Genomic DNA, 72,089 nt, shown 5'->3' on the forward strand with positions numbered 1-72,089 from the left:
AGCTCGATTTTACTAAAAATGTTCTGCACACTAGCAATGGAACTGAAAAGATCCAGTTTGCTAAAGCGGAAAACGTTAACTTCATAAAAATCGATGACGAGGACGTTCCTCTGGCAATTAAAGCCACCTTCGATAAAATGATTGTAAAAAATCATAAAGCCTTCGCCGATCCAGACGAAGCGCTGCCTTTCAACATAAACACATTGGCAAATAGTTTCTGGGGCTATTGCGCACTGTTCCACACTCCCAGGTCACCTGGATCCGGTTACCATTGTGGACCATGGCACCCTCATCGTGCACGATGCCAACGTGACCATAACCGATAACCAAGGGCGAGAGAAAAAAATATCCGTAGACCACTTGAAGGGGGGAGAAGTTAACACAGGCAGTTCCCAAGATAAGAAACTGCCGAGTTGCAGACCATATCCGGTGGCCTGCACGCGCAGCGAAGAAACCGCTGACCGCGCGTTCCGGGTGCAAGTGCCCGGAGTCAGAATAGAGTACTCGCGGAGCGAGTGATCGCCACGGGCAGGGACAAAACGCTGACCCGGCACCTTGGCGACAGCGCTGCAGTCAGGCAAAGGTCTCAAGCTGCAGTTGGATAGGTTCTTTAGTTTAGTCAAAAATTGTACTCCAGAGAACTAACTCTGTATAAAATACCTATGCCCTTACGGGCGTATGGAAATAAATAAAAATATAAAATAAATACCCAACGGTTTTTTTAATTTATACATATATTCGTTCAACGAATTAGGAGTTCTTCTTGACCCAAAACTTAAATTCGAAATAAAGTCTACTATTAACAAAGCTATGCGTGTTCTTGGATTTATTAAGCGATGATCAAATGAATTTGACAATTTGACAACTAAATTATTGTTTACTTCCCTGTCCGTCCTAATTAAGAATATTGCGCAGCCTTTGGTAGTCCCCAATATCAAGAACACATTGAACGTATTAAGTAGGTACAAAAAAATTCTTCTTTTCGCCCTTCGTGCTTTAAACTGTGATCAAAACGTGACGTGCTCTCAAGACCAACCCGCAACTATCTCCTCTTAACTTGCCAAGATGAACATCAATTTTTTTCCTGCATGAACTGCATGATTTATAATTATAATTATACGGTGAAATTATGTTACAACTGTAGTTTTAAAGACAGGGACAGAGGTTGAAATGCAAATTTGAGTATATACATAGATTATTATAATTATATATTATATCTATTCTATATATATTAAATAGTTTTAGTTTTTTTTTAAATGTCTTTATATTATTTTATTTTTGGTATTCTCGCGAACTCAATAACTGCCCACTTTGCTGACAGGGGCCGCACGTAACAAGCTCGTGCTTGGTTTCGTTGGCCCACTTGTTTATATTTTTCATAGTGCATAAGCGTTCAACAATATAAAAGTAATCTTTACACAGACGTCATTTACACTGACTTTAGTAGAGCATGACACTATAAATCACTTACTTTTGGTTTGGAAACGACCTGTTTCCAGTTTATCTACTTAGATGGATCTGAAGGACATAAATCTCTTTCAAAACTAGTGCCGGGATAATTTACTAAATTAAAACGGCTCAAAGTGTTAGGTGATGACTTTTTATCTTGTCAATCCAAAATACGTGAAATGTTCTCTAAGTGACTGCTCTTTGGATAGAATTGCTCTTGTACATGATCCTGACGTCTTCTTGACCCAAAACTAAAGATTTCCGATCATATTTCCTCCATGGTGTGTTTGGTATAATAAAAAGGTGGTCAAAGGAATTTGAGGATCCCTATGTCACCAAGATTTTATATATTTCGCTAGTTCGTCCGATTTTGGAGTACTGTTCTCCCGTCTGGAGTCCGCAATATGGAATACATATTGACCGCATTGAATCAGTACAAAAAAACTTTCTACTTTTTGCTTTACGGCGCCTCCTTTACGGATGCAAATCTTATATTACCTTGTTATTTTAGTAGACTACTATTAATTAATTTACTCTCCCCAGCCAACCGTAGAACGATGCTTGGTACTGTCTTTATTTATAATCTTATATGAGGTGAGCTAGATAGCCCCGATTTGGTGAGTCGTCTCAACTTTAGCAAGTAGGACTAACTAGAAATTATATTCCCCTAATATTAAATCATTGTATATCTAAACAAGACTCGCATATTTTCTGAGTACTATGTTCTGACTACCCAATAATATCTAAAAACGTTTATTCCTTACGTCACTAACGCATGTTTAGATCCTACGTTTCCCCCGAACTTTTATCTCTGTTTTCAAGAATAAAAATATCTGTGATCCTCCGCAAACACCTTAAGGGGGTCATACCGTGTTAAAGCCGTTTATCTAACTTTTTTTTGGAAATATTTTTAAACGAGCAATTAAAAGATACAACTTAAATGTATGATTAAGTACGTTCATGAATTTTTTTGAGTAAATATAATAAAAACTTTAGAAGCTAGAGCACGCTGGCTATCAGGATTCCGGCTGAACGGGTCTGAAAAGAAAAATTCATGAAACATAACCCAAAATATATGGTAAAAAATTTAAATTGTATCTTTTAATCGCTCTTTGAAAAAAATTTGCAAAAATGAGCTAGACAGCTTTATGCTGCAGATAGTTTGAACTCTGAGTTGGCCATTTCAGAGCGAAATGCGTATTTAAGCGAGGTCATGGATCTGTACCTCGCTCCTTGACCTTCAGCAACGCACCATGGTTGTTTTCCTGTTCGTTGGGAAGTATTTTGCGTGCAGGCTAGCGCAAGCTGAATGCAGGTGGGTAAAGCCTCTATATCCGGTTCGACTCTTCTGCATGTCTATCTTGTTCGATCCGCCGCTTAAATGTTTCGGAATAACTTTTCCGGTGTCTAACTTTCCACTGCAGCTTTGGTAAAAGTTTCAAATCATTGTGCTCATGTTCAGTGCGCAATTCGAGACTAATGGACATGGGCATGTGATCTGAAAAGTTTCGGAACTATCTGTCTCCTTCACTGCGTTGCAAACTTCTGACTGAAATTATAATACCCTCTGCAAGGGTATAAAAAATTAGAACTTTGCTGTTTTTAATTTTTGTTTTAGTTCTTTGACATATAGTAATGGTTAAATATTTCAGAATTATGGTTTAAATTTCATCAAAATCGGACGACTAGATCATATAGCTCCTATAAAAAAATAAAAATATCTAAAATAACTATCTAATAATTCAGCTGCAAATCATCATAGCTTCAATGTTTTTAAACATCTACGCAAGTAAATCATAATTTTATTGTTTTCAAAAATATTTAATTCTTGCAATAGCTGCAAGGGTATATGAACTTCGGCTTGCCGAAATTTGCTTTTTTTCTTGTTTTATTTATTTTTCCGATTGTTCCTATGGGAGCTATATGCTATAGTCGTCCGATCCAGCTTGTTCCGACTTATATACTACCTGCAATAGAAAGTCATGCAGATAGCTTTAAAAGTGAGGGACTAGTTTGCATATAAACGGACGGACAGACAGTCGGACAGACGGATATGGCTAGATCGACTCTCGTAGTGCTGCTGATCAAAAATGTATATACTTTATAGGGTCGGAGTTGTCTCCTTCAGTGCGTTACAAACTTCTGACTGAAATAATAATTATAATACCCTCTGCAAGGGTATAAAAAACTCAAACCTTGAAAAATGTCAAATAAATTATTTTATAATAATACAAATTACACAACTTCTGAAGAAAACGTCCAAATACTGATACTAATGTAATTCGTATTCTTTTCTTATTTTATTCTTGGCCTACACAGAGAAAGCATATGTTCGCCCTGAGCGGGAGAGCTATATTTTAACCCCCGCACAAGTTCTTGTTGCAGTGGGGAAACATTTTAAGTGATAATATTTGAATCCTCAAGTGGCTTGCACTAACAGATTACAAGTGCTAACAAGTGTTTCATGCAGGTTCATGTTACAGATCGTAAATAATGGCTCTGGATCTTATTTAATAACCTACGGAGTGGCTTGTTATTCCCTAACTTGAGACCCTAACTACGCCTAACGTCAAAGACATTCTGTTACTGTTCGCAGGAGCTCATTTTACATGTTATGTGACTATATATTTTGTTAACTTGTTTATCCCTAACTTGGGACGCTAACTACGCCTATAGTCAAAGGCATTCTGAGACTGTTCGCAGGAGCTGATTTTACATGTTATGTGTATAAATATTTTGTATGACTCAAGTGGCTGCTATGTTCAGCTCATATACTTATATTTGTAAGTGTTTAATGTTTGAACCACTTCTCTATCTAGAAAAATTTCGGCTCTAGATTGCTTGTACAAAAAATGACAAAATCGCGTTACAAGTTTGTACTTGTACTTGCAAGCACTCTGAAAAATGTTTTAAAATTTGGGTGTAACTTCGAAAATATTCACCTGAACGGTATGATATCTTCAGTGTGTATTCCTAAATAAAAGTAAATTAAATTTGAGATTTATCGATGATTTAAAGAATATAATTATAATCGTTTCTCGTATTAGTTGAAAAGTATTTAACAGGTAGAAGGAAGCGTTTCCGACCATATAATGTATATATTTGTTTGATCAGGATCAATAGCCGAGTCGATCTTGTCATGTCCGTCTGCCGTCTTTGGAGGTTGAGCATCTTCTCCAGGAACGCAAAATTGACATTCTACTCATTTCGGAGAAATATTTTACAAGCCGTTCATTTTTCTGTATTTATGGATATGCTGTTTACTGCGCAAACCACACTGATGATCGACATCGTGGTGGTGCTATCGTTGCAAGCAGTTGCCATAAATTTGGTCACTGGGTTTGGCAGAATTTCTGTCGGTGCTGTCTACTATTCTCCTGGTCACCATCATTCTTGGTCAGCTTATGAATATCTGCGCCTGTTTGGCTCTGTAGGTAATCGCTTCCTTATTGGATGGGATTGGAATGCCCATCACAGTTTCTGGGGAAATACTCTAATGACGGTTGTTTCTAACCCAAGTATGCAAATTTTGGCCACTGGCGGACCAGCATTTTCCATGGATTAATAACCACCCTCCGACGGCTATTGATTTTGCGGTGTACAAAGGCATCCCGTGTATCCTCCTTGCTATCTCGGAGTGTCTTTTCTTTCTCTGACCATGTTTCGCTTTTTGATATATCTCTGCGTTGCTGCCTATACAGTCGATACCAAAACCAGGCTTCTACCTCGTGGTTCGGATATGAGAAGTTTTATTGCCCGACTTTCTACCCTGGAAAATCTCGCTTCACTCCATTTGACTTTGCAGCAAGCCAAGAAGTCCAAACAAGTATCTCTAGATTAGGACTCTTTTTTGGCCCTTCTGTTCATGTGCCCTAGTCACAATGCTACCAAAAATAAGAAAAGACCCGTGCTCCCCAGATTCCTATCGGCACTTTAGTCTCCTATCCACTTTTTCCGAGATTTTTGAGCGGATCATGCTTAATACGCTCTTAGGCTCTTAGCTAGCTAATAAAGCACTTCCAGACCACCAGTTTGGCTTTCGTAGTCGGCATTGTGCTGTTGAGCAAGTGCGCAGAGTAGTAAATCATGTACTGGGTGCTTTGGAAGAACGCAAACATTGCTCAGCTGTCTTTCTTGATGTTCGACAGGCCTTTGGGAGGGTTTGGCACAAAGGTCTCTTTTACTTTTTTTCCACTTTCGCCTGAGGGATTATGGAAGCTAATCGTGTCATTCTTGGATAAAAGGGAGTTTGCTGTCGACATCCGTAGACAGCGTTCTGGACTACGCCCAATTGGTGCAGGGGTCCCGCAAAGAAGGGTCCTTGGGCCGGTCATGTATACAGTTTATACACTCCTGGCCACCTATGCAGACGACACTGTATTTTTTGCAGTTGGTAGCACCCCTGCCTCCCGGTGTGTCCAGCATTCTTAAATGAATTCGAGTGCTGGGCTTCTCGGTGGAACATTGCACTGCTACGTCGACAGAACGTAGCACGCCAATTTTTTCACCGCCCTGGCCGTTCGCGTAGCCTGCACCTTGGTGACCTACCTTGGTGAAACATTGGACCTGTAAATTATAGTCCGTGAAAGACTAGGGCGCCTTTTATAAGAACAGAAGATTACTGACAAGCATTTACCTGCCCTGCACTTAATACCCAAATATTTGGGATCTTTGAACAATCCTACGCGAAAGCAAGGACCAGCCTTGTGTGGCGTGTAAAAAAAAATTTTCTTTTATATTTTTCAAAAATTATTTTGTATATAATGTATGTGTTTTTAATAGTTCAGATTTACGATGTTAATGTTATTCAAATCGACAAACGATATCATATAGCTGCCATAGGAACGATCGAATAATTAAGCTCAAAATCATGATAACTTCAATGTTTTTAAAGATATACTCATAAAAATCGAAATTTAAGTGTTTTCAAGAATATTTAATTTCGGTTTGTCAATGTTTGCTTCTTTTTTTTTAAGTCACCTATTTTTATTTTATTTTCATCGATATTTTATTTTCATCGATAGCTTATTTTACTACAAACAGAACTTTCTCTAACTTTCTAATACATGTTATAAGAACAGGTTCCAATGGAAATTAATGTGCTTCGGGTTGCATTCAGCGTCAAAAGGTTTTTATTGATCCGGAAATGTCATCATTACGCCAGGCACCGGCGAAAAGAATAAAAAAATATATTTATGGTTGGAATTGGCAGAGCATTGTCGGATCGAAAATTGACTTTATGATACATCATTTGTTCTTGATCAGGATCAGTAGCCGAGTCGATCTAGCCATATCTGTTCATATCTCGGAAACTATAAAAGCTAAAAATGTAAGATTTAGAGATTTGCAATGCATAATATAGTAATTCTTAAACTGCGCAAGTTTGTATTAAAATGGGGCCACTCCAAATCTAACGCCCACAAATCGCGATAATCTGTCACGTCACTCTGAGACACAACAATTTTAAAAATTGAGTTTTTTTTTGAAGTTATTTGTTTTTAAGTCCTCTGCCGCCGCTCGACTGCTACTCTGCCGGTAATCGTTGATGCAGAAAGCGGGGGGTGGGCGTGCTGCACATTCTTAGCTTCTAGTGTTAGCTAAGCAGTTCAAAAGATGGCGCCACATAAACTCCGATTGTTTCGACGGGGAATATTGAAATTTAAAATTCGTTAGCTGAGTAACGGGTAACTAATATTGGGGGAACTCGACTATAGCGTTCTGTCTTGTTATACCCGTCACTCGTAGAGTAAAAGGCTATATTGTATTCGTTGAAAAGTATGTAACAGGTAGAAGGAAGCGCTTGCGACCATATAATGTATATATATTCTTGATCAGGATCAATAGCCGAGTGAGCTAGACATGTCCGTCTTGCTGTCTATCTGTCCGTCTGTAATGAACGTAGAGATCTCTAAAACTCTAAAAGCTAGATTTATGGCATTCAACATGGGGTACTGCAAGTTTCTGGGATATCGAAAATACCACTCTTTGGGCAATATAAGTTTATTTGGTCCATATCGATCGACAAAACAAAAAAAATGTTCAAAATTTAACCATTATTTAAGAAGTTATTATAAAGTCACTGCATATTTGAAGAGCGGAGTTTATGCATGAAGAGCACAAGCATGTTTCAATGTGTGTGTGCCGATAGCGGTTTTATACGGTTTGTGTCGTGCTCTGCTGCTGCTTTGCATTAGATGGGGCACTTTGGCAGAAGGCGCATCCTAAAACCCGACTGTTTTCTGGCTGAATATTTATTTTTAAATTGGTTGGCAAAGAAGCGAGCATATAATATTATTTTATATAAAATTGTGTAGATTGAAAGTGTGGACCGGTTTCAAAGTCCCAGACAGCTGCCTGCCCTGAAGATCTAAAGACATGATAAATTTGTCGTAAAAGCAAATCGGCTTTCTCGGTTTTGTAATTTATTTGAACGATTAAACGTATTAGAATGCTGTAATTATGGTTAATTATTAAATAACAAAAAAATTTTGTACATCGCTGGGCTGCCAAACGGTAGTCAATGGTAAACAACTTCTTCGACAGGACCAAAAGTTCGATAACGGCTTTAAACTGACAGATAACGCTATGTAAACAAAGATCGAAAATGATGTTGCAAAATAAGCAAATAAAATTAAAAAGAACAGTTAGCTGTTACGAGTGCTGTGGCCAAGAAGCTGCTAGCTAATTCACAAACATAACATATTAACGAAAGCATTTAATATCCAGATTCTGGGGCAACTGTATGCATGCTAAAATGTCAAATGATCAAAGAACAGCAACCGCGTAGTTTGCGAGGGCGAACAGTGTAGCATTTTATTATTTCATTAAAAGTAAAAAGGCTTTTTGTTCCGATCTACTAGACAAGTGGTATGCAATGAAGCTCGAAATGGATTTAATCTGACCATCCTTTCAGCAAGAAAAACGGTTATTTTTTGTTATAAAGCAAATCTATGTACACTGGTTTACAATTTGAAATCGATGAAATCCTCAAGAGATCAAACCTTAATTTTCCGGTTCAGATGGACTCCCTGATTCAAAAAATTACATCTACAGGTCAGCTCTGACGATTTCGGTCATCGACAGCTTATTTCACTAGAAATAGATCATTGTTCAACTTTCTTTACATGTTAAAAGGATAGGTTTCCTAATATAGATACTAGAGCTCGTCAACGTATAATTATTTAAAAATACACGACTGAAAACCGAAAATAATAGTAATAACTTTTTAAAGAGCGGAATTTCTGGGATACTATTTATTTGCTTTATTTTGGTTTCGAAAATAGCTTTTAGGACTAACTCATAAACATGATGACGTCCAGCGAAAAATAGCACAAGCTCCATTGATCAGTATTCGAAGCAGTTGTGTTGCAACACATCTTGTCAAAGAGAGTAGTTGAGATTGTTTTGGCCAGATATTTTCCAGAAGAACTCCGTAGTTTTGGTACTGCAAGAAGCTGTTCTCTGCCGTCAAATGAAGCAATGATTGGCAGGCGTTCTTCTTTTAATCTTCGAAGATCTATATTTTCCCAATGGATTGTGACGATGTCAGGTAAATTTTTTTGAAATTCAGTTTTATTTGCTTTTGCCCTTGATTTTCTAGACTCAGTTCGAATACGCTGAATGTACGATTTGTTGATCAAAAATTCATTGCTGCTCATATCAAGCGCTTCTACTACCTCCTGAAGACTGTGTAAGGAGTCTCTTATACTTAATTGACATCGATCTTATGCTGCGACAAGTTTAGGTGTTATGAGATTTTTTCTATCTCTTTTTGAACTTTTTTCAGGGCAGGCAACGTTTAGCTAACTGAGTTCAGAATTCTTCTTTCTCCGTCTATTGTATGTCTACAGCAGCTAAACATTCTGGTCGACCTGATTATCTTTGTTTATTTAAAAATAGTTTGTCTTTCTCTATTTTTACTATCTTAAAGGCATCAGCATGTGCAATATCAAATAAGTTATCAAGGTCTATTTTAAAATTATTTGCTCGGTCCTTGAAAGTGACTTGAGTTTTCTTAAAAATTTTTGCAGCTCTCTCCAAACATGATATAAATTATCAAAAGACAATGTCAAACTGCGAGAAGAAGAAGAAACTAACGCAGTCAGGCATGCCTTTGTGGGAATTATTGGCTTTTCACAAAATATTGAACACTAGTAATTAGATTTGAGATTCAGCTTGGCTGGACGAATAGGTATAAAACAAGAGAGAACATGGCAATTTAAAATTTGGTCCTAGTGGCTAGATTGGCTAGTTAGTTTGATACGAAAAATATTTCCTTTATCGCTCCGTAATGTCACTGACATCTTTACTCAACTAACAACAGTGCACCACACCAATAACACCAAAAATAAAAATTAAATAACGAACTATTTATCTGGAACATATTGGGTTATTATAAAGGTTTTTGGAAGGTATGCGAAAGAACATTAAGGGACACCCTAAAGGACTGTTTATTCGTCCAAATCACATGTCTTACAATATTCTGTGGCAAACGTTACCTGCGCAAATGCTTTCTACTAATAATGCGTCTTGATTGGTGTTTTTAATTTAATTTAAATATTTCTGGGATTTTGAGATGTGCAAATAGACACGTGTAAGCAGGAATAAAATTTAAATGAACACCAGAAAAGATGTGAAATACTTGATTTTCTCTAATCAACTAAATTTTCGTTGCTTAAACGTTTTCAATGCACCGTGTGGGCGTTTGTCTATGCTTTCTCTCAATAAAAGAACAGTGCTGCTGATTGAAATAATTCAGATATCTGACTTTATCTTTTAGTTTAGAGGTTAGAAAAGTCAAAACAAGTAACTCCCAAAACTTCATGACTTAAGTCATTGAGACTAGTTTGACTAGTAACGGACACAGTCTTTTGATGTTGATGTAGAATATTTATAGTTTTTATGGGCTTATGTAACTACATTGTTCGCCTAATTCATTGCATCAATTTGTTCTCAGACTAAACGATTTTACGTAAGGGGGAGCATGACAATTACAATCAGCAATAAATTCAGAAATTGACAAAATTACCAAAATTGTATCTAAAAAGTACAATATTGCTCATTCATTGGACTGGCCGACAAAGCGGAATGAAATAACGAGGCTAATTTAATGCTAAAATAACAAGAAAAGAGGCAAACTTCGGCGAGCCGAAGTCATTTTCCAATTTTAATCAAATTAAAAGCGTAATTCTGATGTGTCAAATAATAAAAAAGTCAAAGGAATTTCTAAAAAAAAGTTTTTAATATTTTTATGTTCCTATGGGAGCTTTATGTTATAGTCGTCCGATTTTTATGAAATTTAAACCGTAATTCTGAAATATTTAACCATTATGTCAAAGAACTAAAAAAAAAGTTAAAAACAGAAGAGTTAATTTTTTTTTTTTTTTTCCGATTGTTCCTATGGGAGCTATATGCTATAGTCGTCTCATCCGGCTCGTTCCGACTTATATATTACATGCAATTCAATGACAACTTTGGGAAAGTTTCATGCAGATAGCTTTAAAACTGAGAGATTAGTTTGCGTAAAAACGGACGGATAGACGGACATGGCTAGATCGACTCTCCTAGTGATGCTGATCGAGAATATATATACTTTATAGGTTCGGAAACGTCTCCTTCACTGCGTTGCAAACTCCTGACTGAAATTATAATACCCTCTTCAAGGGTATAAAATCAAACGCTTGAGCAGCGTGATGACTAGTTTTTCTATTGTAAATAAAAACTAGAAAGGAAGCAAACTACCCTTGCAGCTATTGCAAAAATGAAATATTCTTGAAAACATTAAAATTATGATTTGCGGGTCAATTATTCGATAGTTCCTATGACAGCTATATGATATCGTTTTCGGAATTTAATAAAATTTAAACTGTCAAACTGTCAAATTATTAAGAAGTAAACAAACTTTTTTTTTAAAATAAAAAAGTTACATTTTTAAACAAATTGTTTTTTTTTGTTCCAATAGTAGCTTTTAGTTATAGTCGTCTGATTTTAATAAACTTTACTATATGTCGAAGAACTAAAAAAAAATGTAAAACAAGAAAGGATATACCCTTGCAGCTATTGCTAGAATTAAACATTTTTGAAAACATTAAAATTATGATTTACTTGCGTATATGTTTAAAAACATTGAAACTATGATGATTTTCAGCTCAATTACTAGATACCTCTTTTATATATTTGTATTATTTCTGTGGGAGCTATATGATATAGTTGTCCGATTTTAATGAAATTTAAACCGTAATTCTGAAATATTTAACCATTACTATATGTCCAAGAACTAATAAAACAAGAAAGCAAGCAAACTTCGGCAAGCCGAAGTTCATATACCCTTGCAGCTATTGCAAGAATTAAACATTTTTGAAAACTTTAAAATTATGATTTACTTTCGTATATGTTCAAAAACATTGAAGCTATGAAGATTTGCAGCTTAATTATTTGATAGTTATTTTATATATTTTTATTATTTCTATGGGAGCTATATGATATAGTCGTCCGATTTTGATAAAATTTAAACCATAATTCTGAAATATTTAACCATTGCTATATGTCGAAGAACTAAACAAAAAATTAAAAAACAGCAAAGTTATAATTTTTTTCAATTATTTTTTCGATTGTTCCTATGGGAGGTATATGCTATAATCGTCCGATTTTGATGAAATTTAAACCGTAAATCGGAAATACTTAACCATTACTTAATGTCGAAGAACTAAACAAAAAAAAGAAAAAACAGAAAAGTTATAATTTTTTTTCATTTATTGTTCCGATTGTTCCTATGGGAGCTATATGCTATAGTCGTCCGACTTTGATTAAATTTAAACCGTAAATCGGCAATATTTAACCATTACTAAATGTCGAAGAACTAAACAAAAAATTAAAAAACAGCAAAGTTATAATTTTTCATTTATTTTTCCGATTGTTCCTATGGGAGCTATATGCTATAGTCGTCCGATTTTGATGAAATTTAAACCGTAAATCGGAAATATTTAACCATTACTAAATGTCGAAGAACTAAACAAAAAATTAAAAAACAGCAAAGTTATAATTTTTTTTCATTTATTGTTCCGATTGTTCCTATGGGAGCTATATGCTATAGTCGTCCGATCCGGCTCGTTCCGACTTATATACTACCTGCAATAGAAAGACAACTTTTCATGCAGATAGCTTTAAAACTGAGAGACTAGTTTGCATATAAACGGACGGACAGACGGACGGACAGACGGACATGGCTAGATCGACTCGCCTAGTGATGCTGATCAAGAATATATATACTTTATAGGGTCGGAGATGTCTCCTTCACTGCGTTGAAAACTTCTGACTGAAATTATAATACCCTCTGCAAGGGTATAAAAATTTAAAAACAACAAAGTTATAATTTTTTTTTTTTGTATTTTTTTGCGATTGTTCCCATGGGAGATATATGATATAGGCGTCCGATTTTGATGAAATTTAAACCGTAATTCTGAAATACTGAATCATTATTATATGTCGAAGAACTAAAAAAAAATATTAAAAGACAGCAAAGTTATAATTTTTTTTTATTTTTTTTTTCGATTGTTCCTATGGGAGCTATATGCTATAGTCGTCCGATCCGGCTCCTTCCGACTTATACACTACCTGCAATAGAAAGACAACTTTTCATGCAAATAGCTTTAAAACTGAGAGACTAGCTTGCGTAGAAACGGACTGACAAACGGACGGACAGACGGACATGGCTAGATCGACTCGCCTAGACTCGCTGATCAAGAATATATATACTTTATTGAGTCGGAGATGTTTCCTTCACTGCGCTGCAAACTTCTGACTGAAATTATAATACCCTCTGCAAGGGTATAAAAACAGCAAACTTATAATTTTTTCATTTATTTTGCCGATAGTTCCTATGGGAGCTGTAGTCGTCCGATTGGACTCGTTCCGACTTATGTACTACCTCCATTGTAACGTACACACCTAGAAGGTGAAGTATTAGTAAGGTTGTAGTTGTCAGCGACATATTCTGAATAATTAATATTAAGTTGAGACATAACATTAAGTCATAGCTGAGTTCCAAGCCCGGGTGGCAACGCTAGCCGACATTTAGTATGGTCATAGAAAATACCAGAAAGTAAGGAATATAACAGAAATCCCGAAGGTGAGAAAAAGGGAGCTTGGGGTTAGGTGGCCACACAACGAGGGAGTTTACGGTCTCTTATGTCGGAATGGTAAGACGGGACAGACGCGTCTCCCGCGGTAATTTTTCTTATAATTCGCGAGACAGCACGCGACAAAAACAAACAAGTGGATTGATCAGAGCTCCAAGGTAATATTCCTCTCCGTCGAAAGAAGACGGTGTAGCGGACTCGTAGGAGGATATTAAATGAATAAAATCTATGAAAATAATAAAATGTGTGAAAGTGGAATCTCTCGTTTGTGATTTTATTCGTAGTTGATCGGTAGTTTCCCTCCTCGTAGTGCACGCGACCCGTTCGTTGACACCCGTCCCGACTGGTCTAATACCCTAGCTTTCGTCCTCGTAGTGCATGTGACCTGTACGTGGACACCCATTCCGTCTGGTATAATACCCTAGCTTCCCTCCTCGTAGTATTTGCGACCCGCACGTGGAAACCCGTCCCGACTGGTCTACTACCCTAGCTTTCCTCCTCGTAGTGCATGCGACCTGCGCGTTAACATCATTCCCGACCGGTCGATCGTGTCACCATCCGTTTCCCTTCAATCTGCCTCCGCCCGACAAATTCTACCCGGCTTGGCCTCGCCCGAAGGTCCAGCCCGGTGAATTTTTGGCCTCCGACAATCAAAGTGACATCACCCACCGTTCCTTCTCTCGCGAAATAGTTTTCCCAGGCTTGACCTCGCCCGAAAGTCCAGCCCGGTGGATTTTACGCCTATAACACGAGGCTTAGACGCCCGCAAAGATTTCCTCCCGTTGGATTTGTAACTCCGAAATAGGACACGATGCGATCAACTCCGTCATAGCTCTCTCTCACGACATTCATAAGAACCTTCGGCGCGACCCCCTAAGCTACTCATTCACGCGTTGAATGAAACTCCCTAGTCCGGTGTTTACAAATTCTGACTGAAATTATAATACCCTCGGCAAGGGTATAAAAAACTATTCGTAGTAGCTAGAAAATAATAATAAAATGCTTTTTAAGAAAGTATTGCCGTTGATGATAAGAATTGCTCAATTGCTTGGTGCAACACCAAATCAAAACTTAAAAGTATATTTTCAATTACGGCACTGCTTAGTTCGAAGATGAAAATGTTATAATGTATAAGAAATGTTTTTTTGCATTTAAAGGTAAGAATTGCACACCTTTAAACGTTAAAATTAGCGAGACATGTCTCTCAATAAATGAGGCTAAAAATGTAGGGTAATAATTCCATTAGGGTCATAAACGTCTCCTAACTGATTTATCAAAATATAAGTTACAGAATAGAACTAATTTCTAGTTTAACAATTCGATTTGTAAAACTACTTTTAAAGAAAAATGTTTACGTTTGAGTGAAAAAAGTAGTAGTAACTATAGTATTTAAATAAAAAATTATTAAAAATAATGGTAAAGTTTATGATGCTGAATAAAAACAAGTTAATTTTGTGAATTTGACTTTTCATGTAAACTACTTTGAAGACTTAAATTTGTTTCAACCTCAATACAGTCTATAGTCCCTGGTGTTAAAATTCATAAAGGGTGTTAAAAAATATACTGAAAATTTTCAGCAGCCACTGCGTTGCTGAACTGCTCAAATTTCAGCAAGTTGAATTTGTATGAAACAGCTGACGAATTTCAGTATGTTCTTTCGAATTTGCAGCAATTCTGTAATTAAGTCGTGTCGGGACTACCCGAATTAATCTTACGATTTTAAAATGTAATTTTACAAAAATTGCATGACAACCAGGCAATAAATTAAACAAAAAGAATATAGTTTGTATTTACCTTTGGAGGAAGATGGGATTACTCTTTCTGGTGCTATAAAGGGATGCTTGTCGTAATTGGGATCCTCAACTTCTTGACATCGGTACGAAAGATTCCGAAGTATACATACGCAATTTTCAACTGTTTTATTTCCAATATTATTTTTCTCAATAGCTGTTCTTACAACATAAAGAAGGCATTCTACTAATTGTTCACAATTTCGAAGACATCCTCTTGCATGTTCTCCAGCAGAACTGACATTTCGTAAAACACCAGAAGCATTTCGAAATACCGTAGAAAAACACGTATCTCCACAACAAACAGCATCCCAACCGGAATGCGGCTTGATAACGCTGCAGACTATAGCAGCAAGTGCTTCATCAATAATTGACCTTTTCAAGTCTTCACAGGACGACATATTCCATAAAACTCCAGTCACCAATTCTTTCACTTCTGTTTCTTGAGACCGGCAAAGTAGATTAACCAAGGCGTCTATTCCACCAGCGTTCTTTATTCCACGTTTGTTTTCATCATTTTGTCTGCCGTAAGATAAATTTCGCAGGGCACCACATGCATTTCTAAAAGTACAGAGAAATCTAAAGTTTAGTAAAAGTTTAAGCTTCTATATCAGAAATATTTTTTTATTTAAAAACGGGAATGAAAATTAGATTTGGTGTACACTAATTAAAGTAAATTAAAACAAGGAAGCAATCTTAGGCAAACCGAAGTTTGGTTAATATACCCTTGCAACTTTTGCAAAAATTTTTTTTGCTTTATGTTTAACACCAGTGACGCTATTATTTGCTTCAACATTTTTTTGATCGTTCCTAGGGCAGCTATTTGTTATCTTAAAGCATTTTATAAAAAATGTAAAAACAGCGAGGTTAAATATTTTTTTTCTTGTATGATATCGTCGTCCGATTCTAACAAAATTAAAAAGGTAATTTAAAATATTAATAAACAAGAAATTATTCCTCCTATGGGAGCTTTTCAGATCCGCCAACTCAGAAAATAATTATTTTTAAATACTTTGTGATAGGTTAACGTGTAAATTATATTATTACCTTATTTTTTGATGTTTTATGAACAAACCGCATAATAAAATTGATTATTATAAAATTTTTAAAATTTTATTTTGTGGTTTTATTGGGAAGCTGCATGCGTTGTCATGGTACGAAAAAAAAAAAACAAGTTTTCCTTGGTACTTTTTTTTAGCATGCTTTTTTGTGTTTGTTTAAATATGGTAGGATAGGTATTAATTCAAAGTTAAATTTAAGTTTTTTTTTCTTATTACCGCTTAATTTATTGTTCTATTTGTGCGAAACGTGTTTTGTTTGCACCATTTTCATCGCTTTCGGAAACTCTGGTCTCAACACTATTTGTGAAAATTTTACAAAACTGACACCAGAAGTTTCTAGCACTATTTAAAAAGCGGCATACAAACATTTGAAAATGTGTATTTGTGGCCGCTAATGCCACTTCTTCAATTTCAGCGTTAAACTAGTATAACTAGCCTTTGTCAATAGGGGACAGTTGCCAGTCAACTGTTTTTTTTTTTTTTGGGGAACGAAAGGGACCAAAAGAATGAAAATTTTCCTATCTTGAAGGGAAATTCGAAAATGTGATCAAATTCACTTCCGATTGAAAACCGAAACAGAGTTAATATACTTTATATGGTTGGAAATATCTCCATATCAAATTCACTTCCGAGGGAAACCCGGAACAGGCCTGATATACTTTATATGGTCCGAAATATCTCTTCCGCTGCGTTAAAAACTTCGGACTGAAATTATAATACCCTTTTCCAGAGTATAACAAGAAAGTGAACAAACTTTGGCTGAAGATTATATACTGTTGCAACCATTAAAAAATAAAATATTCTATAAAACGGCTACATATCGATTTTTACGCGTGTAAATTTTAGAGCTCCATCGATTGGCAGCTACATTAGATCGTTGTCCAAAAAAAATTAAAAGAAAAGTTCTGAAATAGTAAACCGTTACAATAACATTACCATGAAAACAGCGAAGCTATAATTTTTTCATTTCCTATTGTGCTATATAGTATAGTCATCTGATCCTGCCCGTTTCATCGAGATAGCTTTAAAATACAGAGACTAGTTTGCTGGCATACGATCATGGCTAGATCGTATCTAAAAGCGATGACGATCTAGAATACATTTAATTTATAGGGTCGGAAATGTCTCCTGCGCCGCGTTGCAATCTTCTGACTGAAATTATAATACACTCTGCAATGGTATACAAACTGTATATTATATGTAACCCAAAATCAACGTCCAGAACCAGAAAACTCTATTAACGAAGTACATTTCTTAACAGAATTAAGATTAATTAATTAATTAAGAAATTAAATTCATAGTAAATTGGGACGATCCATTTCAGAAGGGGGAGAGTTATCCAACCCGTGAAACCAGTCCATTTACGGCATTTATAAACAATGTTTATACCCTTGAAGAGGGTACATATATTCTTGATCAGCATCACTAGGAGAGTCGATCTAGTCATGTCCGTCTGTCCGTCCGTTTCTACGCAAACTAATCTCTCAGTTTTAAAGCTATCTGCATGAAACTTTTCCAAAAGTTGTATTTCTTTGCAGGTAGTATATAAGTCGGAACGAGTCGGATCGGACGACTATAGCATATAGCTATAGAAACAATCGGAAAAAAATAAAAAAAAAATTAACTTTGCTGTTTTAAAATTTTTTTTTTAGTTATGGACAAATATTTTAGAATAACGGTTTAATTACCCTTGCAGCTATTGTACGAATTAAATATTTTTGAAAACATTATAATTATGATTTACTTGCGTGTATGTTTAAAAGCATTGAAGCTATGATGATTTACAGCTCAATTATTTGAGTTCCTATGGCAGCTATATGATATCGTTTTCCGACTTTATAAAATTAAAAGCTTAATTCTGAACTGTCAAATAATTAAATAATCAAATAGAATTTCTAAAAAAATTTCAAAATAAAAAAGTTAAATTTTTGTTTTCCATGGGAGCTATATGTTATAGTCGTCCGATTTTAATATAATTTAAATTGAAATTCTGAAATATTTAACTATTACTATAAGTCGAAGAAATAAAAATAAAAGTTAAAAACAGCAAAATTATAATTTTTTTCATTTAATTTTCCGGTTGTTCCCATGGGAGCTTTATGTTATAGTCGTCCGACTTTGATGAACCGTAATTCTGAAATATTTAACTATTACTATATGTCGAAAAACTAAAAAAAAAATTAAAAAACAGTAAAGTTATACATATATATATTTTTTTTCGATTGTTCCTATGGGAGCTATATGCTATAGTCGTCCGATCCTGCTTGTTCCGACTTATATACTACCTGCAATAGAAAGACAACTTTTGGGAAGTTTCATGCAGATAGCTTTAAAAGTGAGGGACTAGTTTGCGTAGAAACGGACGGACAGACGGACGGATTGACGGAAAAGGCTAGATCGACTCTCCTAGCGATGCTGATCAAGAATATATATACTTTATAGTTGCAAACTTCTGACTGAAATTATAATACCCTCTGCAAGGGTATAAAAATAAAAAGATTAAAAAATAAATAAGAAGAACTTGAACTTTTATTATCATTTGACATTGTATCCATTTTCACAGACAACATAATGGAAAAATGGAAGGACATATCGGTACTTACAAATATACCAAAGCCACAGTTCAAAATAATTTTGCTAACCTAAAATATGCTTGTTACTGAAATACAATATATAACTATAAGTGTAAGCTTTTACAAAAACGATCTAAATAAAATCAATCAAACAAAAGGTACATGAGCCGAGAACAACTTGTTTTTTTTCGTTTTAAAAAAGAATTTAATACTTACTTATGTATTTCTGGAGATTCATAAGACAGCAATCGAACTAATGGTGGTATTCCTCCAAGAGATCTTGTACGTTGTTTGTTTGGGTCATCCATGTAGCATAAATGTTGTAAATATGCTGCAGCATTTGCCTTTATAGCACTGTTCGGATTGCTCAAAAAACTTATAACTTCAGAAAGATTTGGATCCCGCCACCTCATCGTTGAACAAAGATCATTTTCTGATCCTCCAATGTAGTCATCTTTTTCTCCCAACCGGTGAGGCACATTATTCAACGAACTCATGGCAAATTGTGGTAATTTAAATTCAGCAGGATTATCAAACTTAAGACATTGGGAATCTGCTACTACATCGGACACATTTAGGTGGGCATTATAGGTTCTTCCAGAAAATGGTTTAATATTTGAAATTGTGCTTTGAATTCCTGTGTAGTTAGCTTCTGACGTATAACAGTAAGGTACAACGGCTTCATCAGTGTACTCAGATTCCTCTCTGCAATGTATACCAGCTACACCATATTCTTCCGTATCCTCAAATTGGCCTGCTTGTACATATCTTACTGTCGGTGCTAATGAATGATTTTCAATAGCTGGAATCGAAATATCTCCAGAAGTGTTCTCAATTTTATTTTTGGGACCTAGAAGCGAACAAGTTGGGGCAACTTGGGATATGGCACTAATTCCAGGTGGTTTTGTTATATATATAGGCGTGTTTGTAAATCCTGATGCCGAAAATTCTTCAAAATTTTGAAAAGATGTATATTGGGCTTGTGTATTTCCTGACTCGGGCACCAAAGATAGATCCATGTTCATGTTATGTATTGGATTCATATTTAAACTGAAATAAAAATGTCAGACTATAATTGATTTTCAAAATGTTAGATAATACTTGGTTTGAATAATGTATTACATTGTGCAACAAAATAAGACCTTTGTTTTTTTTCATTCATGAAAAAATAGTGTTCGTCATTTGAGTATTGTAAAGATATTTGTTAAGCTGTTACGTGCCAGGACACTGATAGCTGTGAGACCGGACAATGTATAGTCATTGCATGTATTTTTCTCATCAATTAATAATGCCAGACTATTGAAAACGGCTCGGCATTAACAGCTCTTTTTTAATTAAAAATCATGTTAATAACCAAATCATGTTATCAACCCGGAAACTATTACATTCTTTCGCCTTCATGGCGAATTGGAATTCGGCACATTTGGAATAAACTACTAAACAGCAAATCACATGTCGTTTAAATAAATGAACTTTCAAAATGGTCGGGGTTCACAAGTTGATTTTATTACTCCTTTGCACTCGCAAACAGACAGTTTTCAGTGTGCAGATATAGAATCTGGCTATTAGTTTCCGTCGGAGAATTGCGATTTATATTATTTTTGAGAATCAACGACAAATGAAACACACTTCGGCAAGCACAGAAATAAAATATTTTATAAAACGACAAAATTCTAATGGCAACTATATAAAATGGTTTTACGAATTTTATAAAATTTGAACCGTAGTCCAAAACAGTAAACCAACGCTATATATCGGGTTTATTAATTTATTATTAAATTAAAAAACAACGAAATATGATTAATTTAAAGTTATTTTTCCGATTGTTCCTAATTGATATAAAATGATATATTCTTTATTTTTTTGTTTGATTATATCATACCGAATGGTCAAACAATTTTTTTTGCTTTTTGTACATAAAATATGTCCTCGGTGATTGATTTGCCTTTTAAACTTAATTAGAAGAAAGGATATCCGCATTTATATTTATAAAGTCGCGGCAAAGTTAATAAATCTTAATTTGTAAACAGCGAAAAAAAATCTTTTTTTCCATGAATTTTTTTGAACCTAAAACAAGGATTTCACGTAGGGTTTTTACTACAACTTTAACATTAAAAACAAGATAAGAAGCAAACTACGGCAAGCCGAAGTTTATATACCCTTGCAGCTATTGGTAAAATTAAATATTCTTTAACATATCTAAATTTTGATTTACACTCATGTATGTTTAAAAACATTGAAGCTATGACGTCATTCTGAAATCTAAAACCATTTCAATGTTGAAAAAAAATTTCCAAATATATTAAAAAATAATAAGTTAATTTATTTTCCTTTTTTGTATATTTCGATAAATAAAAAGTAAAAAACAACAAAGTTATAATTTTTTCTTTCCGATTGTTCCTATGGAAGCTATATGCTATAGTCGTCCGATCTGGCTCGTTCCGACTTATATACTACCTGCAATAGAAAGACAACTTTTGGGAAAGTTTCATGCAGATAGCTTTAAAACTGAGAGACTAGTTTGCATATAAACGGACGGACAGACGGACGGACAGACGGACATGGCTAGATAGTGATACCAATTAAAAATATATATACTTTATAGGGTCGGAAATTTCTTCTTCACTGCGTTGCAAACTTCTGACTGAAATTATAATACTCTCTGCAAAGGTATAACAAGAAGGAACGTTGTAGTCAAGTGCCCCGACTGCTAGATATCTATTACAAAATGTAAATACCTAAAGAATTGGGTTTTAGAGTTTGTTCTGCTTGTCTTGTGCGTTGCAACGTTCGGCTGTTCGTGGGTACTCTTTGGTTCGTCTCCGCTAATCTAAAGTTTTGATAGAACTGTAGCAACAACAACACAATAGTTTTTGACAAATTACTGTTGTTACTGTCTAGAAACGAGCAAGAACTGACTCGTCCCTGGAGTTCAGATCATGGGAAACTGGTCGGACTTCAGCTGATCTATCCCCGCAACTGATAGAGCAAAGAGACATCGAGCTCATCAACTCCACTTTGCGAGCGTCAGAAGAAAGGTTGCTGAAAGCGTTTTCCAGCGAAATTGACCAGAAATTCTACACTAAACTATCTGGTGCTGAGGCAGTACTGGAAATGCGAGTATGTTGAACAGTCCAGCAACTAGAGGACAACCGAGCGCTTCGACAATCTAAAACGGGAGAATAAGGAGGACCTGAAAGCCAAAGTAGGGACAGTTAAAGGGAAACTTTACGCACTCCGTGTGAAAAGCGATACCAGCGAGCAAACCACCTGAGCATACACCTTTTAGGTTTCAATTGACCGGCTGAGGGCTGCGGCATACGTTAATGAGCAACTTACGAAAGACAATCTTCAAAGAAGCTACTTGAAAATCTTGGCCACAATGATTTTAATTAAATTTGACTAAAATTGGTCAAGAGTCACGCACCTACCTATTTTACAAATACTTGTAGCTCTTTGTTATATGTATTCTTTGTTGGTGCTTTGTGGAAAGTCCTTTTATATGACCAAATATGTTGTTCTGCTTATTCCAAACACGACTTGATATTTATGACGTTTGGTTTTTTCACTAACAACCCCCCATCTGTACCTAGAAACAGGGAATATAAATCATTTAATTATGACAACTTGCAGGCTGAATTTAACAATTATGACTGAAACTTTATTTACAACTTGACATCTGCTAAAGACCAACTTTAGCTATAAAACTCTAATATTGGACAACTATTTTACAAATGTATACCAATTAAAACTAAAATTTTAAGGCCAACAGATCAGCCTTGGACTCATTCGATTCCTAAATTCGGCCTTTAAGGGTTGATAATGTTATCAAACTGAAGATTTTTACAAAATTTTTAAACAATTTAGAACTGACGTCACGAAAAACATAGCAGTCTTCAAACGTAGGTTTTTTAATAACTCGAAAATAAATCAAATCCAACGCGAAAGGTCTGAACAACATAAGTCCCAAATTTATAAAAATATAGATACCAACGTTATTTCAATACACCGACGTTATTTATTATGTTGAACAGGTCATAAATCTCGGCATAGAATTAAGCTTCACGTTGACATGGGATGATCAAATTACTGAGGCCACTAGGAAAACTTATGCTATGCTCCGCGGCTTCCATTAACCCAGAATATCAGAATGTTAGTGACCAAAACCTGTGTAATACCAACTCTCTTTTACTGCCCTGAAATTTTTGCATCCTCTGACGCGGCAAGTATGCGCAAGCGTTTAACTCAACAGCGAGATATATTTTTAACCTAGATCGCACAGAGCATGGTAGTGCTTATTAAGATTAAGTTAAATACTCTTTTATTTTTACACAAACTAATATCCATTACCTAATCGAGCGCTTGGAAATGACTGACTCCGCTAGAAAAAATAGGATCGACAGTGAAACACTTCATTATCCGAATTGTTCGCAACTAGATTCATAACAAAATTATTAACACACTTAACTTTCACTTTAAATTTTAATGTGATAATTTCGGTCAACACATAATTGTATGTAGCTTTTTATTTTAAAATGCTGCCGTGTTTTAATTTTTGACTGTTAGATTGCAAAAAATATAAGATATGTAAGATGAAATGATTAATGTTGAATATAATGTAAATTTAAATTTAAAGAACTAAAAAAAAATTAAAAAACAGCAAAGTTATAATTTTTTTTTATTTTTTTTTTCGATTGTTCCTATGGGAGCTATATGCTATAGTCGTCCGATCCGGCTCGTTCCGACTTATATACTACCTGCAACAGAAAGACAACTTTTGGGAAAGTTTCATGCAGATATCTTTAAAACTGAGAGACTAGTTTGCGTAGAAACGGAGGGACAGACGGACATGGCTAGATCGACTCGCCTAGTGATGCTGATCAAGAATATATATACTTTATAGGGTCGGAGATGTCTCCTTCACTGCGTTGCAAACTTCTGACTGAAATTATAATACCCTCTGCAAGGGTATAATATATATATAATCGATCGATTAATGCGAAACAGTGGTTGAAAATTTTGTTCAACGATTGGACTTCGTAAAACGTACACGCGGTGGTCATGCGAAAGAAATCGAGTTTCATAATTAATGTATATGTTCAAATTCGATAATAAAAAAAGTTAGTTGAAAAGTCAAACCGTTTGTTTTATTAAAAATAAGTTGAAGCGCCCCTATTGAAAAACCCTTTATTAATAATAATATGATATAACTCTTAATTACAATAAGAATCTTTCATAATCGATTTGGACTTGCACAGATTTCTGATTAAGCATAAAATGCTAATTTAAACGATATGAAATGGGTTTCATTTTTAAACGCTGAATAACATCCAAAAGCGAATTTTTAGAGATTTTACTCTAAAACTATAAAATGTGAACATAAAAACCTAGTTTGAGTTATATTTCCATAATTGTTTTGCTTAAAGAAAATATTTTAAGTAAACGTAAGTAGCCCTTAAAAATACCTTTTAGCAAATGTATTTTTAAAGCTCGTTACCGTAGCTTAAGTCGTTAGGGCGTGTGAAATCTAGCTTTTTAAGCCGTTTCCCGCTTAACTAGCGGGTTTGCCAAAATGTGGTACAACGAAAGTTTTTTCAGCTCGAGCTGCTTAAAACATCGATTTGATACGCACAACAAACAAAAATGCTGAAACCAAATGACTTTCTAAAACTCTTAAAATTCATAAATTCTTATGAAAGTGATACCTTTTGATTGCTATATTATTTATTAAGATACTTGCGCACGCTTACCGGTACTCATCGTCACTACATGTACTGCCGTCCATATGATATGTGCGGTAGGTTGGCAATGATCCTGCGCACATTTTTTGCACATCTGGCAATTGAAAGTCCAAATTTCCTTCAAACTTTTAGCGAATACAAAGTACCCTTTAAATTCAAAAAAGACAAGGGTCTGGTTTTCCAAAAAAGTTTGAAGGTAAAGAAATTGAACATTGAGCCTTTTAATCAGGTAGTTTTATTATATAAAAAAAAAGAAAGAAAGCAAACTTCGGCAAGCCGAAGTTCATATACCCTTGCAGCTATTGCAAGAATTAAACATTTTTGAAAACATTAAAATTATGATTTACTTGCGTATATGTTTAAAAACATTGAAGCAATGATGATTTGCAGCTTAATTATTTGATAGTTATTTATATATATATTATTTTATTTCTATGGGAGCTATATGATACAGTCGTCCGATTTTGATAAAATTTAAACCATAATTCTGAAATATTTAACCATTGCTATATGTCGAAGAACAAATGATCTTTTTTTATACTCTTAGCCAAAGTGCAAACAGTGGGCCCCTAGCGCTTGTCAACACAGCTTCGCTCTCTTAACATTCAGTTCCACAATGTTAAAAATCGAAAGTCAACGCAATAAAAACGAGCTTAGAAAAAAGAGCTCAATTGGCGTTTGAATCTCGGAGCCCGTTTTCCATTTCAATTTTTTTTTTTGCAGCAGAAAGCACTGGGACTAGAATTTTTTTTTGTAAAATTTTTTTTTTTTTTTTAACCAATAATTAAATAAAAGCTTTGTTTACATAAATCAGCAGGTATCCTGTATCGTCGTTCGACAAACACACGTTTTTTCATTATTTTTATAGAACTTTCCGATTTAAAATTTTGTATCCCAATTGTTCACAACGTTATGTTTGGACGAGTACGATTTTCAAAATTTTTTTTTATTTCATTTTTATAGTCCCTTATAGGTCAAAGAATTAGTAAAAAATTTAATTATTCACTTATTGTTGCTTAACTTTTGATAATAAACCGATATAACAAAGTCGACGTAACTACGAATCTAAAATATAAAATTTTTCTGATTTCGACCCAAAACCAAAACGTGACTTTAGCAGGACCACTACAGTTTTCACATGTGTTATAAAAAAACACATTCCAAGGTTCTTTAAAATTTTTTTTTTCAAGTTTAAAAACAATTATTAAAACTCAAAACATGCATCTTTAAATAAAAAAAACAACTTTTTAGATCTATGCAGTTCTACTGCATATAAAAAATCACTCAATTTCTCCTCGAAAATAGAAGAACAACTTCAAGGGCCTTGCATGTGTAACCTCCAAAAAAATAGGCAATCTTTAGAATATTTTTGTGAAGAAAGTACTAGATAGAATGTTTTCACTTATTTTAGGATTTTTTTTGCAAAAATATTGAGAATTAACGGGACTAAGGGCTGTCTGCAGAGGCTCAAAAAAAAAAGTACTCCAACTGCTGACTTGATTCCGGGCAAATGAGTGGCTGAAATCGAAAGATTCAAAAAGAATTATGAAAGCTAAATATTTTTCCCTACAATGACTTACGATGTTTAAAAAACATCAGTATCAACAAAATGACATAGGTTTGAAGAAAATACTTTTTGAATTCTGCTAAATGGACAATTTTTAACCAATCCAAAAGTTTGTAGGTCATTGTAGGTAAGACCTATTAACGATGATTAAGTGTTAATTTGATCGGTGAACTTGTAGACGAGTTGTGATGTCAGCAGTTTTCATATCCTTCCATTTAGGAACAACCTTGCCACTTTAATAGGATATTTTTGAAATTGATTAGATTAGACAAAAAAATTGATTTAAAAAAAAAAGTTACACCGGTAAGGCCCCATAAGGAAACCCGTAAAACCGTGTATGTATAGAATCAAACAAAAACACCTCTTGACGAGATAAAATTAAGGTTAAACTCAGAAGTTTTTGTTTGAATAAACAGTTTTATTACTGCAAAGCTCCGAAATACCATTATCATGAGTAAGTAGTTATTGAAAAAACAAGAGCACACAGTTCTGACCCTTAACAAAACAAAATTTGCCACGAAAATATTTCGAGTTGGTTTTTTTTAATAAAGTTTCGTTTTGGGAGCATTTTTGGTAGCCTGAATACCAAGCCATTTGCTTTGCCCGAACCTCTGATCATCTTCTGCCTGCTAAGAGCCGTGTTTTAAATCAACTTGAAAGTAGACGTAAAGTTCCCATAAGAACAACCGGAAAAAATTATAACTTTGCTGTTTTTCAAATTTTTGTTAGTTTTTTTTTTTTAATTTGATTTAAATCGCACGAATATATCATATAGCTCCCATAAGAGCAACCGGAAAAATTATAACTTTGCTGTTTTTCAATTTTTTGTTAGTTTTTTTTTTTTAATTTGATTTAAATCGCACGAATATATCATATAGCTCCTATGAGAACAATTGGAGTTTAAAACAAAAAACCTGCAAACTTTGGCTTGTTGAAGTTTGCCTCCTCACTTGTTTTTAATTTGTACAGGACTACAGCCCAGTCAGCACCATGACCAGGAGTGGTTCCCAAATGACTTGTATATTAAAAAACCGAAAAACACACTTTTGTTCTCTGATCACAAAATAAGTATATCTATAATAACCTTGCTTATAAAGGGTTTTTCAATAGGTGCGCTTCAACTTTTTTCCGAGAGGGACGGCGAACGTCGTCCTTGTTCTTTTGACATACATTTCATCATGGAACGCTACACACTTGAACAGCGATTGCAAATTGTGCAAATTTTTTATCAAAATAATCGTTCTGTTGCTGCTACTTTAAGAGCATTAGGGTCATTTTACGGTCCATTTTACAAGGGCTACCTTGGCTGGCTTCGACAATCGACCGTCTAGCGGCAAAATTTGAGTCTACGTTTTCGCAACATAATGTTCCGGTGTCCGTGAGAGCAAGAAGTGCTCGAAGTGATGCTCAACAGGACGGGGCCACATGCTCACGCTACAATCGCAATATTGAAAACTAAGTTTCGCGAAATGGACCGGTCGAGTGGCCGCCGAGCTCGAGTGATTTGACACCTCTATACTTTTTTCTTTGGGGTTACGTGAAGTCATTGGTCTATGCCAATAAACCGGCGACGTTGCAAGAGCTCAGAGCCAATATTGAACGCGAAATTGCTGGAATTTCGATCGATTTATGCGAAAAAGTGGTTTAAAATTGGGTTCAACGATTGGACTTCGTAAAACGTGCACGCGGTGGTCATGCGAAAGAAATCGAGTTTCATAATTAAATGTATATGTTCAAATTCGATAGTAAAAAAAAAGTTAGTTGAAAAGTCAAACCGTTTGTGTTTTATTAAAAAAAAAGTTGAAGCGCTCCCATTAAAAAACCCTTTATTAATAATAATATGATATTACTCTTAATTACGATAAGAATCTTTCATAATCGATTTGGACTTGCACAGATTTCTGACTATTCCAATAAGCATAAAATGCTAATTTAAACGATATGAAATGGGTTTCATTTTTAAACGCTGAATAACATCCAAAAGCGAATTTTTAGAGAATTAATCTAAAACTCTAAAATGTGAACATAAAAACCTAGTTTGAGTTATAATTCCGTAATTGTTTAGCTTAAAGAATATATTTTATATTTAAATATATCATATAGCTCCCATAAGAGCAACCGGAAAAAATTATAACTTTGCTGTTTTTCAATTTTTTGTTAGTTTTTTTTTTAATTTGATTTAAATCGCACGAATATATCATATAGCTCCTATGAGAACAATTGGAGTTTAAAACAAAAAACCTGCAAACTTTGGCTTGTTGAAGTTTGCCTCCTCACTTGTTTTTAATTTGTACAGAACTACAGCCCAGTCAGCACCATGACCAGGAGTGGTTCCCAAATGACTTGTATATTAAAAAACCGAAAAACACACTTTTGTTCTCTGATCACAAAATAAGTATATCTATAATAACCTTGCTTATAAAGGGTTTTTCAATAGGTGCGCTTCAACTTTTTTCCGAGAGGGACGGCGAACGTCGTCCTTGTTCTTTTGACATACATTTCATCATGGAACGCTACACACTTGAACAGCGATTGCAAATTGTGCAAATTTTTTATCAAAATAATCGTTCTGTTGCTGCTACTTTAAGAGCATTAGGGTCATTTTACGGTCCATTTTACAAGGGCTACCTTGGCTGGCTTCGACAATCGACCGTCTAGCGGCAAAATTTGAGTCTACGTTTTCGCAACATAATGTTCCGGTGTCCGTGAGAGCAAGAAGTGCTCGAAGTGATGCTCAACAGGACGGGGCCACATGCTCACGCTACAATCGCAATATTGAAAACTAAGTTTCGCGAAATGGACCGGTCGAGTGGCCGCCGAGCTCGAGTGATTTGACACCTCTATACTTTTTTCTTTGGGGTTACGTGAAGTCATTGGTCTATGCCAATAAACCGGCGACGTTGCAAGAGCTCAGAGCCAATATTGAACGCGAAATTGCTGAATTTCGATCGATTTATGCGAAAAAGTGGTTGAAAATTGGGTTCAACGATTGGACTTCGTAAAACGTACACGCGGTGGTCATGCGAAAGAAATCGAGTTTCATAATTAAATGTATATGTTCAAATGCAATAATAAAAAAAAAAGTTAGTTGAAAAGTCAAACCGTTTGTGTTTTATTAAAAAAAAAAAGTTGAAGCGCTCCTATTGAAAAACCCTTTATTAATAATAATATGATATTACTCTTAATTACGATAAGAATCTTTCATAATCGATTTGGACTTGCACAGATTTCTGACTATTCCAATAAGCATAAAATGCTAATTTAAACGATATGAAATGGGTTTCATTTTTAAACGCTGAATAACATCCAAAAGCGAATTTTTAGAGAATTAATCTAAAACTCTAAAATGTGAACATAAAAACCTAGTTTGAGTTATAATTCCGTAATTGTTTAGCTTAAAGAATATATTTTATATTTATAACTTTGCTGTTTTTTATTTTTTTGTTTAGTTCTTCGACATTTAGTAATGGTTAAATATTTCTGAATTACGGTTTAAATTTCATCAAAATCGGACGACTATAGCATATAGCTCCCATCGGAAAAATATATGAAATAAATTATAACTTTGCTGTCTTTTAATTTTTTGTTTAGTTCTTCGACATATAGCAATGGTTAAATATTTCAGAATTATGGTTTAAATTTTATCAAAATCGGACGTCTATATCATATAGCTCCCACATAAATAATAAAATTATATAAATAACTATCAAATAATTGAGCTGCAATCATCATAGCTTCAATGTTTTTAAACATATACGCAAGTAAATCATAATTTTAATGTTTTCAAAAATGTTTAATTCTTGCAATAGCTGCAAGGGTATATGAACTTCGGCTTGCCAAAGTTTGCTTTCTTTCTTGTTTTTTCTTTACACTTGACAGAGACTAAGAACAGATAAAGTCGCTCATAATGTCTCCTTTTAAGAACGAACATCAAAACAAAACAAACTGTAGTTTTATACAAAAATTTAAAGTTTCGCAGGGCGACTTTCCAATTTAATATCTTGTAACAAAATATGAAAATTATATTTTTTTCCTTCCCTTGAGAAATATATTTAAAGCAAGTTTGTTCGATAACTTCAAATTTTTTTTCGTGGTTGACATTCTGGTGGAAATGCCCATTTGTATGACATTTTTTCTGGAATGCCTGAAATGAGTCAAAGCGCACCCTATAAGCGGGTGAGAGGAGGAAAAAACAATTTTCATCCAAATTTGGACCACTCAATATACAAACACAGACACAAATAACCAAAGTGCGAGCAGTGGGCCCCTAGCGCTTGTCAACACAGCTTCGCTCTTTTTAACATTCAGTTCCACAATGTTAAAAAACGAAAGTCAACGCAATAAAAACGAGCTTAGAAAAAAGAGCTCAATTGGCGTTTGAATCTCGGAGCCCGTTTTCCATTTCAAAATTTTTTTTGCAACAGAGAGCACTGGGAACTAAAATTTTTTTTTGTAAAATTTTTTTTTTTTTATTTTTTAAATAATTAAAAAAAAAGCTTCATTTACATAAATCAGCAGGTATCCTATATCGTCGTTCGACGAACACACGTGTTTTCATTATTTTTATAGAATTGTCCGATTTAAATTTTTTTTTCCCAATTGTTCACAACGTTATGTTTGGACGAGTACGATTTTCAAAATTTTTTTTGTTCCATTTTTATAGCCCCTTATAGGTCAAAAAATTAGTAAAAAATTTAATTATTCACTTATTGTTGCGATTGTAGGGCTATTCTATTATTAAAAATAACATAACACAACACTGAATTTAGTATTTTGATCAGACCTATAATCTGGTCACATTTGAATTTGTCTCTTTCCTTTTTTCACGATTCCAGTGCATGTGGCGTGTGTTATTAAAAGCTCATAAAATAATAACTAAAATATAAAACCAATCTCAGTGTGTTATTTGTCTTGGTGCTAAAGGATTACAACAGGTTATGGGCCCAGTCCACGTTCGTCTAGAGAATTAAAAGTAAAAAAAAAAAAAACACAAATTTTCAGTTTATACACACGCGAGTGAACACATATGCATAAGTACATGATGGACAAATCAAAGCGAAACATAAAACCGTTTGACGGTGAGAAATATTCAGTTTGGAAATTTAGAATAAGAGCACTTCTTGCTGAACAAGACATATTAAAAGTAATTGATAGTGAGACTCCTGATGAAATAGATGAAAGTTGGGTTAAGGCAGAGAGGAGCGCTAAAAACATATTGATAGAGCATTTGAGTGACTCCTTCTTCGTGAAAGCAAGCGAAATTCTCAGAAGTCTGGATTCCGTGTATGAACGAAAAAGTATTGCGTCGCAGTTATCTGTGCGCAAACGGTTGTTGGCGCTTAAACTCAAGAATGAGATGGCACTAGTGAACCACTTTATTATTTTTGATGAACAGTTGGTGAACTTTTAGCGTCGGGGGCTAAAATGGACGAAATGAATAGAATCTCGCATTTGCTGCTCACATTGCCAGGATCATTTGACGGGGTAATTACAGCAATAGAGACATTTTCAGAGGAAAATATAAAGCTCGCATTTGTACAGAACCGTTTACTAGACCACGAAGTAAAAATTAAATACGCTAATAACGACACTAGTAAAAAGGTTATGCAGGCTGAGGCTAAAACTAAATTTAACAATAATTATAAAAACAATTATAAAAACAATAATAGCTATATATTTAAACAAAAAAAAAATTATAATACAAATTATAATACACGCAAACCGTATAATATGAAACAAAAAGTTAATAACATAAAATGCCATCATTGTGGAAAGCTAGGACACATGAAAAAAATATTGTTTCGCCAATTATAAACAAATAAATACTGAAAATAACAAAGAGAATAACAAACGAGCGCACACTGCAACCACAAAGCCAGGCTTCGCGTTCATGCTGAAAAGTGTATATAAAAATGTAAATAATTCAAAAGTGAACATGAATTTTATTCTTGACTCGGTTGCTACCGACCACCTCATAAATGATGAGTCTTTATTTATGGACCATGCTGATCTGGAAACTCCAATAAAAATTGCCGTTGCTAAGCATGGGGAGTATATCTTCGCAACAAAGCGAGGAGTCGTCCGTCTGAAAAATGAATATCAGATAACGCTGGAGGACGTACTGTACTGCGAAGAAGTTGCAGAAAAGCTGATATCGGTCAAAAGGCTACAAGAGGCTGGAGTAACAGTAGTATTCGACAAAAATGGAGTTAAAATTGACAAAAACGGTGTCACGATTGCTGAAAACACAGGTGCGTACAATATGCCAGTTATTGAATTTAAAGCATATAAAGTTAATTCGAAAAATACAGATTTATATAAACTATGGCACGAGAGGTTGGGTCATATAAGTAAAGGAAAAATGTTAGAAAGAATTTATTTAATGATAATAGTCTACTTGATAATGTTAATCCTTCTGAGGATATATTCGAAGCTTGTTTGAATGGAAAGCAAGCCAAATTACGATTTTCTAAATATAAAATAAAAGAGCATATAAATAGTCCTCTTTATGTTATTCATTCTGATGTCTGTGGTCCGATAACACCAACAACTGATAATAAAAATTACTATGTAATTTTTGTGGATCAATTTACTTATAATTGCTTCACTTATTTAATAAAACATAAGTCGGATGTGTATAATATGTTAAAAGATTTTGTGGCAAAAAGTAAAACACACTTTAATGTTAAAGTTGTTAATCTATACATTGACAACGGTTGGGAGTATATCTAATGATATGCGAGAGCTCTGCGTTCAGAAAGGACTAAGTTACCACTTGACAATTAAATGAAGTTTCAGAGCGAACGATTAGAACAATTACTGAAAAGGCTTGTGCCATTGTAAATGGTGCCAGGCTATGAAATGTGGCATAATAGAAAGCCGATTTTGAAATATTTAAAAAAATTTGGTGTTTATGTGCATAACAAGGAAACGGGAATTTGACGATAAATCGTTTAAAACTATATTTGTCGGGTACGAACCAAACGGCTTAAAGGTATGGGATATTGAAAATGAGAAACTTATGGTTGCCAGAGACGTAGAGCTACTAAAAATGAAATCCTGAATAATAGTAAGGATAATAATAAGAAAATGAAATTCCTGAAAGAGAGTAAGGAAAGTATGCCCCTGAATGAAAGTAAGGAAGGTGTTGAATGTAATTTTCAGAATGAGAGTATGGAATATTTTGAACAAGATTTCCTGAATGAGAGTAAGGATAAAGTAAATGAAAATTTCCAGAATGAGAGTATGGAATATTTTGAACAAGATTTCCTGAATGAGAGTATGGAACATTTTAAACAAGGTTTCCTGAATGAGAGTTAGGATAACCTAAATAAAAATTTCCAGGATGAGAGTATGGATTATTTTGAACAAGATTTCCTGAATGAGAGTAAGGATAGGGTAAATGAAAATTTCCAGAATGAGAGTATGGAATATTTTGAACAAGATTTCCTGAATGAGAGTATGGAACATTTTAAACTAAAGATCCTGAATGAGAGTAAGGATTACGTAAATAAAAATGTATAAAATGAGAGTTTTGAACAAGAGATCCTGAACGAAAGTAAGGATAGCGATAGCAACGGTGTCCTGAATGAGAGTAAGGAAGGAAAGCAGCCTAGAAAAATTTCAACAAATGAAATTGGTAATAAAGCTAACGATATAACTAGAAGAAGCGAAAGATTGAAAAATAGACCACATATATGTAGGAGTGAGATTGTATTATTCCCCGAATCCCTCACATAAAACCCCAGCATTCGTATAACATGACGCCCTAGACAACGAGAGAAGCAACTAAAACGAAGAAGACGAGTAGATGATCAAAAGACGAATTCCAAGAAGACGAGCGTTCCAAGAAGACGAGCGTTCCAGGAAGACGAGCAGACGACGATCACTACAACGAGATGTGACGACGAGGAGACGAGCAGAGCAACATCGAGAGGACGAGCGTTAGTTGCTGACGAGATCGAGTTGAGTAAAGACGTGCTCAAGCGAACGACGTGTGACGACGAAACGACGGTTAAATCAAACACAAAGATTACTTACTATGTTAATTAATATTAATAATCTAACTTTTAAATTATAACTTTCTTAATAAATAAAAACCCCACATTTGGGAGCTCGCCGGGAAGTATCCGAGGAAAGCTGAAAGTGAAAGTGAAAAGTGACTAAAGACGACTTTGAAAATATCATTTTTTTTCTAAACTATGGCTTGCCTAAACGATCTGATTTCCAATACGCTGAAAAGTGCATCGAAAGAAAGCATTTGCGCACTTCACAAATTCATATTCGAAGGAGAAGGAGACAGAAACAATCGCAAACGTTTACGTGAATTTGCTGGCTTTCAGTATGACGAAAATGACGCAGTTTATAAATCCAACTACGACGTAGAAAATTTGCAGCTACACATTTTTCGCAATCTGCAGTTTGGAAAACTTCTCTTTTTCAACGAAGTGGTCGATTCAGAGAGCGAGGAAACCGACGAAGAGAAGGAAAATGACGAAGACAGCCAAAATGATGATGAAATTAGAAGTGTTTTTTCAACAGGTGTAGAAATACCTTCTACAGGCGAAAGGAAGAGAAAGTCGAATTCGCAACGTATCAAGGAAGTTGATATGCCGCGATTTGATCTAAGTTTTCGAGACATAGAAGAGTCAATTAAACATTTTGATGGGAGTGATGAAATTCCAGTTGAGGTATGGATAAGCGACTTTGAAGATCAAGCCTTACTTATGGATTGGAATGCGCTACAAAAGCTTATCTTTGCCAAAAAGTCACTTAAAGGTGTCGCTAAGATGTTTATATTGAGCGAAAAGGGATTAAATTCGTGGAATGCATTAAAGGAGTCTTTGCTAAATGAGTTCAGGTCGAGAGTAAGCAGCAAACAAATACATATGCAACTAGGAGAGAGCAAGCGACGTGCAAACGAAAGATATTGCATCCCGAGGAAATATTGAGGACGAAGCTCTTATTCAATATGTGATCGACGGTATCGACGAACTTTCTTTAAATAAATCAATTCTGTACGGTGCTAAAAACATTAACGAATTCAAGTACAAATTGAAGGACTACCAAACAATTAGTGCAAAATCGAAAGTTCTGGAAGGAAGTGTAAAAGACAAAAACGCTTTTGCAGCAAAAAGTGGTTCAAGAGGTGGCAAAAAGGAAGTCGTTTGCTACAACTGTGGTGAAAAGGGACATATTTCTGGTAGCTGCAGCAACAAAGAAAAAGGAAGAAAATGTTTCAAGTGCAACAAATTTGGACACATTTCCAAGAATTGTCCACAAAGTGAAAAGGCAGTCGAAGAAAGCAAGCCCAACGCGCGAGTTTTAAGTGAGCACAGTGACATGACGAGCAAAGCAGTTTCAATCCAAAATCAGAATTGCGTGGCGCTGTTTGATACGGGCAGCAAGTTCAACATTTTGCGCGAAGACTTATACAAGCAGCTAGCTTTGCCAAGGTTGAAAGAGTGCAGTGTATATCTAATTGGATTTGGAAAAGATCGTAATGCCAATAAGATCAAGCCGATTGGACAGTGTAAGCAAGCAGTATCGATTGACAACAGTGTTTATGACTTGAACTTCTTCATAGTTCCGTGTGATTGTATGGACACTCGTTTGATAATAGGGGAAGAATTGTGCTTGCAAGCAGAAGTTTCGTTCAGTCCAAGTGGCTTGCGTGTACGAAAGTTGAACAATCTTGACGAAGATGAATTGGAATCCAATTTAATGCAAATCGAAGCAGTGCTTGACAACGAAGAACTCGATATTAATCAATCAGCCAGTGAGTATGCAAAGAAAGAGGTGCGTGAACTAATAACGAATTACATTCCTAAACCATCGAAGTCAACAAACATTGAAATGAAAATCATTTTAAACGACGAAACCCCAATCTTTTCGCGTCCGCGTAGATTTGCATTCGCTGAAACGAAAGTAATTGACGATCAGATCGAGCAGTGGCTCTCAAACGGCGTAATCGAAGAGTCCGACTCTGAATTTACAAGCCCGGTAGTGCTTGCTAAGAAAAACGACGGTTCCAAACGACTTTGTGTGGATTTCAGGCGTATCAACAAGGTAATAATAAAAGACCATTTTCCGTTGCCCCTGATTGACGACCAGCTTGATCGCTTACAAGAAGCTATGATGTTCAGCACGATTGACTTGAGGAATGGCTTTTTTCATGTGCCAGTAGCCAATTCCAGCAAGAAGTATACCTCATTCGTGACCCAAAGCGGGCAGTACCAGTTCCTTAAGGTGCCTTTTGGTTTGTCAAACTCACCTGGAGTGTTTCAGAGACACATTAATGCGATTTTCCGAACGCTGACTCGCAGAGGAATCGCTCTCCCTTACGTTGACGATATCATTATACCAGCAAAGGACGAAAAGGAGGCTGTATCGAACCTCAAAGAAGTTATAGGAACTTGCAGCAACTATGGGCTAGAACTCAACCTAAAGAAATGTCATTTCCTGCAGACCCGTATTCAGTTTTTAGGTCACATCATCGAGAATAAAACAATTTCCCCGACGCCTCAGAAGATCGATGCCGTTTCGAAATTCAAGACTCCACAGAATCTCAAGCAGCTAGAGAGTTTTCTGGGTCTTACCGGATACTTTAGAAAGTTTATCTACAACTATGCTCTTATTTCGAAACCCTTGACTGATCTGACTAAAAATAAAGCAAATTTCGTAATTGGTCCAGAAGAAGAGAACGCGATTGAATCCTTAAAAAAAGTACTTGACTTCCACCCCTGTTTTGGCAATTTACAACCCGAAGTATGACACCGAGGTACATACTGATGCATCAATCGATGGATTTGGCGCCGTGCTTTTGCAAAAATCACCAGATGACGGCCAATTTCACCCTGTCTACTTCATGAGTAGGAAAACAACGGATGCTCAGCGAAAATATTCAAGCTACGAATTAGAGGTATTAGCGATTATCGAGGCCATAACAAAGTTCAGAGTGTATCTCCTTGGCATTCCATTTAAGATAATCACAGATTGCAATGCATTCACGAAGACGCTAGACAAGCAAAGCCTGTGCACTAGGGTTGCACGCTGGGTACTTTTGCTCCAAGAGTACGACTACAAAGTTGAACACCGTTCAGGTTCACGTATGAAGCACGTTGATGCCCTTTCCAGGTACCCAATAATGACGATCGTTGACGACTCCATTGCCCTTGGTTTCAAGCAAGCGCAAGAAAAAGATGAACACCTAAAAGCGATTATTAAAATCCTAGAAGACTCCAACTCACCATATGAAGACTATTTTCTGAAGGCCGGTGTCCTGTACAAACTTTTCAAGGACTTAGAACTAATTGTAGTTCCCAAGGACATGCAGAAGCAGATCATTGGGAGAGCACATGGCCGAGGACACTTTGCTATTAAAAAAACGAAGGCGCTGATTTGTAACGAGTATTTCATCGAAAACATTGACGAAAAAATTCAGAAGTACATCGACTGCTGCATTCCGTGCATTTTGACCAACCGCAAGCGTGGCAAACAGGAGGGCTGGTTACATCCATTGCACAAAGAGGATTTCCCGCTGCATACCTATCACATTGATTTCTTAGGTCCACTAGACTCCACAAGCAAAAATTACAAGCACATTCTCGCCGTAATCGACTCCTTTACGAAATTCTGTCGGCTTTACCCTACCAAGTCAACCACTGCCAGCGAAGTCATAGCCAAACTACGAGGACAAAGTTATATATTTGGTAACCCAGCTTACATTATATCGGACCGAGGCTCAGCTTTTACCGCGCAAGACTATCTTCAGTATTGCGAAGACGAAGGCATAAAGGTGGTGAAATCAACGACAGGCCTACCACGTGTTAACGGACAAGTGGAAAGACTGAATGCCATCATTATTTCAGTTCTATCCAAACTGAGTGTGGATGATCCCACAAAGTGGTACAGACACGTCGATCGTGTTCAACAAGCCATTAACTCCACTTTTTCGAGAAGCATCGACGCCACTCCTTTTGAGGTTTTAATCGGAGTCAAAATGAGAAACAAAGATGACCAGAAGCTTCAAGAAATTATCAACAACGAGTCCATAGCCTTATTTCAGAACACGCGCAACGACCTTCGACTCAAGGCAAAAAGACAAATTTTGAAAATCCAGTCCGAAAACAAGAGGACCTACAACTTACGACGTAAACCGGCAATGACTTATAAGATTGGTGAACTAGTAGCCATAAAACGAACGCAGTTTGGCGGCGGTCTCAAACTAAAACCGAAGTATTTGGGTCCTTACGAAATAACCAAAGTGAAGCACAATAATGCCTATGATGTCCAAAAAGTCGGCAACTCAGATGGACCAAAAATTTCTTCAACCTGTGCAGAGTACCTTAAGCCGTGGCCCACCCTCGAAGACAAAGACGAAACATTCGAGACGAATGTTTAATCAGAATGGCCGAATGTAGGAGTGAGATTGTATTATTCCCCGAATCCCTCACATAAAACCCCAGCATTCGTATAACATGACGCCCTAGACAACGAGAGAAGCAACTAAAACGAAGAAGACGAGTAGATGATCAAAAGACGAATTCCAAGAAGACGAGCGTTCCAAGAAGACGAGCGTTCCAGGAAGACGAGCAGACGACGATCACTACAACGAGATGTGACGACGAGGAGACGAGCAGAGCAACATCGAGAGGACGAGCGTTAGTTGCTGACGAGATCGAGTTGAGTAAAGACGTGCTCAAGCGAACGACGTGTGACGACGAAACGACGGTTAAATCAAACACAAAGATTACTTACTATGTTAATTAATATTAATAATCTAACTTTTAAATTATAACTTTCTTAATAAATAAAAACCCCACATATATCTAAGTCTAAATAATTTTATAATGAATGCTCACACTGTTTTTAATGAAGTTCTTATTCATTTGATGAAGTAGAAAGTAGAAAAGATAAGTTTTAATGGGTCGAAGCTATCAAGGTCGAACTCTCTGCTCATGCATTAAATAAGACATTGACTATTGTTAAAAGGCCTGAAAATTTAACATTGTAGATTGTAAGTGGGTATTTACTTTGAAGCATGATGAAACGGGAAATCCAATTAGATATAAAGCAAGACTAGTTGCACGCGGTTTTACACAAAAATATCAAATAGACTACGACGAAACGTTCGCTCCTGTTGCGAGAATTTCTAGTTTCCGTTTTATTTTATCAATTGCAAATCAATATAATCTTAAAGTACATCACATGGATGTTAAAACTGCTTTTCTCAATGGTACGCTGAAGGAGGAAATATATATGAAAGTTCCTCAAGATATTGATCGTTGCATATATGGTCAAGATAGAGGCCATATCAAGAATAAAATTTATGTCTTACTATATGTGGACGACTTAGTAATAGCAGCATCAGATATAAAAGTATTGAACAATTTTAAGCAGTACCTAATGACAAAATTTAGAATGACTGACTTGGGTGAAATACGTTACTTTATTGGAATGAAAATAGAAATTAGCCAAGATCAGATATCTTTAAGCCAATCTGCGTATATTAAAAAAGTTTTAAATAAATTTAATGTGGAAGACTGCAAGCCTGTATATACTCCGCTTCCGTCTAATAAAAATAATATAGAGCTATGGCAATGATTAAAAAGGGTCTTAAGGTATCTTAAAGGAAACATTGATTTGAAGTTAATTCTCAAGAAAAATATAAATTACGAACACATATTTGTTGGCTATGTTGACTCAGATTGCGGTGGAAATGAGAATGACAGAAAAAGTACATCTGGTTACCTTTTTAAAATGTTTACTTCAAATTTAATTTGTTGGAATACAAAAAGACAGAATTCTGTGGCAGCTTCAGCAGAATACATGACATTGTTTGAAGCGGTAAGAGGAGCATTATGGCTTAAGTCCCTCTTAGAAAGCATTTACATTAAATTTGGTAAGCCAATAAAGTTGTTTGAAGATAACCAGGGATGTATAAGCATAGCCAGCAATCCGTCTTGTCATAAGAGGCCAAAACATATTGGTATAAAGTATAATTTTTCCAGAGAGCAAATAGAGAATAATATTATTTCTGTTGAGTATATTCCTACAGAGAATCAGCTGGCAGACAACTTCACGAAACCTGGAAAATTCTCGTTATTAAGAAGGCAATTGGGACTACACCAAGAAGATTAACCTCAACAAAAGAAGACACGATTTAATCTAATTTCGTTACACTGAAGTACCTATCTAAATTTTAACTTGATTTATATTAATCGATGAGGAAACATTGAAAAACAAACAAAAATAATCTAACTAAGTTTAGTAATTGAAGTTCCTTTTTAATTTTAAATTTTGTATATCTGATGTTATTATATTAAGTACGTATAATGATCTGGTTGGGTTTTATCTGGGTTTCCCCAATCCTTGCAGCAAATGCTGGACCATTTTGTAACACTACCTAGAATGCACGCTAGCCACATTAGAATAAGTAATGAAGTAACTATTGAACTTTAAGTTTGGTTAAACGTTGTGAAATGTTGTTTTTGAGGGGGCGTATTGAATAGCCCTATTCTATTATCAAAAATAACATAACATAACACAACACTGACTTTAGTATTTTGATAAGACCTATAATCTGGTCACATTTGAATTTGTCTCTTTCCTTTTTTCACGAATCCTGTGCATGTGGCGTGTGCTATTAAAAGCTCATAAAATAATAACTAAAATATAAAACCAATCTCAGTGTGTTATTTGTCTTGGTGCTAAAGGATTTCAACAGTTGAATAACTTTTGATAATAAAGTGATATAACAAAGTCGACGTAACTACGAATCTACGATCCGAAACCAAAACGTGACTTTAGCAGGACCACTACAGTTTTCACATGTGTTATAAAAAAACACATTCCAAGGTTCTGTAAAAATTTTTTTTTCAAGTTTAAATTCAATTATCTTTAAATAAAAAAAACAACAGGGGCTCCAGAAAAAAAAGGACTCCAACTGCTGACTTGATTCCGGGCAAATGAGTGGCTGAAATCGAAAAATTCAAAAAGATTATGAAAGCTAAATATTTGTCCCTACAATGACCTACGATCTTTAAAAAACATCAGGTATCAACAAAATGACATAGGTTTAAAAAAAATACTTTTTAAATTCTGCTAAATGGACAAATTTTAACCAATCCAAAAGTTTGTAGGTCATTGTAGGTAAGACCTAATAACGATGATTAAGTGTCAATTTGATCGGTGAACTTGTAGACGAGTTGTGATGTCAGCAGTTTTCATATATGTCGTTTCAGGATCAACGCGGTTAAAGTTTCATTTACAGCGGTACATATCTGCGAACGGTCGCTCTTTAGAAGGCTTCCATTTAGGAACGACCTTGCCACTTTAATAGGATATTTTCTGAAATTGATTAGATTAGACAAAAAAAAATTGACTTAAAAAAAAAAAGTTACACCGGTAAGGCCCTATAGGGAAAACCGTAAAACCGTAAAATAATAAATAGATATGTGTGTGTATGCATAGAATCAAACAAAAACACCTCTTGACGAGATAAAATTAAGGTTAAACTCAGAAGTTTTTGTTTGAATAAACAGTTTTATTACTGCAAAGCTCCGAAATACCATTATCATGAATAAGTAGTTATTGAAAAAACAAGAGCACACAGTTCTGACCCTTAATCTTAGCTGAACGCAGAGTACCGCGGACCAAAACAAAATTTGCCACCAAAACATTTCGAGTTTTTTTTTTAATAAAGGTTTCGTTTTGCCATTTGCTCTGCCCGAACCTATGATCATCTTCTGCCTGCTAAGAGCCGTGTTTTAAATCAACTTGAAAGTAGACGTAATGTAATATCGAAGTTCGCTTTCTTTCTTGTTAAAAAAACAATTTACGGTTATTTTAAATTCCTTTATTATTTTTTAAAGCGTTTGAATGCTTTAAAAAAATAATTTTAAAAATTTTTTTCAGAGGTTATTTTATAGCCTTGTTATACTTGACAGACAGACGTGCGTCATTGCATCTGAACAGCTGTTATTTTGATTTGTGATAGTTCCCTACGATAGTATATCGATATGCCAAAATTCGAGTAAATATCTAGTAAACATCGATTCAAGATAGGTAAAATAAAAAATTTTGTAGACTGATGCACTTGACGCACTTTTTCCCCCATCTTTACCTGCCTATATAAAACCTATGTAAAAAAAAAACTGCGTCTGGCCACAGACGCAAAGACGCAATGAAGCAACCCAAGTTTAATTAGGCCCCTAAATTCAGTCGAAAGTTTCGAACGCAGTGAATGAAACTTTTCCGACTTTATAAAGTATATATATTCTTGATCAGCATCGTTAGGAGAGTCTATCTTGCCGCCTTCCTTTTTTATTGCAGGTAAAATATAAGTCGAAACTAGAACAGCCAAGGACGACAACATCATTTAGCTCCCATAAGAACAAACGGAAAAATTACAACTTTGCTGTTTTTTAATTTTTTGTTAGTTTTTTTTTTTTAAATTTGATTTAAATCGCACGAATATATCATATAGCTCCTATGAGAAAAATTGGAGTTTAAAACAAAAAAATCTGCAAAGGTATATAAACTTTGGCTTGTTGAAGTTTGCCTCCTCACTTGTTTTTAATTTGTACAGGACTAGAGCCCAGCCAGCACCATGACCAGAAGTGGTTCCCAAATGACTTGTATATTAAAAAACCGAAGAGCACAGTTTTGTCCTCTGATCACAAAATAAGTATGTCTATGATAACCTTGCTCATAAAGGGTTTTTCAATAGGTGCGCTTCAACTTTTTTCCGATAGGGACGGCGAACGTCGTCCTTGTTCTCTTGACATATGAAACTTCATTAGCATACATTTCATCATGGAATGCTGCACACTTGAACAGCGATTGCAAATTGTGCAAATTTTTAATCAAAATAATGGTTCTGTTGCTGCTAGTTTAAGAGCATAACGGCCATTTTACGGTCCATTTAACAAGGACTGCCTTGGCTGGCTTCGACAATCGACCGTCTAGTGACAGAATTTGAGTCTACGTTTTCGCTACATAATGTTCCGGTGCCCGTGAGAGCAAGAAGTGCTCGAAGTGATGCTCAATAGGACGAGGCCACATGCTCACGCTACAATCGCAATATTGAAAACTAAGTTCGATGAGCGTGTTATTTCGCGAAATGGACCGGTCGAGTGGCCGCCGCGCTCGAGTGATTTGACACCTCTAGACTATTTTCTTTGGGGTTACGTGAAGTCATTGGTCTATGCCAATAAACCGGCGACGTTGCAAGAGCTCAGTGCCAAGATTGAACGCGAAATTGCTGGAATTTCGACCGATTTATGCGAAAAAATGGTTGAAAATTGGGTTCAACGATTGGAATTCGTAAAACATGCACGCGGTGGTCATGCGAAAGAAATCGAGTTTCATAATTAAATGTATATGTTCAAATTCGATAATAACAAGAAAGAAAGCAAACTTCGGCAAGCCGAAGTTCATATACCCTTGCGGCTATTGCAAGAATTAAATAATTTTGAAAACATTAAAATTATGAATTACTTGCGTATATGTTGAAAAACATTGAAGCTATTATAGTGTTCTTTGTTCTGCTTTAATTTAATTATATTTTGTTCAGCTTTTTCGTTTGATCGCACCGGCCACCCTTTTTCGAATGCCTCGCTCTCTTCTTCGTGCGCCTTTTTTTAGGGATGCAAAACACATCGATACTTTTACAAACCAGGGATAGCACACACAAAGTATATCCAGGGTTACACACACATTAAAATATAACTTAACTATATAACTTAACTATATAACTTAACTATATAACTTAAAACTACTTTGGTCATGTTTATTAAGAGTAGTTGCTTACTTAGTTCTTATTACTACAATTCGGCCGTCCTGACTATGAGGATCTCCCGATACTCGTTGACTTACTTCTAGTAACAATGCTACTTTGGCCATATTTATTTATTTTACAATTGTCGTTTACTTCTATGTTTTTACTATTATTTTTGTTTTTATTTACAATAATTTTATTTGTATTGCTAATTTCATCAGCAGGATCAATTTCTTTATCTTTTATATCCTGGACTATCATTAACATCAACTTTGTCTTTTCCATTAAGCCAGGGTTTCATATTATGCACCGCCTATATACCCGAATATGGCACTTGTGACTGCTGAAAGTTCTTTACGTCTTCAATAAAGTACCTATCATTATCTAACACCTTGGACACAACATAAGGCCCTTTGAATTTGGGAATTAACATACTGGATACGCCTTGCTGCGAGTTAAAATTTCGAACTACAACATAATCTCCTTCAGAAAATAGTTGCTGTTTTTGTCGTTTTGAATCAACATAGTTTTTGTTATATCCTTGCGCTTTTTTCTGGCATATTTTAGCTTGTAGTCGTATTTCGTTTAGGTCTTTGTGCAAAATTTCTTGACTTTCATCGATAAAATTTTCTTTTAAACTATCAATATAACAACCCCTCTGTCTAACACAAAACAACATTACACTTGGGTAGGTATTGATTCAAACTTCGGTTTTTTGTGTTGGTCATTGTAAGCTCTACTTTGTCTAAAACTTTGTGCCATGGTTATTTATTCTCTACGTCTGTTAACTTTGTTATCATTGGACCGAAATCTCTATTGACTCTTTCTACTTGCCCGTTAGCTTGTGGCGAAGCTGTTGCTATTTTAACATGCTTTACATTGTTTTGTTCAACAAACTCCTCAAATTCCTTCGACGTAAAACAGCTGCCCCGATCAGATATTATGTTTTTAGGTCTACTGTACGATCTTGGTTGGATATAATCTGGTGAATTTTGTACATGCGTCAATTATTACTAGTATGTGCTTTTTATTCGTTTCCTTGCTATTTATCGGACCATAGTGATCAATATGAATAACTTCAAACGGACTTGTACCGTTCGGAATAGGATGTAAAAAACCCTCAGTTTTACCTGTTTTATTAAAAAATGCTGTACTCAGTACCGCAGTTCCTTATGTGAATCTCAACTTTCTTTCTTATACCTGGAAACCAATAACTCTTACTTATGAGGTCCGTTACTTTGTCAATTCCTACATGCCCCATTTCGTCATGGTATTTGTACAGAACATTTTCTTCCATTGGCTGTGGAACACAAAACAGTAGCCTATCGTTACTTTTCTTATACACGACACCATTTCGTAGTTATTAGTGCTCATCCTTTTGATTTAAGAACATTTCTTTAACTCTATTTATATTTTCATCTCTTCTTTGACATATAATTAGATTTTCTTCGAAAGTGCGTCCACATGTTGCATTCTTTTTCCCGATCTTTGCTCAAGCTCGTAGTCATAGTTTTGAAGCTCTAAAGCCCATCTTGATATACGGGGATTTATTTCTTTTTTATTTAAAGTTAAAGTTAACGAATTGCAATCAGTCACAATTTTGAATCTTATTCCTTGCACATAAACTCGAAATCTATTTAATGCGTTTATTATTGCTAAAGTTTCCAGCTCGAAGCTGTGGTGCTTTGACTCCACATCGGTTGTACGTTTCGAAAAATAAAAGACAGGATGAAATTTGTTATCCCTTTTCCTTTGTGATAATATTGCGCCATAACCTAATAAGCTTGCATCACAGTGCAACTCTGTCTCATCTCTTGGATCATATATTGCTAAAATTGGAGCTTCAATTTACTTTTCCTTAAGTACTTCTTCTTGTCTTCTCTGGTTAAATCGTAAAGTGGCTTTGCAATAATAGAAAAATCTTTAATAAATCTTCTGAAATAAGAGCATAATCCTATAAAGCTTGAGACCTCGATGAGGGCACTGGAAAAGACCTAATTGCTTCTAAACCCGTTTCGTTCGCTTTTATCCCAAATCCATTGTCTGTATATCCCAAGTAATCAATGGATGATTGCAAGAATTCACATTTATCAAGTCTAAGTTTTAATTTGTTTTCAACTATACGTTTGAAAACTTCTTATAAAATTTCGAAATGCTCATATAAACTCTCCGTCGCTATCATAATGTCATCAAGATAGATCACAACTTTTCCCGGTCGTACCATATCGGCAAATATATTAGTAATAAATCTTTGGAATGTTGGTGGTGCATTCGTCAAGCCAAATGGCATTCTTAGAAATTCAAACTGCCCTAGTGTGGTGGTAAGAGACGTATACTTAACAGAATTATCATCCTTGAACACATGATGAAATCCGTTTTTCAAATCAAGTTTCGAAAAGAATTTTTTATTCGCTAACCTTTCCAACAAGTCGTCAATTAAATTATCTTTAAGAATAATCTTATTAAGGCGACGATATTCGACACACATTCTAAGTTCTCCTGTCTTTTTCTTTTCGGCCTCAACATTAATATTCGATATAATTTCTAAACATTTCGCTACCTCGGGCATCGTTAACTATTTGTACGAGCTTAAAATTACTTAGATTTAAAAAATCGCGTCCTACTACCATTGAGTACCTTACAGATTCTTCAGTTATAACCAGTAATTCAATCAATACGTTTTTTTTTAACTTTTAATTAGACAAACTGTTTTTCCAATTACATTTAGTTTACTTTCGTTTATTCCGAAGAAGGTATTATTCAACTTGTTCTTATCAATGATTACGTTACTGGGAACTACTGACTTCTTTAGAAATGAGACGGGGCCTCCCGAATCTATGAGGCACTCTATGGAATAAAATTTATTTGATTATGTATCGTATTTTTAAATTGAACTCTAAAATGTCTTACAAATTCGCTGCCAGTTTCTTTCTTTTTGTCAATAAACACTTTCTTGCCAAGTGTCCAACTTCTCCACAGGCATAGCAAGCTCTATCAGCCCGTACTGGCTTGCGGCATTCCTTAGCCAGATGGCCAAGACTGTGGCAGTTAAAGCATTTGATGACCCTCTGTTCCGGGGTCGCAGCGTTTGATGAAGACTTTCCTTGCATCCTATTTTGATGTACCGGAGCTCTGGGTTTCTCTACATCTTGAAAGGCTTTCAATACATCAGCAGGCACTGCAAAACGTAGTAGTTTCGCTTGGTTTTTAAGTTGTACATTTTGTATGCCATCTATCAAGTACTGCACTAGTTCGTGAACACTCATAGCGATGTCTTCTGCCAGAGTAAGTTTGTAAAAGTAGTAGTTGGCAAACTTCTCACCGAGTTGCCACTGGCGGTTTTCAAACTTGCGTCGCATTTCCAGGACGTTATCCTTGGTTCCAAAAATAATTTTTAATTGTGTCAGAATCAAGTCGATACTCCCAGACAACAGTGATGGGCGAGATAACAGCCAAAAATTAGCCTTGCCCTTTAGGCGTGAGCAAAATAATGAACGCGTGACGTCATCACTGACTTTGAACACATCACGAACATTTTTAACCACAAGCAACCATTCGTTTATGTTGCCATCGCCGTGGAATTCTGGGAGTAGCTCTTTCACGGTGTTCAAGTTCATTTCTGGCTTGGAAAGACGGTCCACATTTTCGAAACGTAAATTTTGCATCGCCTGTTACATTCCCGCAGCATTGCCACCCGATTCGGCCAGTATGTTGCTAGCTGGACTACGTTGAACGCCAAAGGTTGAAGTACTCGGTTGAACGCCGGTTCCTGGAAGTTGAACGCCACCACGATCAACTGTCTCGACAAGTTTAAGTTCGTTGCCGAAAACGTCTTCATCTTCTTCCTCGCTTTGTTCTTCGTTGTTGTTGTTGGCTGCATTGGCGAAAGCCATCTCGCCGACTTGTTCTTCGTTGTTGTTGTTGGCTGCATTGGCGACAGCCATCTCAACACCAATTTCGCCTCCACCTTTCGTAGACTCCACCTTTTCGTAGTACAACTCCGGAGCAATTTCAGACGGTAGTACAGCACTTAACTGCGCAATTAGTGCGGCTTTGTGGACAAGCCAAGTTTTTCACAGAAACTTGTGATTTCCATTAATTTGAGTTCGCCGAGATTAATGCGTGAAGCCATGTTAACGGATATTTTTGTATTCCAATATAACTTGGTTAGGTTCAGTTACCACTTCTGAATTATAGTGTTCTTTGTTCTGCTTTAATTTAATTATCTTTTATTCAGCTTTTTCGTTTGATCGCACCGGCCACCCTTTTTCGAATGCCTCGCTCTCTTCTTCGTGCGTCTTTTTTTTAGGGATGCAAAACACATCCATACTTTTACAAACCAGAAATAGCACACACAAAATATATCCTGGGTTACACACACATTAAAATATAACTTAACTATATAACTTAAAACTACTTTGGCCATGTTTATTAAGAGTAGTTGCTTACTTAGTTCTTATTACTACACTATGATGATTTGCAGCTCAATGATTAGATAGTTATTTTATATATTTTCATTATTTCTATGGGAGCTATATGATATAGTCGTCTGATTTTGATAAAATTTAAACCATAATTCTGAAATATTTAACCATTGCTATATGTCGAAGAACTAAGCAAAAAATTAAAAAACAGCAAAGTTATAATTTTTTTTCATTTATTTTTCCGATTGTTCCTATTGGAGCTATATGCTATAGTTGTCCGATCTTGATGAAATTAAAACCGTAAATCAGAAATATTTAACCATTACTAAATGTCGAAGAACTAAACAAAAAATTAAAAAACAGCAAAGTTCTAATTTTTTTTTCATTTATTTATCCGATTGTTCCTATGGGAGCTATATGCTATAGTCGTCCGATCCGGCTCGTTCCGACTAATATACTACCTGCAATAGAAAGACAATTTTTGGAAAAGTTTCATGCAGATAGCCTTAAAACTGAGAGACTAGTTTGCATATAAACGGACGGACAGGCGGACAGTCGGATAGACAGACGGATGGACAGACGGATATGGCTAGATCGACTCTACTAGTGATGCCGATCAAGAATATATATAATTTATAGGGTCGGAAACGTCTCCTTCACTGCGTTGCAAACTTCTGACTGAAATTATAATACCCTCTGCAAGGGTATAAAAAAAAAGTTGGTTGAAAAGTCAAACCGTTTGTGTTTGATTAAAAAAAAAGTTGAAGCGCTCCTATTGAAAAACCCTTTATTAATAATAATATGATATCACTCTTAATTACAATAAGAATAATCTTTCATAATCGATTTGGACTTGCACAGATTTCTGACTATTCCAATAAGCATAAAATGCTAATTTAAACGATATGAAATGGGTTTCATTTTTAAACGCTGAATAACACCCAAAAGCGAATTTTTAGAAAATTACTCTAAAACTCTAAAATATGAACATTAAAACCTAGTTTGAGTTATAATTCCGTAATTGTTTTGCTTAAAGAAAATATTTTAAGGAAACGTAAGTAGCCCTTAAAAATACTTTTTTAGCAAATGTATTTTTAAAGCTCGTTACCGTAGCTTAAGTCGTTAGGGCGTGTGAAATCTAGTTTTTTAAGCCGTTTTCCGCTTAACTAACGGGTTTTCCAAAATGTTGTACAACGAAAGTTTTTTCAGCTCGAGCTGGTTAAAACATCGATTTAATACGCACAACAAACAAAAATGCTGTATTTCTCTTGTTTTATATATCTTCTTAAAGGAGTATCAGATTGAAAGAAGTGTGGTGTCGTTAGAGGCGTATTTTATGCCAGAATACAACCATGCCATAAAAGTAAGACTTTTTGCTCCACCGGTCCCAAACAGATACAGAATAAGGCAAACAAATTTCTGAAACCAAATGACTTTCTAAAACTCTTAAAATTCTTAAATTCTTATGAAAGTGATTTCTTTTGATTGCTATATTATTTATTAAGATACTTGCGCACGCTTACCGGTACTCATCGTCACTACATGTACTGCCGTCCATATGATATGTGCGGTAGGTTGGTAATCATCCTAGTGCACATTTTTTACACATCTGGCAATTGAAAGTCCAAATTTCCTTCAAACTTTTAGCGAATACAAAGTACCCTTTTAATTCATAAAAGACAAGGGTCTGGTTTTCCAAAAAAGTTTGAAGGTAAAGAAATTGAACATTGAGCCTTTTAATCAGGTAGTTTTATCATATATAAAAAACAAGAAAGAAAGCAAACTTCGGCAAGCCGAAGTTCATATACCCTTGCAGCTGGTTGTATTCTGGCATTAAATACGCCTCTAACGACACCACACTCCTTTCAACCTGATACTTATTTAAGAAGATATTTAAAATAAGACAAACACAGCATTTTTGTTTGTTGTGCGTATCAAATCGATGTTTTAAGCAGCTCGAGCTGAAAAAACTTTCGTTGTACCATATTTTGGAAAACCCGCTAGTTAAGCGGGAAACGGCTAGATTTCACACGCCCTAACGACTTAAGCTACGGTAAGGGCTACTTATGTTTCCTTAAAATATTTAAATTATAACTCAACCTAGGTTTTTATGTTCACATTTTATAGTTTTAGAGTAATTCTCTAAAAATTCGCTTTTGGATGTTATTCAGCGTTTAAAAATGAAACCCATTTCATATCGTTTAAACTAGCATTTTATGCTTATTGGAATAGTCAGAAATCTGTGCAAGTCCAAATCGATTATGAAAGATTCGTACTGTAATTAAGAGTGATATCATATTATTATTAATAAAGGGTTCTTCAATAGGAGCGCTTAAACTTTTTTTAATAAAACACAAACGGTTTGACTTTTCAACCAACTTTTTTTTTACTATCGAATTTGAACATATACATTTAATTATGAAACTCGATTTCTTTCGCATGACCACCGCGTGCACGTTTTATGAAGTCCAATCGTTGAACCCAATTTTCAACCACTTTTTCGCATAAATCGATCGAATTCAAGCAATTTCGCGTTCAATATTGGCTCTGAGCTCTTGCAACGTCGCCGGTTTATTGGCATAGACCAATGACTTCACGTAACCCCAAAGAAAATAGTCTAGAGGTGTCAAATCACTCGAGCGCGGCGGCCACTCGACCGGTCCATTTCGCGAAATAACACGCTCATCGAACTTAGTTTTCAATATTGCGATTGTAGCGTGAGCATGTGGCCCCGTCCTGTTGAGCATCACTTCGAGCACTTCTTGCTCTCACGGACACCGGAACATTATGTAGCGAAAACGTAGACTCAAATTTTGCCACTACACGGTCGATTGTCGAAGCCAGCCAAGGCAGTCCTTGTAAAATGGACCGCAAAATGGCCGTAATGCTCTTAAAGTAGCAGCAACAGAAATTTATATACCATTGCAGCTATTACTAGCATTAAATATTCCCTATAACAACTTTATTCCGATTTGTATGCCTATAATTCAAAGAACCTATGATGATTTTTATATGAATTAATCTATCGTTTTTATGGCAGGTATGTATGTATGTACATATGTATATTAATGATAACCTTAATGAAATTAAAACCAGCTATAAAATATAATATAAGTATAATATAAGTATAATCAAATCAATTGAAAACAGTGATTGTTCCTATGGCAGCTATGTATATAATATCGCTGTTCGATTTTACTTTTGTTTTCTAATAATACTTTTAATACCCTTAGTTTGAATAAAATAAACAAATTTTTTTTACGCTTCAAAGAACGATCAAAAGCTCTGGAATGCAAATACATATGTACATATGTACATATTTGTAAATCCAATATGATACGCCTATAAAGTTTACGCCCAAAGTTTTGTTTGTTGGCTGAATAACTATGAGCCCCTAAACACATTAGTGCCGAACCACGCCCCTTAGGTGTGTATTCAATAGATTTTTTTGTGGCAACATTAAAGACAAAATTAGTTAGTCCTGTATCAACGCAACCATAGAAACTATATTAAAAGCACTTATTATTTGAAGTCTTATCAACATATGTACATATGTCGACACACATTTTCTCATTGCTTACATGAACGTTCAGCTAGGGTGAATTTCAGTATCGATTTTTCAAGCTTTCTTAAGATATACAACATAGTTTTTCTTTTACGATTTTATTAATGTCAGTTATTGGTTTTAACAAATATTCAAGCTAGAAGTAGTTTGGTTGGTTTAACACACTTCATCAAAGTTGTGGTATTGTTTAACATACCCAATTGATGTAGATTCGCGCTTAAGCCTTGTACATATGTATATGTATTATTACATATTCACTACACTTAAATCACCAGGTCTTCATCTATTTTAGATTTAATAATAACAGTTTACATGCTCTTATAAACAAATGGCAAGATAAAAACGTTATTCCTTTTTGATAAATGATTTATGTTATAGTATAGCTGGTACAAAGGAACTAGTTCAATTGTCAGTGTTTCGATAAATTTCAGAAATATTTATTCATCGAACATTTGGGACATTGTATGTATACATGTTGGGTATTCCCTCACTATGAATTTTAGGCCCTATAGAAAAAAAAAAAACTATGTAAACTATTGTCATAAAAGAGTATTTCTTGGATCAAAAACTGGACGGAAAAAGTCAAGCCGTGAAGTTATCGGCTGTAATAGTTAAGTGTGGACGGCAATACATTTAATGCCACTATTGTTAAAAGAACCTAGGAGGATATAGTTGCCATCATGATATATTCACGAAGAAGATGCAGGCTGGTTTGGAAGTCGCTGCGGTATAATATTGAGCGTATTCATCAGAAGAACATTACCGCTGATCAGTGATAAATTTCTTTCGATAGTTCTGCTGAATGCGTATGATCATTGATCATGATGCAAAAATTCTTTTATAATGATCAGCAAAAGAGGAGCGTAAAATAGTAGTAGACCTTTGATCCATGATACAGATCTGCTAGCGTATATCGATGGTATAAATATCGATAAGAAAAATCAGAAGAAGAGAACGTAAACCAAATAAATTAAAAATCATGAATAAATTAAGGGCCTAAATACACTTCGGTTGCTCAATTGCGTCATTTCGTTCGTGGCTAGACGCAGTACTTTAACACAGGTTAACATAGGCATATTATACAACAACAAAAATAGCCGGGCTTTACCTGGACAAATCAAAACAAAGAACAGGTGTTCAGATGCAATGAAGAACGTTTGTCAAGTGTAACAGGCTTTTCTACTCTATTGCGTCAATTCCGATATCGATAGCAGACGTGCGTGAGTGAGGCTATAACTCATTAATTATTTTGCAAGAATTTTTTTTATTGTGAAGTACAGCGACAAGAGAAGTTTTGTGGCCGCACCGGTACATATATTTGCTTTCAGCTGAAAACGAAAATAAATTATCTTCGTCTTTCGTTATACACAAATTTACTCGTATGTGCACTGTCAATTTAAATTTTTGTATTAATACGGGTGTGACATTACATTGCTCGCATCACTTATTCAAACTTTATTTTTTTGTTTATTATATTGTGTTTATCCCGCTAATTTTAACGTTTAAAGGTTTTCAGTTGTTACCTTTAAATGGTAGAAAACATTTCATATACTCTAATGCATGAGCAAAATTGTACTTTTAAATACAATTTTGCTCATTGTTGTATCGGCCCCGGTGGTATTTCATCGAATGTTATTTTTTACTGAATTCGGTCCAGTATTTTACTAACGGGTATCGTGATCTCTCAATTTTCTTCATTCATTGCTCATTGGTATCGTCTTACGTTTGTCTTGCTCGCACTTACTTAAAATCGTATAGTTTAAAAAAATAAATGAGCAATGAATGAGTACAACAATGTAGTGTCATAAGCCCATAAGCACATTCAGCTGTTTCAACAAATTGATCATTCAGCACTAATCCATCTGTGATCATATTGTTCTGCAGAATACGCCTTCAATTGGTTTTCTGTCTGTCAACAAGCCCATCACGTATGACCAATCAACCAGCTTGGATGAACTACCTATCATTCGTTGAACGGAAGGTCCATAAGGTTTTGCCTCTCCAAAAATTTCCCAGTTAGCCCGCCGTTAAAATTTGACGGACTTTGACGGACTTATTTATGCGAAAGTAAGCCGATGTTTCTTTGGTCCTTCCACGTAGTCTATCCCTGAAAAACCGTTGTGTTTTTTTAAAATAGGTGAAACTCTCATTTTCACAGACCACTTTCACCATTCCACCTTCATCCTTCTGATGAAACAGACCAACGGATGGACTGTGTGGAAAGAGGGCATCAGTCCGCCATTCAAATCTGTCGGACTGTGACGGACTTATTTACTCGATACTTAGCCGATGTTTTTTCAGTGCCACCCCTTTCCCAAGCAGTCGATCCCGAAAAAAACCGTTCCCACAGAGCATTCACTATTTGGTGGAATTGTAGTTTCACATTGGTCAAACAAGTCAACTGTTTCCCAAGGATGAACTATGTGGGAAGAGGGTATTAAATAGCACTAGAATTTTATTTTACATCACCTAATAGCGCAGTCCCACAGAACCCAATCCAAGCGAAAGGTTGGGATTTTTTATCATCACCACCATCATCCCTCCACCATCCACTGCCCTTAAAAAGTCACAGTGGCGCATGCTAAATTTTTTTGAGGGGGTCTTTCACTCTTCTTTTTCGGCTGCACCTCTAGTTCATAGAAATAAAGATGGCCAATATAAATTCTTTCGCGCCAAGACTCCGGAGTTGCACAGAAAAAACATCAACTTAATATCGTCTAGAAATATAAAATCTGTTTATATCAGTCTACATATTATTATTAAATCATTTAACTACAATAGATGTCAATTCAAATAGCTTCGCCTATAAAAAGTATAACGAATAATTTTAGCACGAACGTTCTTGAAAATCGGCCGAAAAATTCTTAAAATTTTTAGGATGAACGTGTACAGAATACGTACGGGTCATACTTGATAATAATATTATAAAATGTTTTTTTTTAACACATAGAGGAAACGAAATTTTTCGCTTTATCTATGCTTATAGTGTTTGTAAATAATAACAAAATTAATAAAAACAGTAAACTCTATTAAAAACTATTAATTTAACAAAAAAACAAAAACTATTAATTTAAAACAAGAACATTTCGTTCTTAAAATGATTGGCCTAGGGGGTAAGTGTTTTGGAACCTCAAACATTGGGTAAGCTATTAAGAACCCGAGCTCAAATCCCAGACTAAGTTATCAATTTTTTTTTTTGGTTTTTATGTTTTTTTTTTTCAAACGTTCTGCTTTTATTTAAATTTGTATCTAGTTGAGCTCAAAAGTATAGCAAATAAATGCTATTTGATTGCAAACAAATTGCATCGAATTCTTATACGGGCGTAGTACACAGTAATCACAATTGCGCCATTGTGGCGCAACCGGCTAATGCGTCTACGAATCCAAAGGCCTCGGTTTGAATCACGGTTGGGTCGACTTGCAGTGAACAAAATAAGGTTTGCTTTCTGTTTCCTTTACATATCAATTTATCATATTCCCTTTCATTCTAATTTCATATGGAGTCAAAGAGAAAAGAAAAAAAAGAGAAATAGACAAAAAACATTTTTTAAAAAAAACTTAAGTTAAGAAACTTTCATACTTGTATTAAGAATTTTTCGTACTCAAATTAATATCTTTCGCACTTTCTTCAAGCTCTTTTGAGTACTTGGACTGATGACGTTCTCAAATGTAGAACTTCGGGATTGAATATTTCGTACTTGATTTAAAAAAATTCGAATTTACCCTACTTTTGACATCGTTCGTTCTTGATTTGACATCGAAATTCTGGATTTATGTGTGTACAGGTATGACATTACATTGTTCACCTCATTCATTGACGGATTCATTGAAGCTCGAAGACAGAGACAACTATAAGGATACTGCCTTTAACTTTTAAATGTTTTCAGTTCTTACCTTTAAATGGTAAAAAAATGTTGATAAGCTGAGGAACACAAATATTGCAAATGAGAGGTAATAATGCGCTCAAATGCTTTAGGTATTGCAGACAATTTAGAAATACCTTTTTATTTTTGAACATCCGACTTTTCTCCCTTTTTATGGAGGAAAAACAATAAAGGAATCTTTCCAGATAGTTGGAAAAACTGATGATCCGACTTACAAATAGTTGAGGCACAAAACTTATGCACGCACTCAGGAAGCACGTCCGGTCCTAAAGAGTATATTGATGTTGTGGTCTCCAAATCCCTTAGAAGATAACTTTCTGTTATAACCGGGAAAAATAAAATTTGACCTGTTTAAATTGAAAGGGTAAACTGAATTTAGACAAAAATCCGCACTTTAGGTAGTTTGGAGGAACTTGGCAAATAAATCAGAAATTTCAGTTTCAGTAGACGCCTCAAATGAGTTTAATTGTACTGATACGGGTATGACATTACGTTGTTCGCCTCTTTCATTAACGAATTCATTGAAGCTAAGAGACAGAGACAATTATATGGATACTGCTTGAGATTTTTTTGGTTATAAAATCACGGTCACACTGTCTTTTTAACGTTAAAATCAAACTGTATAGTTTTGTTTATTATATTGTGCTTATCCCGCCAATTTTAACGTTTAAAGGTTTTCAGTTGTTACCTTTTAATGGTAAAAAATATTTCGAAAACATTTAAGCCTCGCTTTTTCATTTTGTTTTGTCGTCAAGTCCAATAAATGAGCAAAATTGTACTTTTTAAATACAATTTTGCTCATTGATGTATAGGCCCCGGTGGTTTTTCATCGAATGGTATTTTTATACCAAAATCCCGTTCATGTTTTTTACTATAGGGTATCGGTTCTGTCAATTTTCCTCATCGGAATCGCCATAGGTTCTCTTGTTCGCACTTACGTAAAATCGTATAGTTAAAACAAAAAATGAGCAATGAATGAATGAATGAATGAATGAGGCCAATAATTTAGTGTCATAACCCTATGATGAAGGCAAGGCGGAGTTATATTGTTGACATTTACAAAGTTATAAAATTTCTTCGGATCATTTGATATTTCAACTTTACTCCGGTTCAAAAACTTAGAATTACGTTGACTGACGTCCCCTTTTACTTTTTGTAACTGTTTGTTTTTGGGTTTTGGGTTTCTTCGAAGCTCTTGTGTAAACCACGGAGGTATGTATGTTATGTCCTGGAGGAAGACTGGCATTAACGCGTTCATTCAAAAAGTGTTTAAAACGCTATAGAGTAATTCAGTGGAACTTTCCATATCCGTGCAATTGTATAAGTTTGTCTAGTTGTATTCGGAAATCAAGTAGTTTACCTTATTAAAGTCACACTAACGTAAGCATTTCGTTTTATAGCATGATTCCATTGCCACATTAGCGAACTTGTAAATGTGCCTGATTTCATTGGCGCATTAGCATTTAGCTAATGCTAAGCCGACATTTGCAGCTGATCTGGTTTTGTTTACTTTCGAATTGTCCAAAAGAAATGAATTAAAAAATGAGTATGAGTGAGTTAACTCTTTAATTCCAAGCAGGACATCCATAATGCGACCAAGGCTTTTGCAAACTTGGACTTGGGTATAGTTATCAGGACAGGGCAAGAAAAATGGCAATTCCATTGTGGGATGGTATTGGTCCTCAGGGCAAATATAGGTCGATTCAGACGAATCCAAAAAAAAATACAAGATCTAATTGCCTATTTAAAGAGTTACGGATAAAGCTAATTTGTTGTAATGATAGATCTAAAGTCCTTCAACAAAGTCATGATCCGGCAAAGATATATCTGGGAGATTAAAACCTCCCAAAACAATCAAATGATCTCTCTCAGAAAGTAGAGAAAGAATAGATTCAATAGCAGGCAAAAGATGTTCATAAAAAAGATCAGAAAAATCATTCTGAATTATCTCCGATGTACGGCTGGGGGTAACAGCAATAAGCACCCTACCATCTCTACGAGAAACGCGATCAGTTCTATAAGTGTTATCAGTTGTTTCATCTAAGTTTCTGTGAAGACTAAAATATGTTCATTAAAGGCAGAGGAGTCAGCGTACAGCCTAGGTAACTTCATATCAAGTCATATTAAGTTAGAAATATAAATATAATTGTTCAAATGTAATGTTTGGAGATGGGTATTTTTCTTAAATAAACTCCATAACATCATCAAATGTGGTTTAGGGGGTAAGTCGAGAAACAAATAATTGTTTCCTATGGAGAACAACAGAAATTTTCTTTTTACCACCACCAACAACTTGAACACTTGTACATTTTGACTCCGACTTTCTAATGAAGGGAGTACTCCGCCCATTAGGAGCAGCTGGCTGTTAAGCTTTTGACCAACCGGGCTGCACTACAACTTCTTCAGTGACAGGGGCTGATAAGCTAGGTGCCGGTAAATTAACAGAATTAAAAGAAGCGCCCATTCTTATGGGCTCAGTTTTTTACACTTAGGTGACTTACTAAGCAGTTTTCTACTACAAAACCGTTCACTTACCGCGTTGAAACATTCAGTGTGTTGTTTAAATACTCCAAAAAGAAAGCCACACATCTCAAGTTCCATTTCCCTGCAGGACTCACATGACCACTTGAGTCTAGTCCGCAGGTCAATGTTACCTGTAACTCTTCCAACAAATCCTGCATATTTTGCATTAGGGCGGGTCATTAAAATTTTTTTTTCGACTTTGAAACGCTAATAGGGCTTAAAAGCTGTGTACACATGTCCAGAATACGTGTGCAAAATACGATTGCTGTGCGATGATGTCTTCCGTCTGCGCATTGACGACAAAAATAAACATATTTTAGGTGAATGTATGGAAAATTTGGAATTTTGGTAATTTTTTTCTGTATCAAAGTTCAACTTTTACTAGCCAAAAACGGTTGTCTTGGCCACCAAAACACGTTAAAATTGTTATAGAATCTATACCTGTTCTAGAGAACTCTGTCAAAACGTCAAAAAAAAGTAATCAAATTAGACCTCATTTCCATAAAATCCGCCTACTCACTTCTTCGTGGAAAAAGTTAATATTGAAAGTTTTTGTAGTTTTTTTTTCATTTTTTTAAAATAATTTTCTGATATTTGCAGCTCTTTGCCACCTTAGATTCACTCACATATGTGAAGGACTCACCTCTTGGCGACTCACCCAGCCAACCACTCTCTCGTGCGGGACGAGTTTTACGTTTTAAAGTCTTTTTTGCTTTCAAACTTGGGCATAAGGTTTCGATCTTGGAGTCTAACTGCTTGGGGATAGTACGTAAAGCAATCATTATATGCCATAGGATTTTAGAAGCGTTTTTTAAAGTGCCCTCACGTTTGATTCGGAACCATGAGGGAGCGTACACTGTCACCACGAACATTGTAAGATTCTTCAAATTGGATAAAGTTTTTGGACTAGAAACGTATAGTCTAAGTATACGGCTATCTGTGGTAGGTTTTTCCCAGGTTTTTTGTTAGCAAGCTCATCAGAGACTACACCACATGATACGGCTTTGCACATATCATATAGGTAGAGTTGGTCAGTGCTGAGCTTATTTTTCTTAACTTCAGGAAGCTCACATGGTATTGCTTTGAACCTCTTTATGGGCAAACTTTCACAGTTTTGTAGCAATTTTCCAATAGGGCCCGAGAATCCAGTAGGTCCTGTAGTTGGACCGTCTATTGTCTCAATTACATGACGCAATGGCAATTCGTTAGTGTGCAATTGACAAATGTCCCACTGCAGAGGCCGTCCAAGTTCCTTTTCCATACGGCGGATAATGCCGTTGTGTATTCCTGTATTTGTTGGAGCACCGTCACATCCCACGAGTTTTAGCGTCAACAAATCACCATAGGTCTTTTCTTGAAGATAAGTCCAGATAGACTTAAACTCTTCTTCAGCCCAATGAGATTCTGATACAACATGACCAAAATATTCATCACCGGGTTGTTTTACGAGGGATAAATGGTTTTCTTTAACAACTCTTTGGTGTTGCCGGCCATCACTCGTAGTTTCAATCGTTAGAGTGTTATCTTCGCGGCCGTCAAAAAAAAAAAACTTTAATGGTTGTATCTCGACATTCTTTTTTTGTGACTTGAAGCTGTGTTTTCGTCCTTTCACGTCTTACTTTGCTTTTGTCAATAATAAGTGGGTCTTTCGATGTAGATGGCATTGTTTTGCCAGAGGAAACCTCTGGCCGTGAAAGATCCTGGAGAAGAGATGATGCAAGAGATGCAGCAGCTCTGTCTCCAATTCCAAATCCGTCACACTTGCTGGCAAAAGAGGTCAATCTAGGCAGTTTCACTCTAGATCTATCAGCAGATAAAGCGGGTACACTAAAGTCAGCGTCTTTTATATCACTGTCACTTGTTTCATCGTCACTAGCACACACTGAACCACTGGCTAACACATCTTCAATTGGTCTCTTGTTAACTCTGTTATCCTCGATGACTTTCCTCTCTTCTCGTTTACGCAGCTTAGCGGTAGTTTTCTTATCCACCGGACCTATGATCATTTTCCGATTTGTACGCTGATCTTGCAAAAACTCCCTTTTCGCTGCTGGCACTTTGTTTACAGCATTTACAGATGGAGTGGTGGTACTTGCAAGTAGCTACATCAAACAACACTCTAAACTGTGCATGAAAAACAGAAACTTTTTTTTTGAAAGCACCACTCTCACTGTCTCTTTTAAATGACTTGTTTAGCTGTTGATAGGTAGAAACGTTGTTTTTTAACAGTTGCTCCATTCTTGTAACGCTCACCACAGGAATGGAAGCCGATGACCAGACGTCAGTTACGCGATTCAGCACTAAAGAAGCAGCTTCTCTAAGAATGGGTTGCTACCTTTCTTATCTTCTTTTAATCCATGCCACACGTAAAAGTAATACTTTAAAGCATCCTCTCAAGTTGGCAGCAGGCGCCCATCGAAATCTGTAGGATGCCCTAAAATGTTCAATGTAAGATTTCTTCGACATACACTCATGTCGATGTGGATAAATGCAGATAAACAGCTTTACTACGATTCACTTGTGAACTATTTGAGATACACAAACTAAACAACTGTAGAACAACAGGTCTACATACACACTTTTTTCCGTTGACACACAGAAGTTAGTATTGGGCCCTGACGATTCACACAAGGAAATCTAAGGTGGCGAAGAGACGCAAATTTCAAATTATAATTTTCGAGAAATAAATTTACAGAACACGCAATCGTTCGTCATTAACTTTCAGCAAGGTGAAGTGAGTAAGCAGCGGATTTTGCACACGTATTCTGGACATTTGTACACAGCTTTTAAGCCCTATTAGCGTTTCAAAGTCGAAAAAAAGTTTTAATGACCCGCCCTATTTTGCATGCATGATAGTTTCCCAGAGCCAGCATAAAATATATATTTCTTTTGATGTAGATGGAAGCTGGCAAACTTTCTTGGAGCAGGTAACAGACATAGTCATAAAATGTGCAATGTTACAAAAACAAAACACTGGCAAAGCATGCACAAGAGAATGAAATAATAAGACGTCCCATTTGCTGAGCTATAATTTCAAACTGTTTTATGTCATGAAGTTTTTTAGCAAGTAACATTGATGAGTTTCGTATTCTATGGCCTAAGCAGAGCATGTGAGCTATTATTTGACCCCCGCACAAGACCTTTGTGCAGTGTGGGAAACATTTTAAGTCATAATAAATTAAATTTTTTGCGTTTTCCGACGGGGTCTGAGTTTCCCTTCCTGTGCCGGTGTTTTCTTCATCAAAAAACGCTCTCGGCAACCTGGGCTCTCTACCCTGCGTGACAAAGGCCGGTGAATACCCCGCAAACTCTGCCACACTATTGTTCACGGCCAGCTGCAATTCTGGCCATTTCTCATCCCTTCGCTCGCGAACTGGGCGACCATTGTTTTCACCGTTCTATTGGCCCTCTCCGTAGGCTTTTCTTGTGGCTTGTACGGGGCTTTGAACTGGTGCCGCACTCCCAACTCTGTCAACTCTTGAACGCCCTGCTTGTGAATTGGACCCCGTTATCAGTGATCAAGACCTTCGGCACGCCGTACCTTGAGATGACTCCAAACGGGATCGCAATATTCCGAATTTGGACGGACAAGGGAAGTAAATACTAATTTAGTTGTATAAGGATCGTCAAATTCTTTTTACCATCGCTTAATAAACCCAAGAATATATACGGTCCAGTGACATTTTATGAAGAGAATAGCTTATAAATGATGGTGTACCTTTATAAAAAGTCATTACGTTACATTTAAGGCAATTCAGATTTAAGAGGTTAGATTGACACCATCTTTGAAAAAAATCTATATCAGACTGTAAACCGAAACCCGATTGCAATTTATTATACACGGTAGGCCCTCTCGAGCTTCGGTATAGAAACACTGAAAAGCTTTGACGTTTGTGAAGCGATGGCTTGTGTAGTTAATAAAAAATGAATAACTTAACACCAAAAGAACATACCAAGGTGGTGACATTGTTTATCAAAAATGGGCGTTCAATAGTGAAAACGCAGAATGCGTGAAAACTGGGTTTTTAAAAATATCCCTCTGAGTTCTTCCATTCAAATAACATGAAATCCAAGTTAAAAGATTATTCAAAAATCCAAGTTGATCTAATTTCAATAAAAGAAGAAAATGGTTAAAAGAATACTGAAATCTGTATATATAAAATCAGTCTGCATTTTATTATTAAATCCTTTATCTATAATAGATGTCAATTCAAGTAGGTTCGTGGTAGACCTTCGTTTAACAAAACCTTCGTTGCAAATAAGAAGTAATAATACGCTCAAATGCATTAGGTATTGCAGACAATTTAGAAATACGTCTATAATTTTGAAAATCGAACTTTCTCCGTTTTTATGGAGTAGAATAATAAAATATCGTTCCAGATAATTGGAAAACCTGATGTTGAGGTAGACAATTGAAACAGTTTAAAATCGGTTTACAAATAGTTGAGGCACAAAACTTAATCACGCACCCAGGAGTCTCGTCCGTTCCTGGAGAGTATGTTGGTGTTGGGGTCTCCAAATCCTTTAGAAGAGAACTTAGACAAGAATCCGCACTATCGGTAGTTGGGAAGAACTTGGCAAATAAATCAGCAATTTCAGTGTCAGTAGAAGCCTCAGTTGAGTTTAATCGTACTAATGAAGGCAATGCGAAGTTTTTTCGGTTGACATTCGACAAAGTTAAAAAATTGCTTCGGATTATTTGAAAATTCGATTTTACACCGGTTCAAATACATAGAATTGCATTGACTGTTAAGAACATTAAAATCCGATCGAGCAACCACATATTTCAAAAAATCAAATGGCTTGCCCGTTCATTTTGTATTTTTAGTAAGTGTTTGTTTTAAGTCCTTGAAGCTTTTGTGTAAACTAATGAGGTCTGTTATGTCTTTGAGGAAGATTGTCAGGGACATTAAAAAAAGTTTTTAAAACTCTGTAGAAAAATTCAGTGGTACTTTCCATATCCATTCAATTGTATAAGTTTGGCCAGTTGCATTTGGAAATCAAGTAGCCCAGCTTATTAATGTTGCATTTGCGAAAGCATTTCGTTTTAGTTTCACAAACTAAATGGGAATATGTATCACGGCAGGGCAGGAATATTGTCAGTTCCATTTTGGGATGGTATCGGTCCTCTTGGAAAACTAGAGGTTCAATTCTAGATACAACGACCTCAGACGGATTCAAAACTAATACAAGATCTTATTGCCCATTTAAAGAATTACTGATAAAGCTGAATTTTTGTAATGATAGGTCTAAAAGTCCATCAAGGAAGTCATGATCCGACAAAGGCGTGCAAACAAGGGAGTCGATAGGAGATGACCAAGATATAACTGGAAAACTAAAATCTCCTAAAACAATCAAATGATTCCTGTCAGAAAGTAGAGATAGGTTATTATTATTATTAGGTTATCATCAGGACAAAAACTTTTATTATTTATAACGTTAAAAGCTTCTGGAAGAACAGATATTTTAAAATAATATGTATTTCGAGCGTATGAACATTTTAATTGTTCAACTGTAATGTTTGGAGATGGGTATTTTTCTTAAATAAACTCCATAACATCATCAGATGTGGTTTGGGGGTAAGTCGAGAAACAAATAATTGTTTCCTATGAAGAACAACAGAAATTTTCTTTTTACCACCACCCACAACTTGAACACTTGTACATTATGACTCCGACTTTCTAATGAAGGGAGTACTCCGCCCATTAGGAACAGCTGGCTGTTAAGCTTTTGACCAACCGGGCTGCACTACAACTTCTCCAGTGACAGGGACTGATAAGCTAGGTGCCGGTAAATGAACAGAATTTAAAGAAGCGCCCATTCTTATGGGCTCAGTTTTTTACGCTTAGGTGACTTACTAAGCAGTTTTTTACTGCAAAACCGTTCACTTACCGCGTTGAAACATTCAGTGTGTTGTTTTAATACTCCAAAAAAAAAGCCACACAACACAAGTTCCATTTCCCTGCAGGACTCACATGACCACTTGAGTCTAGTCAGCAGGTCAATGTTATCTGTAACTCCTCCAAAAAATCCTGCATATTTTGCATGCATGATGTTTCGCAGAGCCAGCATAAAATATATATTTCTTTTGATGTAGATGGAAGCTGGCAACCTTTCTTTGAGCAGGTAACAGACATAGTCATAAAATGTGCAATGTTATAAAAACAAAACACTGGCAAAGCATGCACAAGAGAAGGAAATTACAATTACAGTGCACAGGGATTAGACAATTTAAAACAAAATTATTAGAACTCTTATAGTGAGTACTGATTTATAAGAAAAACCTAGTTCCTAACTATTAGAAAAGCCTAAGAAAAGCCAAACACACACAATGAAGTTACGTCATGCTTGATTTAAAGAAAAACACCAGTACTTTCAGAAATTAATCCAAAGACAAAATAACAGAACACGAGATAAACACAACCGATCACAAGCGAGGATAAATCGACTTTTGATATGATCTTTATATGGTATGTTCATCGGATTTTTCCCTCAGAATGATATTAACTGCGCGACTTCGACCATTAATATTGAAAAGAGCGACCAAATAATATGACGTCCCATTTGCTGAGCTATAATTTCAAACTGTTTTATTTCATGAAGTTTTTTAGCAAGTAACATTGATGAGTTTCGTATTCTATGGCCTACGCAGAGCATGTGAGCTATATTTTGACCCCCCGCACAAGACCTTTGTGCAGTGTGGGAAACATTTTAAGTCATAATAAATTAAATTTTTTGCGTTTTCCGACGGGGTCTGAGTTTCCCTTCCTGTGCCGGTGGTTTCTTCATCAAAAAACGCGCTCGGCAACCTGGGCTCTCTACCCTGCGTGACAAAGGCCGGTGAATACCCCGCGGACTCTGCCACACTGGTGTTGACGGCCAGCTGCAATTCTGGCCATTTCTCATCCCACGTTCGCTGGTCTTGTCCGGCGAACTGGGCGACCATTGTTTTCACCGTTCTATTGGCCCTCTCCGTAGGCTTTTCTTGTGGCTTGTACGGGGCTTTGAACTGGTGCCGCACTCCCAACTCTGTTAACTCTTGAACGCCCTGCTTGTGAATTGGACCCCGTTATCAGTGATCAAGACCTTCGGCACGCCGTACCTTGAGATGACTCCAAACGGGATCGCAATATTCCGAATTTACTAATTTAGTTGTATAAGGATCGTCAAATTCTTTTTACCATCGCTTAATAAACCCAAGAATATATACGGTCCAGTGACATATTGTGAAGAGAATAGCTTATAAATGATGGCGTACCTTTATAAAGAGTCATTAAGTTACATTTAAGGCAATTCAGATTTAAGAGGTTAGATTGACACCATCTCTGAAAAAAATCTATATCAGACTGTAAACCGAAACCCGATTGCAATTTATTATACATGGTGGGCCCTCTCGAGCTTCGGTATAGAAACACTGAAAAGCTTTGACGTTTGTGAAGCGATGGCTTGTGTAGTTAATAAATAATGAATAACTTAACACCAAAAGAACATATCAAGGTGGTGACATTGTTTATCAAAAATGGGCGTTCAATAGTGAAAACGCAGAATGCGTGAAAACTGGGTTTTTAAAAATATCCCTCTGAGTTCTTCCATTCAAATAACATGAAATCCAAGTTAAAAGATTATTCAAAAATCCAAGTTGATCTAATTTCAATAAAAGAAGAAAATGGTTAAAAGAATACTGAAATCTGTATATATAAAATCAGTCTGCATTTTATTATTAAATCCTTTATCTATAATAGATGTCAATTCAAGTAGGTTCGTGGTAGACCTTCGTTTAACAAAAACATGTTGATAAGGTGATATTCGTGAGGAACACAAATGTTGCAAATGAGAAGTAATAATACGCTCAAATGCATTAGGTATTGCAGACAATTTAAAAATACGTCTATAATTTTGAAAATCGAACTTTCTCCGTTTTTATGGAGTAGAATAATAAAATATCGTTCCAGATAATTGGAAAATCTGATGTAGAGGTAGACAATTTAAACAGTTTAAAATCGGTTTACAAATAGTTGAGGCACAAAACTTAAGCACGCACCCAGGAGTCTCGTCCGTTCCTGGAGAGTATGTTGGTGTTGGGGTCTCCAAATCCTTTAGAAGAAAACTTAGACAAGAATCCGCACTATCGGTAGGTGGGAAGAACTTGGCAAATAAATCAGCAATTTCAGTGTCAGTAGAAGCCTCAGTTGAGTTTAATCGTACTAATGAAGGCAAGGCGGAGTTTTTTCGGTTGACATTTGACAAAGTTAAAAAATTGCTTCGGATTATTTGAAAACTCGGTTTTACACCGGTTCAAATACAAATAATTGCATTGACTGTTAAGAACATTAAAATCCGATCGAGCAACCACATATTTCAAAAAATCAAATGGCTTGCCCGTTCATTTTGTATTTTTAGTAAGTGTTTGTTTTAAGTCCTTGAAGCTTTTGTGTAAACTAAGGAGGTCTGTTATGTCTTTGAGGAAGATTGTCAGGTACATTAAAAAAAGTTTTTAAAACTCTGTAGAAAAATTCAGTGGTACTTTCCATATCCATTCAATTGTATAAGTTTGGCCAGTTGCATTTGGAAATCAAGTAGCCCAGCTTATTAATGTTGCATTTGCGAAAGCATTTCGTTTTAGTTTCACAAACTAAATGGGAATATGTATCACGGCAGGGCAGGAATATTGTCAGTTCCATTTTGGGATGGTATCGGTCCTCTTGGAAAACTAGAGGTTCAATTCTAGATACAACGACCTCAGACGGATTCAAAACTAATACAAGATCTTATTGCCCATTTAAAGAATTAATGATAAAGCTGAATTTTTGTAATGATAGGTCTAAAAGTCCATCAAGGAAGTCATGATCCGACAAAGGCATGCAAACAAGGGAGTCGATAGGAGATGACCAAGATATAACTGGAAAACTAAAATCTCCTAAAACAATCAAATGATTCCTGTCAGAAAGTAGAGATAGGTTATTATTATTATTAGGTTATCATCAGGACAAAAACTTTTATTATTTATAACGTTAAAAGCTTCTGGAAGAACAGATATTTTAAAATAATATGTATTTCGAGCGTATGAACATTTTAATTGTTCAACTGTAATGTTTGGAGATGGGTATTTTTCTTAAATAAACTCCATAACATCATCAGATGTGGTTTGGGGGTAAGTCGAGAAACAAATAATTGTTTCCTATGAAGAACAACAGAAATTTTCTTTTTACCACCACCCACAACTTGAACACTTGTACATTATGACTCCGACTTTCTAATGAAGGGAGTACTCCGCCCATTAGGAACAGCTGGCTGTTAAGCTTTTGACCAACCGGGCTGCACTACAACTTCTCCAGTGACAGGGGCTGATAAGCTAGGTGCCGGTAAATGAACAGAATTTAAAGAAGCACCCATTCTTATGGGCTCAGTTTTTTACGCTTAGGTGACTTACTAAGCAGTTTTTTACTGCAAAACCGTTCACTTACCGCGTTGAAACATTCAGTGTGTTGTTTTAATACTCCAAAAAGAAAGCCACACAACACAAGTTCCATTTCCCTGCAGGACTCACATGACCACTTGAGTCTAGTCAGCAGGTCAATGTTATCTGTAACTCCTCCAAAAAATCCTGCATATTTTGCATGCATGATGTTTCGCAGAGCCAGCATAAAATATATATTTCTTTTGATGTAGATGGAAGCTGGCAACCTTTCTTTGAGCAGGTAACAGACATAGTCATAAAATGTGCAATGTTATAAAAACAAAACACTGGCAAAGCATGCACAAGAGAAGGAAATTACAATTACAGTGCACAGGGATTAGACAATTTAAAACAAAATTATTAGAACTCTTATAGTGAGTACTGATTTATAAGAAAAACCTAGTTCCTAGCTATTAGAAAAGCCTAAGAAAAGCCAAACACACACAATGAAGTTACGTCATGCTTGATTTAAAGAAAAACACCAGTACTTTCAGAAATTAATCCAAAGACAAAATAACAGAACACGAGATAAACACAACCGATCACAAGCGAGGATAAATCGACTTTTGATATGATCTTTATATGGTATGTTCATCGGATTTTTCCCTCAGAATGATATTAACTGCGCGACTTCGACCATTAATATTGAAAAGAGCGACCAAATAATATGACGTCCCATTTGCTGAGCTATAATTTCAAACTGTTTTATTTCATGAAGTTTTTTAGCAAGTAACATTGATGAGTTTCGTATTCTATGGCCTACGCAGAGCATGTGAGCTATATTTTGACCCCCCGCACAAGACCTTTGTGCAGTGTGGGAAACATTTTAAGTCATAATAAATTAAATTTTTTGCGTTTTCCGACGGGGTCTGAGTTTCCCTTCCTGTGCCGGTGTTTTCTTCATCAAAAAACGCACTCGGCAACCTGGGCTCTCTACCCTGCGTGACAAAGGCCGGTAAATACCCCGCAAACTCTGCCACACTAGTGTTCAAGGCCAGCTGCAATTCTGGCCATTTCTCATCCCTTCGCTCGCGAACTGGGCGACCATTGTTTTCACCGTTCTATTGGCCCTCTTCGTAGGCTTTTCTTGTGGCTTGTACGGGGCTTTGAACTGGTGCCGCACTCCCAACTCTGTCAACTCTTGAACGCCCTGCTTGTGAATTGGACCCCGTTATCAGTGATCAAGACCTTCGGCACGCCGTACCTTGAGATGACTCCAAACGGGATCGCAATATTCCGAATTTGGACGGACAAGGGAAGTAAATACTAATTTAGTTGTATAAGGATCGTCAAATTCTTTTTACCATCGCTTAATAAACCCAAGAATATATACGGTCCAGTGACATTTTATGAAGAGAATAGCTTATAAATGATGGCGTACCTTTATAAAAAGTCATTACGTTACATTTAAGGCAATTCAGATTTAAGAGGTTAGATTGACACCATCTTTGAAAAAAATCTATATCAGACTGTAAACCGAAACCCGATTGCAATTTATTATACACGGTAGGCCCTCTCGAGCTTCGGTATAGAAACACTGAAAAGCTTTGACGTTTGTGAAGCGATGGCTTGTGTAGTTAATGAAAAATGAATAACTTAACACCAAAAGAACATATCAAAAATGGGCGTTCAATAGTGAAAACGCAGAATGCGTGAAAACTGGGTTTTTAAAAATATCCCACCATTCAAATAACATGAAATCCAAGTTAAAAGATTATTCAAAAATCCAAGTTGATCTAATTTCAATAAAAGAAGAAAGTGGTTAAAAGAATACTGAAATCTGTATATATAACATCAGTCTGCATTTTATTTTTATCCTTTATCTATAATAGATGTCAAATCAAGTAGGTTCGTGGTAGACCTTCGTTTAACAAAACCATGTTGATAAGGTGATATTCGTGAGGAACACAAATGTTGCAAATAAGAAGTAATAATACGCTCAAATGCATTAGGTATTGCAGACAATTTAGAAATACGTCTATAATTTTGAAAATCGAACTCCGTTCTCCGTTTTTATGGAGTAGAATAATAAAATATCGTTCCAGATAATTGGAAAACCTGATGTTGAGGTAGACAATTGAAACAGTTTAAAATCGGTTTACAAATAGTTGAGGCACAAAACTTAATCACGCACCCAGGAGTCTCGTCCGTTCCTGGAGAGTATGTTGGTGTTGGGGTCTCCAAATCCTTTAGAAGAGAACTTAGACAAGAATCCGCACTATCGGTAGTTGGGAAGAACTTGGCAAATAAATCAGCAATTTCAGTGTCAGTAGAAGCCTCAGTTGAGTTTAATCGTACTAATGAAGGCAAGGCGGAGTTTTTTCGGTTGACATTTGACAAAGTTAAAAAATTGCTTCGGATTATTTGAAAACTCGGTTTTACACCGGTTCAAATACAAATAATTGCATTGACTGTTAAGAACATTAAAATCCGATCGAGCAACCACATATTTCAAAAAATCAAATGGCTTGCCCATCCTTTTGTATTTTTAGTAAGTGTTTGTTTTAAGTCTTTGAAGCTCTTGTGTAAACTACGGAGGTCTGTTATGTCTTTGAGGAAGATTGTCAGGGACATTAAAAAAAGTTTTTAAAACTCTGTAGAAAAATTCAGTGGTACTTTCCATATCCATTCAATTGTATAAGTTTGGCCAGTTGCATTTGGAAATCAAGTAGCCCAGCTTATTAATGTTGCATTTGCGAAAGCATTTCGTTTTAGTTTCACAAACTAAATGGGAATATGTATCACGGCAGGGCAGGAATATTGTCAGTTCCATTTTGGGATGGTATCGGTCCTCTTGGAAAACTAGAGGTTCAATTCTAGATACAACGACCTCAGACGGATTCAAAACTAATACAAGATCTTATTGCCCATTTAAAGAATTAATGATAAAGCTGAATTTTTGTAATGATAGGTCTAAAAGTCCATCAAGGAAGTCATGATCCGACAAAGGCGTGCAAACAAGGGAGTCGATAGGAGATGACCAAGATATAACTGGAAAACTAAAATCTCCTAAAACAATCAAATGATTCCTGTCAGAAAGTAGAGATAGGTTATTATTATTATTAGGTTATCATCAGGACAAAAACTTTTATTATTTATAACGTTAAAAGCTTTTGGAAGAACAGATATTTTAAAATAATATGTATTTCGAGCGTATGAACATTTTAATTGTTCAACTGTAATGTTTGGAGATGGGTATTTTTCTTAAATAAACTCCATAACATCATCAGATGTGGTTTGGGGGTAAGTCGAGAAACAAATAATTGTTTCCTATGAAGAACAACAGAAATTTTCTTTTTACCACCACCCACAACTTGAACACTTGTACATTATGACTCCGACTTTCTAATGAAGGGAGTACTCCGCCCATTAGGAACAGCTGGCTGTTAAGCTTTTGACCAACCGGGCTGCACTACAACTTCTCCAGTGACAGGGACTGATAAGCTAGGTGCCGGTAAATGAACAGAATTTAAAGAAGCGCCTATTCTTATGGGCTCAGTTTTTTACGCTTAGGTGACTTACTAAGCAGTTTTTTACTGCAAAACCGTTCACTTACCGCGTTGAAACATTCAGTGTGTTGTTTTAATACTCCAAAAAGAAAGCCACACAACACAAGTTCCATTTCCCTGCAGGACTCACATGACCACTTGAGTCTAGTCAGCAGGTCAATGTTATCTGTAACTCCTCCAAAAAATCCTGCATATTTTGCATGCATGATGTTTCGCAGAGCCAGCATAAAATATATATTTCTTTTGATGTAGATGGAAGCTGGCAACCTTTCTTTGAGCAGGTAACAGACATAGTCATAAAATGTGCAATGTTATAAAAACAAAACACTGGCAAAGCATGCACAAGAGAAGGAAATTACAATTACAGTGCACAGGGATTAGACAATTTAAAACAAAATTATTAGAACTCTTATAGTGAGTACTGATTTATAAGAAAAACCTAGTTCCTAACTATTAGAAAAGCCTAAGAAAAGCCAAACACACACAATGAAGTTACGTCATGCTTGATTTAAAGAAAAACACCAGTACTTTCAGAAATTAATCCAAAGACAAAATAACAGAACACGAGATAAACACAACCGATCACAAGCGAGGATAAATCGACTTTTGATATGATCTTTATATGGT

The 72,089-nt window shown here is 35.7% G+C and overlaps 1 protein-coding gene across 2 annotated transcripts; it reads right to left on the reverse strand.

Annotated features, from left to right (window-relative positions):
• Positions 1–15,303: 15,303 nt before the first annotated feature.
• LOC108134543 (armadillo repeat protein deleted in velo-cardio-facial syndrome homolog) lies at positions 15,304–52,504 on the reverse strand. Of its 2 annotated transcripts, none has more exons than XM_041708721.1 (3): positions 52,286–52,504; positions 19,227–20,060; positions 15,304–15,937 (listed from the first exon to the last, which is right to left on the reverse strand). In XM_041708721.1, exons 2-3 carry the CDS (start codon positions 20,051–20,053, stop codon positions 15,319–15,321), a joined length of 1,446 nt encoding a protein of 481 aa, XP_041564655.1. In that variant the 5' UTR covers positions 20,054–20,060; positions 52,286–52,504; the 3' UTR covers positions 15,304–15,318. The 2 variants fall into 2 exon arrangements, with proteins under 2 accessions (XP_041564655.1, XP_041564656.1); XM_041708722.1 differs by lacking the exon at positions 52,286–52,504 and adding an exon at positions 52,106–52,270.
• Positions 52,505–72,089: the final 19,585 nt, after the last annotated feature.

The sequence above is a fragment of the Drosophila elegans genome, unplaced genomic scaffold, assembly GCF_018152505.1.
Source record: "Drosophila elegans isolate 14027-0461.03 unplaced genomic scaffold, ASM1815250v1 contig_38, whole genome shotgun sequence".
NCBI classification, from domain to species: Eukaryota; Metazoa; Arthropoda; class Insecta; order Diptera; family Drosophilidae; genus Drosophila; species Drosophila elegans.

Bases quoted from the DNA above. Each gene is read 5' to 3' on its own strand.
- LOC108134543 (XM_041708721.1), bottom strand. From the start codon at position 20,053: ATGAATCCAATACATAACATGAACATGGATCTATCTTTGGTGCCCGAG. The intron at 15,938-19,226 runs GTAAGTATTAAA...CTGTACTTTTAG, and splicing joins GAATCTCCAGAAATACATAA to AAATGCATGTGGTGCCCTGC.